The sequence below is a fragment of the Lithobates pipiens genome, unplaced genomic scaffold (genome assembly GCF_037356315.1).
Source record: "Lithobates pipiens isolate NorthernLeopardFrog02 unplaced genomic scaffold, aLitPip1_a1.2 Scaffold_13, whole genome shotgun sequence".
NCBI lineage: Eukaryota > Metazoa > Chordata > Amphibia > Anura > Ranidae > Lithobates > Lithobates pipiens.
The window spans coordinates 133,265,298-133,337,386 of NW_027507718.1; the positions used below are offsets into that span (position 1 = coordinate 133,265,298).

The 72,089-nt window shown below is 42.4% G+C and overlaps 1 protein-coding gene across 1 annotated transcript; it reads right to left on the bottom strand.

Moving 5' to 3' along the window:
- Positions 1 to 9,942: 9,942 nt before the first annotated feature.
- PLPP2 (phospholipid phosphatase 2) lies at positions 9,943 to 55,141 on the bottom strand. The gene is made up of 6 exons (XM_077475604.1): positions 54,986 to 55,141; positions 15,904 to 16,055; positions 13,643 to 13,917; positions 12,120 to 12,177; positions 11,549 to 11,725; positions 9,943 to 10,819 (listed from the first exon to the last, which is right to left on the bottom strand). Exons 1-6 carry the CDS (start codon positions 55,041 to 55,043, stop codon positions 10,688 to 10,690), a joined length of 852 nt encoding a protein of 283 aa, XP_077331730.1. The 5' UTR covers positions 55,044 to 55,141; the 3' UTR covers positions 9,943 to 10,687.
- Between the last annotated feature and the right edge of the window lie 16,948 nt (positions 55,142 to 72,089).

A 72,089-nucleotide genomic window follows, 5' to 3' on the forward strand; every position in this document is an offset into this window, starting at 1 on the left:
ACAATGAGTATCCTTGCGTCTTCAAGTCGCAGTGACTTAAAAGTAGCTCCTGCACCACTCCGGTCTGACCTTGGCATGATTTGAGGTCCACAGGCCTCAAGATTACACAGGCACTGCTTCACTCCGCTGCAAAATCGCATCAAAGGTGCAGCCAAATTGACTGTCTTTCAAGTCGCACAAGTGTGAAAGGGGAGCCCAAAACTAAGCTCCTGCAGACCCAATGCATGCTATTCTGGAGACACAACTCCTTCAAGTGCACTGATGCCCATGTTCTTCCAAACGTGCTTATGCCACATGTAGGTATGTATGTAACATCTATGCAAAACATGTGTTTAGTCAAGTATGCATTTAGGCAACAAATCTGCAAGCATTTATAATATGCTGCACCTGCCCAACTGCACTTGGTCTCATACTAGTTTAGCATATATGCATGTCATGCAGCCTTTTCCTGCTTTAGCCTAAAAGCACATTATTCGGACGTTTTGTAAGTATGCACCTGATCAACTGCACCAGGCCCCATACTATTTTTCTGCGAAATGCATCGTATTCTGCAGACCCAACACTTTGACCTACAGTTGTACAGACACTCTTACTCCCACAGAAGGCCCGGTGGCTGAAGCAGAGTTAAGCCTTGTTCACATGCTACGATTGTCGGCAGGGGATTGTCTGTTGACAGACTTTTGTCCTAAAATCTTACCGTTAGTACGCTCGTTTTGATAATTGTCCAATTTTTGGGCAACAAATGGATGGCAGGCTAGTAAATTTTCGGCGGACAACGGTTTGACATCAGATTTCCATATGGTCAGTACACAAATCCGTCACACCAAAGTCGAAAGTACAAACGCACATGCTCGGAATCAATCCTCACCAAACACAAAATTAGCAGAAGGGGTCCAAAGGGTGGCAAAAGCCGAAATTCCTCATAGTACGTTACTACGTTTGTGGCACAATTATGTACCGTTATTATGCAAGACAAGATCCTGGTACGCACCCTTTTAACAAAAACCAGACACTCAATTGGCCATCAATCGTACCGTGCGTACGAAGGCTAATTGTCTATTCAAGTTTTCTCTGCACATATGCCAATGTAACATTCTATATGAACCAGATATTTCCCTATTGCCATTACTTTTACTTTCCTGCCATGTGCTTACATTACTCAGTTGTAGAATGTAAACTTTCTCCCCTATTGCAGCTGCTTTATTATTCAGCTTCATTTCTCCTCCCATCCCTGGCTGGATTCAGATTTCCTTTCAGCTTCTTCATTCACTTCTGCTCCATATTCAGCCGTTTGACAAACTAGCACAAACTACTCCTAAACGGCTTTACATGTCATAACGTTACTTGAAAAATGATCAATCCCATTCCTACTAAATGTTTCTGCTCGCCTTTTAGTATGAAACATTCTTCTTTTTATTTTATTTTTTTCGTTTTTGTTCCCTGACTTCCCAGCAGTGCTCACTCCCTCGTCTCCCTGCTCCCCAGGCTCTTTGCCAGCAAGTGGATACTTTTAGCCTGAGTAACATCCTCTACGGCAGAGCCTTCTTCCCGTCCTGAGTATTTGAAGTGGAGGCACACAAGAGGGAAGGGAAACTCGTTCCTCTACTCTTAACACAGGATGTCAAAATGTCCCACCCGCTTGGTGAAACAATGTGCATCTTCTATGGAATTCAGATATAGGTATCTATTTATAACTTTCCTTTCAATTTTTTGCCAATCACATTAAGAGGCACATGTCCCCAAACTGTTTATAATTACCTATTCAATGCAACCAGTCTGCTTTAAACATCACTGAACATATGGAAATCAAGTTAGAATTAAAGTACATGACACTTCAAACACCAAGGAACAGATTAAAAAAGCATCTGTTTTTTCTCATTGCCAGAACACAATAAATAAGTCTACGTGCAATAGTAATTAAGCTGATTTTTTTTTATGGTAGCAATGTGTTTATTTTTAATGCTCAACAACCAGCAGAGAATTTGTATTCGTATGTGGGTTTAAAAACACAAGCTGGAAAATGACAGCTCAAAAGGGAAAGATGGTAAAATTGGGCTAACGTTCTTTGGTATAATCAGAGTAAAGAAAGTTAAATGTTAAACTTCATACAATAGTTTGGGTAAAATTAAATCAATTTGCAATACGTCTTTTAATAAAATGTAATTTACTTTGTTATATTTTACAAAAATGGGTTAAAAGAATCAGACATCTATAAAAGAATGCTTAGGCATGTAGCAATTTACTATTTACTAAAACTTAGTGGTGCTCAGGTACAGCACAGTTTAGTGTGCTCCAAATCAATGTAGCAGTTTCTCTGCCAAAGTGTTAATAAAGGATTGATATTCCACCAATAGCTACATTAAGTTTAAAAAAAATGATTCAATTTGTATCAATTTCACAAACTGTAATTTAAAGTTAACTTGCCTATGCAGAACAAACCAATGGAGTTCACGTAATGTGGAATTCTAGGAACCACCTAGAAAATGCTCACCCCCCCCCCCCCCCCCCCCCATAACACCTATTTTGACTAATCTGTGTAACAAAGAGCTGTATATTTGCCTATTTTCAGGTTGATCCAGTCCAATCATGCAATTTAGTTCTCCTGTGTCAGGAGAGGAGGGGGTGCTGGCAACAGATAGGCCATCAAAGCCCTATGGGGGAGACTTCATGCTCCCAGGCATTACTAGCCATTGTTGGAGCACCCTCTCATCTCTGCAGCTGGCACAGGGGCATTTATGTGACCGGAAGGTAAAAGCCTGAAAAAAAGGTAAAATATACAAATCTTTCTTACACAGGTTTGTTAGAATAAGTGTTATGTACATCATTTGCCTTTCTCCCATACAACATTGCTGGTGTTTACAGATTGATGCTCAGGCACCAGGGGAGGGCTTGCAGCCTTAGGCCTGGGGGGGGCGCAAGTCCAGTCAATTGGCCCACTGTAACCCCAAATCAGCTCACTATCCATGCCTACCTGGAATTACCAGGTCACCCATGGCTAGTGGCCAGCAGAACCCACAGGCCATGGTCAGCTCCGAGCAGGACCCACAGGTCCATGGGCAACTAGCAGCCTGTGGGTCCTGTTGGCCACTGGCCATATCCCAGTAGGATTCACAGGCCTTGGCTAGCAGGACCAAAAGGCCATGATAAGCTCACAACAGGAAACACAGGTCATAGCCTACAGGACCCACAGGAAATGGTCAGTTCCCAGCAGGACCCCACAGGCCATCATATACTGTACCATTCCTGAGACTTTTCTGCAGGTAATCCCTCTCTGTAGTGTGGGGATAAGGTCAACCATTGCTCAGGCAAAGATAGCAAACCGCGCCCCACCCAGGTGGAGGAGGGAATAGGGAGAATAGTGCCATAATGTTTGACATGTGCTGTGGGGTCACTGGAAGGAAAAAAAAATGCTGCTGCCTTGCTGTCAGTGACTGATTGATAACTATGTCAGTGCCATGCAGTGCACTGTGATAAAATGTAGCAAAACTATTTTATTGCAGCTTGCTGCACCACGCCTCTGGACTGAGCTGCAGTGTAAACAGGGGACATAGAGAACAGTTGTATTCTATGTGCTCTAGCAGTGACTGGTCTTTTTCCAGTGTGGAAAAACACCAGTCACCACACTAGTGGGAAAAAGCCCTAATTCGGTAGTATAAGTTAATGGAGAGTGAAGGCATGCATGTGCTAGATGCATGATTCTGACAGAACTATTGCATTAGTTAAAAGTAAGCTAGGATGGAAAGGGTGTGAGCCCAAGTGCATCTGTGGAATGCCCAGAGCCAAGACCAGAGGCTACAGTGATTTATATGAGGAGAGCAGAGGGCAGAACTATAAAACAGGAGAGAGGAAAAAATGATTGGGAAAAAGATAAGTTGATTGGTGCAAGCAGAGTCTGACTTGCCTACTGCAAGGTTGTACCAGCCGGGAGAGATGAGGCAGGAGTGAAATGAGCCCAGAACAAATGAAAGAAACTGAACAGAAACAAAGGTGATGTTTCCCGGAAGGAAATTGAGGTTATAGGAGTGAAGAGCACTTGATACATTGCAGGAAGTAGGAGAGTTAACACAAAGCAAGTGCAGCTGCCTGGAACAGAGCAGCAGGAGAATTACAGTTTGAAGTTGCTGGTTGGCTGGCTGGGTCTCCCTGTCAGGAGTTGTAGTTTCCTGCTTAGCTGCTCAGCTCCCTCCAGTCTCCACCCACTGCCACCAGGAACTTGAGCGTAGTCTGGACTACAACTCCCAGAATGCAGTGCAGCAGCAACACAGCCAATTGGCGGCCGACATCCTCCCGGCCGACATCCTCAAAAAATAAAGTCAGCAGGCAGCAGCCGGAGATATTCCCCTCGCAATGCGCAGTCAGCGGCACATGCGCACAGGGGATTCTTGGCTGAAAGTCCAGCAGACGCCAGACCCTGCCGGAAAGAGATCCCCACGCCCATGCGCAGGAGTGACGATATTGCGGCTCCGGCCACTCACAGCAGCGGAGCCGCAATACCCCAGAAGACACGCCGAGGATCAGCAAGATGTCGGGGGCTCGTTCTAAGGCAAGTATTTCATAATGAGCCAATATGCAGTGCATACTGGCTCATTATGACTTTTCCCTTGCAGGTCTAAAAACAAAAAAACATGTCAGTGGGGTTACTACCGCTTTAAGTGAAACTGCTTTAGCCTGCCTGGGTAGCACAGGTAAAAGGGACAATACCCACAGTACTTTGGGTTAAAGCTTAAATTCAGCAAACATTTAAATATGGAATTAATACACTTTTGTGTTCTGCCTGCCCTGGATTTGTAATTCTGTGCAGCCAGTTTAGGCCTTGTTGACAGCCATGTGAGTACAGCCCCGAATGCAGAGTGTGCAAATACAGTCCTTGTAAGAGTATATGCTGTAGTACACCCATGCGAACGAGGCCATAGAGTTTCCAACCCACCTCAACCCCTAATATTGAAGGAGCCCAGCCTGGTTAAGAACAGACCGCTAGCTTATAGCAGAATGAAATCAGCCCATGTCCGCTGCAGCAGAGTCTGAATGGCTCCTAGTGCTGTACCTTCTAAGGAAAACAGGAGAAATATATTAAAGGGCAACTCCACTTTCGTGGAGGGAAAAAAAAAAAAACAGCTATGTGTGTAGAGCGCATTTGGGTGGCAAAAATAAGAATGCAATCTACTCACTGGGGGAATCTAGGATGGAAAAAGGACCTGGGGGTCCTAGTAGATGAAAGGCTCAGCAATGGCATATAATGCCAAGCTGCTGCAAGCAAGACAAACAGAATATTGGCATGCATTAAAAAGGCGATGAACTGCAGGATTAAAACGATAATTCTCCCACTCTACAAGAATCTGGTCCAGCCGCACCTAGCGTATGCTGTTCAGTTCTGGGAACTAGTCCTCAGGAAGGATGTACTGGAAATGGAGCGGGTACAAAGAAGGGCAACAAAACTAATAAAGGGTCTGGAGATTAGTTATGAAAGAAAGGTTACGAGCACTGAACTTATTCTCTCTGGAGAAAAGACGCTTGAGAGGGGATATGATTTCAATGTACAAATACCGTACTGGTGACCCCACAATAGGGAAAAAACTTTTCCACGCAAGGGAATTTAATAAGACACGTGGTCAGTTACTAAAATCAGAAGAAAAGCGGATTAACCTTAAACTGTAGCGGGTTCTTTACTGTAAGAGCAGTAAGGAAGTGGAATTCCCTTCCATAGGTGGTGGTTTTAGCAGGGAGCATCAATAATTTCAAAAAATATTAGATAAGCACCTGGACTACAACATACAGGGATATACAATGTAATACTGACATAAAATCCCTCATAAGTTGGACTTGATAGACTTGTGTCTTTTTTAACCTCCGTTAATATGCAACTATATACAATTGCGACTCAAGTCATATTGTAACTGAGGTTTATTAGAAATTCCTTCAGAACAACAAAACGTAGGAATCTGCAACAAAGTATGTTAAAATCCTTCTAATGTACATAGATCACCCAGAGGGGATTTTTCTTCCCCCTTAACAAAATTGGAATTACTCTAAGTATACTAGCTGTATTTAAAAGTTTAATCCAGTTTAAGGGAGTACATTTAGGTGAATACAAAAGGGTTGATTTACTAAAACTGGAGTGCGCAAAACCTGGTGCAGCTGTGCATGGTAGCCAATCAGCTTGTTCAATTAAGCTTTGACAAGAAAACCTAAAAGCTTATTGGTTACCATGCACCAGATGTACTCTCCAGTTTAGCAAATGGACTCCAGAGTTTTTTGTTTATATATACACACACACACACCTGCCTGGAGTTGAGCTTAACCTCCTCGCGCCCGCCCTATAGCCGAATGACGGCCGTAGAGCAGGCGCCTTCGTTCGGGCGGTCGTCCCTGGACGGCCCGATGTTTACTTCCGCAATGCGCGCCCCCGCGGGCGCGCATCGCGGAAGTTCTGTGTTCGCCGTGTCCCCCGGGGACAGGCAAACACAGATCGCTGTAAACGGCCAATCACAGCGGCCGTTTACAGCGTGATCGGCGTGTCCAATGGGAGATGATCTCATATGTAAACATATGAGATCATCTCTCGGCGCCGCTCTCCCTCCTCGCACAGACAGTGCGAGAGGGGAGAGATGAACGGCTGCAGCGGCAGCCGTTCTGCCTGTGGGATAGAAAAAAAAAAAAAAGTAAAAAAAATAAATAAAGTTCCATCCTCCCCCAGCAGTGCCATCTGCCGCAATGCCATCCGCCCCAATGCCATCTGCCCCAATGCCATCTGCCCCAGTGCCATCTGCCCCAATGCCATCTGCCCCAGTGCCATCTGCCCCAATGCCATCTGCCCCAGTGCCATCCACCCCAGTGCCACCTGCCCCCAGTGCCATCCACCCCAGTGCTACCTGCCCCCAGTGCCATCCACCCCAGTGCTACCTGCCCCCAGTGCCATCCACCCCAGTGCTACCTGCCCCCAGTGCCATCCACCCCAGTGCTACCTGCCCCCAGTGCCATCCACCCCAGTGCTACCTGCCCCCAGTGCCACCTGCCCCAGTGCTACCTGCCCCCAGTGCCACCTGCCCCAGTGCCACCTGCCCCCAGTGCCACCTGCCCCCAGTGCCACATGTCGTCAGTGCCATCAGTGCCACATAGTGCCATCTGTCATCAGTGCCACGTATCAGTGCCATTTGTCATCAGTGCCACCTGTCAGTGTCACGTGCCATCTGTTGTCAGTGTCACGTGTCATCAATGCCACTTATCAGTGCCATCTGTCATCAGTGTCACACGTCATCAGTGCCATGTATTAGTGCCATCTGTCATCGGTGCCACGTTTCAGTGCCACGTGTCTTCAGTGCCATGTATTAGTGCCACATGTCATCAGTGCCACGTATAAGTGCCACGCGTCATCAGTGCCACATATTAGTGCCATCTGTCTTCAGTGCCACCTGTCATCAGTGCCACGTATAAGTGTCCTCATTGCCACGTATCAGTGCCATCTGTCATCAGTGTCACGTGTCATTGTCCTGGTGCTTCAAAAGTGTAATAAATAGTCAACAAGTTAGATGTGTAATTTATGTTCCTAGAACACATGATGGCGCTCCCTGCATGTTGGGCCTCTCTATGTGGCCAGGCTGTGAAAAAGTCCCACACATGTGGTATTGTAATACTCAGGAGGAGTAGCAGAATTTATTTTGGGGTGTCATTTGTGGTATACACATGCCACGTGAGAGAAATAACCTATTACAATGACAATTTTGTGGAGAAAAATAAAAAAAATGAAAAATCTTAATTTTGCAAAGAATTGTGGGAAAAAAATGACAACATCAAAAACCTCCCCATGCCTCTTACTAAATACCTTGGAATGTCTACTTTCCAAAAAGGGGTCATTTGGGGGGTATTTGTACTTTCCTGACTTGTTCGGGTCACAAGAAGCGAGATAGGCCACCAGTACATCAGATGTGATCAGTTTTGTGCGATTCGCACCACAGCTTGTAGACGCTCTAACTTTCACAAAGACCAAATAATATCCACTAATTTGGGTTATTTTTACCAAAGACATGTAGCAGTATAAATTGTGACCAAAATTTATGAAGAAAAATTAATAATTTGCATAATTCTGTCACAGAAACAAAGAAATATGCGTTTTTTTTCAAAATTTTCGGTCTTTTTTCATTTATAGCGCAAAAAATAAAAACCCCAGAGGTGATCAAATACCACCAAAAGAAAGCTCTATTTGTGGGAAAAAAAGGACAAAAAATTCATTTGGGTACAGTGTTGCATGACTGAGTAATTGTCATTCAAATTGTGAGAGCACCGAAAGCTGAAAATTGGTCTGGGCAGAATGGTGTTTAAGTGCCCAGTAAGCAAGTGGTTAAGGACGCCTTCACACATAATCAGGCTTTTCCACACTCAAATTCTATTCATCATCACCATTGTACATTAAAAAATTCTTTGCTATGTGCCCCATTAACACCACAATGCTGGCGTGATGTCTGGTGCAGAAAGCTGCCGTAAAATGCAGACATGTAGCATTTTACCACAGTGCACCAACAGGCACTGTGCTGCTGTGCAGAGAAATAAATGCCTGAAAGGGCACAAAGAAAAACTCACCACACACATCGTACTGCTCTATGCTGGAATTCTCACCATAAAGCTGCTCGCACCAGGCCGGCTTGTCTGAACGTAGTCTTAAGCTGGCCAAACTGAATGGTTTTTCACCATCCAGACAAGCGAGGTTGATGGATGTCATTCTGACAGCAGTGACTTCATCATTGACAGAATACACCGATCAGCGCCTCCAGGAACAAAAATGTACCAACAATCCAGTTCAAGAGGAGTCAATCATTAGATTGACTCCTGTGAAACAAGAACGGCCAAAGATGGATCGAGATTTGGCCGGTCCCTTTTGAACTAGACAAATTTTGATCCATCAATGGCCAGCATTAGAGCTAGATGGCTTAAAACCTACCTTTATACTAAACAAAAGATCACTATCCCTGCACAAGAGTAAACATTTTTGTTCACAACTAAAAAGATATATCTGTTAAACTTTCCTTTTTTTAAGGACTCCTAACTAAAGGGCTATTGGGCCTTGGTAGAAAAATTTAGCTACATGAGAAACTGACTTTGTGCTCCAAGAAGCTTGCATCAGCCAATAAAGATGACGGTGCACAAATATAACTTGCTGGTTGAACACACACACAAAAAAAAAAAAAAAAACAACACCTGTTCGGCATACATGAAAAAATTTACTTTTTACAGTATATGCTCCAGGGGTGTCGGTTACCAGGAGCATGCAACTAGTTCAGGTATTGGGCCAGGGGCACATAAAAGGTGGTCAGGAATTATATTTTTGAAGATGCATACTGCAAGGCTAAGTCAGAAATGGTAGCTCATATTTTTGCCCTGCAAGGTTTCCCGTAACTAATATTTAACTCTGAAGTGGGTTTTTATGTTCAATTGAAGTTGAATTAGTCATTTACCTCTAAAAACAATGTGTGTAGAAATACAGGTTCCTTGCAGTATAAGGGGTAAGATTTCTCATCCAATGGCATCCCAAGGGGACAATAAGATCTTTGGCCAACAAAAGCACTCACCAACACAAAACAATTCTGCTTTCTCTCCTCACTGAGCACCAAGATGACTGTACCCACGTATGTCCTTATATACTACTTAAGCAGAGTTGTAAAACAGCCAACTGTATTGCAGCACATTCGAGAACAGGTAAATGTCCCTCAGCCTATCGTCCCCATTTAAGGGGGAATGGTAAGAAAACTTGTTTTATTTTTTCACACTGCTCATGGAGTGGCATGGAGTGAGAGTCGTAGAGTTTATGAATATAGGAGTGCATGTTCGAGGTAGACATGAGGCATGTGCACAAGGTCTTCAAATGGAATAAAAAAATCATACTTAAGCAGGTTAGAGTAATAAAACACCACATTAATAGACGCAGAAACGTTAAACCCATTCACAGCCAAATGAAGATGGGGTGATTGCTTTATTTACAGCCCACAGACTTGGCGTATAGTACATACACAGTTAAACCCATTAAACTTAATATATACAAGTGTTAAGGAGGCTTTTTTCCTTTAACCTCTCCCCATAGCTCCATAGGTTCTGGTCATTCCTTTGACAGTGGAGAGGTATAAAGCAGTGGTTTCAATTCAAGTTACACGCATACTCATTCTATGCAAAAAGAAAAGGATAACTGCTCTACTGCTTGATTTCTCCTGCATACAGAAGAAAAGCAGTCAGATTGTACACATCACAAAGAGAACACAAAATGGACCCATGCACCCACGATTCCCAGCTCATACCAACCTTTGGCAGGTAGAGAGTAGGGAAACAAACACTCCGAATGCCTACCTAGCACACATACAAATTTTCATATTGCACACAGAGCTCTAATCTTGCTCATTCATTTCATAACAAATTGGAAAGATACTTACAAAACATTTAATCTTATACACAATTCAAATATAGAGATATCAATATTTCTCTCTTTATACATTTATATAAAAAGTTACTTTGGCTTTTGTGCTGAAAAAAAAGAGATGGTCACAAATTCTCGTTTAAAAAAAAAATTCAAGCGTGTCTCTTCCAGGAGAAACCCGCCTGTTCTGTCCATTAGCCTCTTGAAGCGGCCAGCTGATGTAGATATAGGCCTTCTAGCCAGGGAAAGCTCAACAGTTAAGTTGGTGCAGCTCAGAGGGGCAGAGAAAACTCATGATCCTCCCAGGTATACAAAGTGATTCTGGTCTGTTTCACACAATTGAAGACTTGGTTTAGTCTCAAGAGGGTCTTTGGTACACTGAAGAGGTGGCCTGACTTTGAAGAAATCAGACACATAACGCACCTGTGGAGAAACGTTATATAGAAACCGATAAGAAAAATGGACTTGTATAAGGGAATTATTTAAAAGAAAGACAGACTCTGAAATTTTTCTTAAAATGTGCATGTTTGAGGTAGACTTTACACTAGAAGAATGCATAATGAGGATGGAGAGAAAATAAAAGGATTTTTATAAACGTAAAAGTGATTAAAAAACAAAACAAAAAAAACGATCCTTTACAAACATGTCATACTTACCTCCACTGTGCAGCTCGTTTTGCACAGAGTGGCCCCAAACATCCTCTTCTGTGGTCTCCCGGCAGCTCCTCCCCGCATCAGATAACCCCCTAGAAGAAATCGCTCTCCTGAGGCGGTTACCTTGTGAGCACGCTCCGAAGTCCAGAATTTGCGTTCACAGACACGAATGCCAGACTCGGCCCCGGCGTCACTGGATTTGATTGACAGCAGCGGGAGCCAATGGCTATGCTGCTATCAATCTATCCAACCAAAAGCCAGGACCCCATGGAGAGGACAGCGTGTCCTGCTGAACAGATGAAGGGACTAAAATAAAATAAGTATAATGGGGGGGGGAGTGACTGCCACGTGTTTTTTCACATTAAAGCATAGGATGCATTAAGATGAAAAACACAGGGGTTTACAACTCCATAAAAATCACTGATCTGAATCATATATTTATATAAAAGAAAATCTGTATAATTCATTCAGTTTATTAGGCTAGTAATATGAGACTTACTGTGAGCGTGGCAACAAGTGCCCCTTGAAGAAGTCCCACCAGAACATCACTCCAGTGGTGTTTATAATCAGATACACGTGTATATCCAACATACAAGGCAAAGGACAAAAGGAAGAATTGTACAGTGGGCCTCAGAAGGCGAGCCCACTTTCCACACAACCGGGCCTGGATATATAACTGGGAATAAAAAGAACATTTTCATTACAAGGGCTTGATGGAAACATTTGCATTCAATTGACAATCTATAGTCTAGGAAAATAAAACATTTTCTCTGTTTAAAAAAAAAAAAAAAAAAAAAGCCCAGATGTAAAAACATGATTGGTCACATGATAATAAAATGCAGTGTACACAATACAAATTATGTACCTCCACTGTATGGCTCAGTCTACGTTAGAAAGGATTTCTGTTTTGTTACTCAAGACAATTCAAAGGTGTACATGTAGCATTTCTAAGAAGTTTCCAAAACAAGAAGTAAAATTTCCTAATAGAATAGTCACATAAAAGCAGACACTGAAGTGGAGATATATTTAATGCATCATAAGAGCACAGGTATAGCTGTAAAAATGCTTACCGAGAGGAACAACATGCAATACATTCCAAACGAAGAGTGCCCAGAATAGAAAGAAAGCCTAAAAAAAAAAAAAAAAAAAAAATGAAAAAAAATTTGAAATAGGAACACTCATGATATTAAAAACATTTTTTTTGCAAAAACAATGAATGCTGTTGATGGCTGCACTATGGAAGTGGTGCAAAATTCCAAACAGGGAAAGATTATGTGCAACTTGCTGCTGCAATCATAGGTACAGATATACTACTCCAGGTTCCAGTGATCTAGTTAGGATATCATTTGGGTACCTTACCTGTTTACTTGATAGAAGTACCCCCCCCCCCATCATCAATTGCAGCCTCATTGTGCCAAACGCAGCCACTGTGCCCCATCTAATGCAGCCCTGAGCCTCACTTACCTCACAGGCAACTCCGCTCGGGCAGTGTGTTCCACGGAGCTGCCATCACTTCCGGTTTCTCTGGAACAGGGAAACTGAAAGTAACCTCTTAACTTGAGCAAAGCTCCCAGCCGTAGTAATATTATGGGCAGAAGCTGTTCGGCGCTTGGATTGCACCGCAAAGCAGGTCAAAAGCCTGCAAATGAAGTGCCTCGTCTGCAATCTCATGACTGCATTGGCGTGGTGCTTCCCATAGTGCACTGTGTCCGATGCCCGAACACAGTGCACTTAAAGAACATTTTTTATTTTATTTATTTTTTGACGGTGGCACAGTGGTGAGCACTGTAACCTAGGAGTAAAAAGGGCCGTTGGTTCGAATCCCAACCACGACACTATCTGCCTGGAGTTTGCATGTTCTACCTGTGCCTGCGTGGGTTTCCTCGGGTACTCTGGTTTCCTCCCACAATCCAAAGACATGCAGGACGGTTAATTGGCTTCTGTCCAAAATTGGCTCTAGTATATGAGTTGGGACCTTAGATTGTGGGCTCCTTGAGGGTAGGGACCAATGTGAGTGTGCAATGTACAGGGATAGGGGTAGACACTCACTCAGGATGGACTGGTGTCTTTATTCAACCTTACTATGAACTATGACTGCTGGGGGGGGGGGGGGGGGTGTCATGCTTCCCCTATGGACGGGCCACCACTGTGCCTTGTGTTATGTTTAAGGGAGCAATCCTCACCCACATCTGCAGTGTACTTTCAGCCCCACAGTGACTGACTAATAGATAAATCAGTGCTAGTACTTAGTCTACAGGATCTCATGAAATTTACATGGCCTATTATCCACAAAGCTTTTTATTTTACTTTGACTTAACAAAAGACTTCAGCGCTGCTTCTGTAACAAGGTCTTTGGTATTGTGAATTAGGTGAATTTTGATGCCTGAAATATTGGCTTTTATTTACTCAAACAGTATTATCAAAATGAAGTGACTCACATGGCATTTACCACATGCAATAAGTGCTACCGCAAGTGCCAAGTGTCTTATAACAACAGATTTCAGCTTATGCAATAAAAATAAATAAAACAAACCAAACTTCCAATTAAAGTAACTGTTTATTTAAACAAAATGCTTTTGTTTATGCCACTCACCTTGACTCTGTTACATTGGCATGGCTGCCCCGACATTCCAATTCTGTCACATATGCAGAGCAGTTAATCATTTTCCAGTCAGGGTCACACACAGCTATAAAGTTGGGACGTGGTCGGCCTATCATGTACTTGGCTAGATCTGTAAGAGACTGACTGACGGAGGCACCAAACAGAAATGTTCCTATCACCTTGTAGAGGGCAGCCACGTAATTATTACACTCTGAGCGGGAGTACAGGCGCTTTGAAAATACCATATACATTTCTCCAGAAGTGATCTGTGGAAAAAGAACAGTGATGAAATGAAATTCTCTGTTGTGGACAGGGAAACAATTTGTACTCACTAAGGTTCCATTCACAGAAAACTCGAAAAACGCATGCCGCACTTGTGGTGCCACTAATTATTAATGGCACTCCAAACACAGGAAGCAAACAAGCTGAAAAACGGCAAAACCCTGCATGAGCTACTTTGCCAAGCATAGGGCGGCATATTCTAAATCAATGGGCTGCCTTATGCGTGTAGCGGGAAAAAAACATGTTTCAAATCGCTTGTGTGAGCATGGCAACATTTTAATGGCTTTGAAAAAAAACTTTGGAAGTCATAATGAAGTAGCTTCAATGATAAAATCTAGACAATTAAAGAAATATAGAAACATGATATATTTAAGCAAATTAAGCCGAAAAAAAGAAAAAACAGAGCCAAACAACTTCATTATATACTTTTAAGGGAAACCTGTGCTGAGAGATTAGTCTCCTACAGCCGACTTCTACTAAAAGCTCTAGTTACCTGTGCTGTCCAAATCAGGGAGGGACTGACTGACCATTTTGGCAGTCGGGCAATGCTTAAGAGAGGCTCCTGGCAGAGAGAAGATCAGGGTTCGGTGTCCAGCAGGGAATGCGGTGGCTGACTGTCAAAACTGTATTCAAAGTCAGGCAGATAACACCCCCCCCCCCGCCCCCCCAATCTTCCAGAGGAATGGAAGAGGAAGGAGGTGGAATCTGCAGCAACCTCACCCGTATCCCTTTGTCCACCCACACTGCAAACCCCGGCATACAGCCAGTGCTGCTGTGCCGGTGAAGGGGATTGTGTGGGCAGGGAATTTGAAACCTGTAGCAGAGCTAGATTGACAATCTGGATGGCAGCCTTGTGAGTGAACGGTGACGGAACTCTGTATTAGAAAAGGGGGTATTGTATTGATAGGATAACAGTGCTGGGGGATATCTAGGGTGTATGGGGGAAACAATTATGCGGGGGGGAATCTGGGGTGATTATAGTGCTAAAGGTATCAGGGGCAAAGAGGAGTGAAAGTGAGAGAATAATAAAGAGCAGAGGGAACATAGTGCAGGGGATTTCGGGTGGAAGTAATGGGTAGAGGGATCACAGTGCGAAAGAGGGGGTATCATGGGGAAAATGGGTAGCAGGGCTACAGTGAGGGGGCCAACAAGGTTGGGGATTTGGAGGAGTAGAGGGGTCACAGTGTGGGTGGTATCGGGGATGTCAGGGCAGGAGTATTGGGCTGAGAATAGATAGAGGGGGAAATCGGGGGGAGAATTCGTAGTCAGAGATGCTTCATGGCTGGTCATATGTTGCCTCCTCACATTTGCGGTGTGGCTTTGAAAAGAGAGTGGGAGTTTGATAACAATTTGGCACAGCCTTCTACACTTAAAATGGGTTGTATTAGGTGTGTGATGTGCCATATGGACAGACGTGAGGGGCTGCATAAACTTCTTTAGGTGGGTGGTGGGAACCACAGCTCAACGTCCTGATTTTACTGCCAACTGGCCACCCATGCGAATGAGTTCTAAAGCAATGGGGGAGAGTAGAGACATTGCATAAACGGGATCAGTGCATTGATTATACAATTTAACCTTGTGCGTATAGAATGCCAATTTTCTGAGTTTGGGCAGTGAAACAGGGGGCCCCATAAGTTGTCAGTTCGGATCTGATCTTAATAATCCAGTAGGTTCCTCACTTTCCAAGTCCCTGACCTGAAACATGTATGCCAGGTGTTCTGAGCCAGTGAAGGACAAAAGTACTAAAGCGAAATGATTAGCACAACAAGAAAAATAACATTTTCGAAGGGGGGTCTGCATTGGCAGCGTCTATACTTTTCTCAGTACTGGTTTTATGCAACTGTTAGGATAGAAGTGTGACTGCATAAATATAGTTTTTTTTATGCTCACGATAGTATAAATCCTTATTATAAGCAGGTTCTCTTCAAAAGGCATAAACCACTCTACATTAGGTCTCTATAAATACTTACAATTATAACTGTGCAGGAAATGGTGACTCCAGCCATTAGACCATGAGTTATGGTGTCTTCTCGGTATGGATATCTAATTGATTCATCATCACAATAGAAACCTCGTTTGTATGGCCTGTTTACCAGTGTCATAATAATGAACGGCAAGGATGCTGAGGGGAAAAAAAAATGCAACAGAAAACAGTCAGATACAGAACAGATACCTTTTCTTTTGTGAAGTGTGAGATTACAGTGATTTTAAAGTGGTTGTAAAGGCTAAGGGTTTTTTTTTTTTTTACCTTAATGCATTCCCTGCTTTAACGAAAAACAACAAAAAAAACACAAACACACCCCTTTTATTTTCGCCCCCTAAATACTTTTTATGAGCCCAATTACAATCCGGGACTCCTGAGAGCAACAGCGCTGCACTCTCCCCAGCCTCAGTGGACTCTCCATTGGCTCCCACTGCTGTCAATCAAGTTATAAGGGAGCGAGCCGCAATGTGTGTTAATAGAGGCACACAGTATGGCTCAGGATCAAGCCTGCACCACTGCCTCCATGGCAAGCGGCTTACTATGGGAGCATGTAGAAGGAAGGAGGTGCATGGAGAGGCAGATCGGGGCTGCACTATGAAAAACTATTGCACAGTAAAGTATAACATGTTTGTGATCGTAAAGGTTCCTTTTTTTTTAATCACAATGTATTCTGGTAAGCAATAAAATGGTTGTTTTTTTTTTTTTTTTGCTCAATTGTTTTCAATGACCTCTAGCTTCAGAGTGATGTCACAGTTCAGTGAAACCTGATTTATTCTCTCACTTTCTCATAATGATCTGGGACAAAAAAAAAAAGACAGGAACGGAAGGCAGTGTGCACATATTTCCTTCAGATGCTTTGTAAAGGGTGAAAGTTCAAAGAAAAGGAAAAAAACATACAAAAAGCAGAAAGAAAACTACAAATCAAGTGATGTAATTGTAAACAAATTGTTTGGTGTCTGATATGTTAATTACATGCTGAGGGTGCAGCACATGGATTACCAGGACAAGTCTAAACTTTACTTTGTCTTCTACCCGGTCTAGCAGGTTTTGACTGATAGAAAAAGCACCATGTCCCTACACAAGTTCTCTCACCAGATTTCTTTCATCTGATAGTAGTAGTTGGTACAAATACCATTAGCCCTTTAACCCTGGTTTGAAATATCTACATTACCAACTTTAGTGTCTTGTGCTAGCTTTAAAGATGCCGATACATGGGAAAACATGGGTAGCCATCTACAGCATGAAGAACATGGATATTAGGTATCCTCATTCGCATAACAAGTGGCCATCATTTAGGCATGAGTTACAAAGGTTTTTCACAATTTTGGAAGTGCATGTATGTAATTTTATGCCTGGATAACTTTAATGGTTATTACCAGACTTGTGAATCTGTAGCATATGTGGACTTGTGCTTTAATAATTTTTTTCATTAAAATAACATGTTATACTGACCTGCTGTGTGCAGTGGTTTTCCACAGAGTGGGCTGGATCCTCCTGATCTCGGGGGGGGGGGGGTTGGTGTCCCACGCCTGTCCTCTTGGCTCTTACCTCCTGTTGGGTGCCCCCCCCCCCCACAAGCAGCTTACTATGGGGGCACCTGAGCCACTGCGCTGTGTGTCCATTCAGACATGGTGCAGCGATTCGGCCCACCCCCTCCATCTCCTGATTGGCTCACTGGCTGTGATTGACGGCAGTGGGAGCTAATGGCCAATAAGGGGTGCGAGTCCCCAGAGAGGCAAGGCTCTTTTGGACATCACTGGATCAAAGTGAGCTCAGGTAAGTAATAGCGGGATCTGGGGGGGCTGCTGCATACAGGTTTTTTTACTTTCATGCATGGAATGCATGAAGGTAAAAAACCTTATGCCTCTACAACCACTTTAAGTGGTACAGGTATTCATTGAAAGTAACTGGAAAACAGTAGTGTGACACATGTTTAAGTTCAACAAATATTTGAAAAAAATCTGCATTACCCAAAAAATAAAGCCCAACACTGACTAATATATTTTTTAAGGTGTAAAGGTTTCTGTGAAGAACACCACATGTGTTATAAAATGTTATAAATCAGGTACGGTAAAATTTGAATTCTCCAAAATGTAACATTTTCTGACTACAATTAGGGTTTTTGCTCTTTCCTGAAAATGTGAAAAGACTACCTTTGTTTTTGTCATTCAAGGCAGCATATCTGTTTTAATGAATTCCCAATCCTATTAGAATGGCATAAGACAATTTGATCAAAAGAACGGCAACCTACTGAACCAAAGTAATCTGGTTGGACATTTACGATTAAGCTGTCTGTACACAGAAGTAGCGCTGTTTCAGAACAGTTTGTTCATGATGCCCAGAAAGAGCAATGTGCCAAGAACGGACAAGCCACAGAAAATGTCCAGTCAGCAGCATTTGGCATTCTGGCTTTATCCCATTCACAGTCAAATAAAAAAAATAAAAAAAGTTCGGATGCCTAGGGAATACAGCTAACAGAGGTTCCCCTGTCATGCACATGAGTTTAAATCAGAACTTATAAAAGGAAAAAAAAAAGTTATTTTAAGATTTAGCCTACAATGTATATAGAAATGTTAAAGCTAAACTCCAAGCACAAACATTTAAAAAAAAAAGTTTTAAAAAATTACCATGGGGTAGGTGGGTTTGGCTGCAAATCCTCAGTGCTAATCCATACATAGGTCAGAAAGTACAGCTTTTGCCACGGCCCTGACATTTATCTGGCCATTTTCTCCCTTGTACAAAATACAAGGTGTTCTAGGAATGGGCAAGGGGAGAGGAGGGGCAGATAAAGGACAGGTTTGCCAAGCCACAGGTTTCATACCCAGAGCACCAGAGTTACAGATATAGCTGAACTTTGACATACCGTATAAATATGTATGAATTAGCCAGGCCAGCAGTGTAAACTAAAATCAGGCTCTACTGCACTGTAGAGGGCTGTCACAGCTTGAAATGTTTTTCAGGCACTGCAAGACCTCTTTCACACTGGGACCGCTCTGTGCTAGTGGTAAAGCATCGCTAGTTTTGGTGGTGCTTTGCAGTAGTTTTAATGGCCCTTTTAACCCCCACTAGCGTCAAAAGAAAGTGTTAAAAGCACTTGAAAAACGTTGCTGCTGAAGCGCTTTGGCAGCGCTGCCCATTAATTTCAATGGGCGGGGGGTGCATACACCGCTCCTCCACTGCCCCAAAGACGCTGCTTGCGGTACTTCTTCTAATGTCCTGCAAGCACACCGCCCTTAAGCTTTCACATTGGAGTGGCATGAGAGGCATTTTTCAGACACTTTTCAGGCGCTATTTCTAATGCTAAAACGTCTGAATAATGCCCCCAGTGTGAAAGGGACCTAAAGCTTGCTTACAGGAGGAAAAAGCAAACAGAGTGTCGCTAATCACTATGGGAATGCCATTTCATTAACCAGTCTGGTAAACATAGGTTTTATAAAATGAAGCTAAATGTTTCCTATAGAAAATACATGACAGTGAGGAATACCTTGATTACTTTTGCACTTCAAACAAACTTCAAATGTTGACTGTAGGATGTCTACTTTCTATTGTCAACATTCCTATAGTAATGGTATCTGATGGATTCATATCAGGGCACATAAAAACCTATACCAGATCATTTGTCATAAAACTAAGGTTAAAGTAGAACTGCTACTTTTTTTTAATTTTGGGTAGAGTAAAGGAGGGTTTTAACCCATCAGACTTTTTTTTGCCATTTGTGTCCCATTGGGGAGATTTCCCATCACTTCTCCCATTGCCATACAGGAAGTGAGAGGCATCCCAGAAAAACTAAGGGAATCCCTTTGGGGCTCCCCAGGTCATCAGAACTAGTGCCCCCAGTGAAAGATTTCCTTTCGTATTGTCCTGGGGACAGGCAAAAAAAAAAAAAAAAATCTGTGATTTTCTTTTACTTTCAATAAAGGATAACAGTTAAAATGGGGAGGTGAATCTCCCAAATGGGGCACAGACAGCATTAAAAAACAATGGCACAAGTTCAGGCCCAGCTCTCCAGCCCTACCTATGCCAAGAGTGAGAAGTGCCCAGCACACAGCTAATGAGTGCCAAGGACGGCCTGAGTGTGCTGAGAAGAGGCACTTCCAGACAGTGAATGGGCTGACAATAGTCGAGCCCTGATATACACTATCCTATACCCACAGTAATTCCAGAGGAAGACAAAAAGGGTTTAATTTACTCCAGTGGAGGGAAAAATGCTTTCCGGGTCCCGCAGAAGGCAGACATTCCCTCAATCAAACCCCCTGGCGTTGTTAACTGTAAAGATTAGTATCCAGTTATATTTTGTGCATATAGCCATGCACTCAGTTTTTTTAATCTAATGAGCTGACCAGAACTAGGGCCTTTTACATTGGTAAGCAGTAGATCTCCACTACGATTTGCTAGTATTGTGGATGACTCTGGTACCCTGAACTATAAATCGAGTACCGCTTCCAAAGGTACCCTCATGGACAGACGGGACGTCATTCAAGAACCCAATCAAGCACAGTATTGTCATGGTTTAATACATAGTGTAAGCCAGCACAAACTAGGGGGGCCTGGGAGGTGGTCATTAAGATAGAACCCAAGTCAGATAATTAGACCCTTCTAGATCACTTCAGTCTGGCCCCTTTTGCAGGTACAGCTAAATGAAAGATTAACATTTTTTAACTACTTACTGTCCTTCCACAGTAGTTTTACTGGGGGCAGGCAGCACAGGCAAGGTGGACAATGTACCTGTACGTTGCTGACTTGCTACCACGTGCCTCCTGCTGACCCATGCAGTGATTGGACACAGCAAGAATTTGGCAGATAATTTCAGCCAAAGATTTGGGCTGAAATTAGCCGATTGCCGTTGTCCAATCAGAGTTCTGTTTTACAAAAAAAAACAAAAAAAAAAACACAACACACAGGACTCTTGCTACCGGGAACAGCGATCTGGTTGTTTATTCTTCCTGCAGAGCAGGGGGGAAAAAACAGCTAAATCAAAAAGTAGAAGCAGCACTTAACATATTGCTAGGCACACACAGCGCCTTGCTTGCTTCTAGATGTTAACCCCTTCCTAGCCAGTGTCAGTAGTGTGTCAGTGTACAGTATTGTCACTGTATTAGGGTCACTAGCAATGTAAGTGCCCCAGTGACCCTCACAGATATAGTGTTTGTTAGCTAGAGGTCGACCGATATATCGGCCGATATTTGCCGTTTTTTAAATAATCGGCATTGGCCGATTGTGCTGATAAAAAGCCGATTTATAACTACAGGGACTTTGAAATGACTTCTATAAGAAGTCAGTGTAAGGTGCCTGAGTCATCATAGCAACACTTTCCTCCTCTCTGGGCAGACTGCCAAGAAAAGAACTAAATGATACAATGTTTACACTTGAATGAATGAAGTCATCTCAGTGTGTAGAAGTTCTCAGTTTAACCATTTAAAGACAATCTTTTCTGACACTTGTTGCTTACAAGTAAAAATCCTGTATTTTCTGCCAGAAAATCACTTAGACCCCCCAAAAATTATATATATTTTTTTAGCAGAGATCCTAGGGAATAAAATAGCGGTTGTTGCAACATTTTATGTCACACGGCATTTGCACAGAGGTCTTTCAAATGCATTTTTTTGGGGAAAAAAATACACTATTTAAAAATAAAATAAAAACAGTAAAGTTAGCCCATTTTTTTTTTTTTCGTCCAAAAGTTTTGACTACCTGTTTTTATTTAATACATAGGTTTTTTTTTTTTTTTTTTTTTTATCTAAATCATACATACAAGTAAACTGATTGGAGGTTTGTTTTGTTTAATAAATGTTTAAATGTAAGAAATTTTCTGTATCACTTATGAAGGCTGCTTTCACACTGGAGCGGGCAGGCGTTGATGGTAAAACGCTGCAAGTTTTAGCGGCTCTTTACCATCATTTTAGCGGTGCTATTTGGCTGCTAGTGGGGCACATATAACCCAGCTAGCGGCCAAGGAAGAGGTTAAATGCGCCCATGAAGCACTGCTGCCAAATCGCATTGCATGCGCTTCAGCAGTGGTGCCCATTCATATCAATGGGCAGGAGTGGTGGAGCAGCGGTATACACCACTCCAAACGTGCTGCTTGCAGGACTTTTTTTTAAGATCCTGCCATCGCATCGCCTCAGTGTGAAGGCACTCGGTCTTTCACACAGACTGCAGGGGAGCCATTTTGCAGGCACTTTACAGGCGCTATTTTTAGCCCAAAAGCGCCTGAAAAATGCCCCAATGGGAAAGGTGTGTTAGATCAAGGGGGATTAAAAAAAAAAAATAAAAAAATAAAAAAGGAAAAAAATAAATAAATAAAATAAAATCGGCCTAACATATCGGCCCAAAAAAATCGGCATCATATATCGGCTATCGGCCGCCATGATTTCTAAATATCGGCATCGGCCAGAGAAAAACCCATATCGGTCGACCTCTATTGTTAGCGCCAGATTTCCCGCCACCCTATCACAGTCCCACTATACGTCTCTGATCACCATCATTACAGTATAATGTCTATAGCTCAAAATTTCCATTATATATTATATATATTACACACATAGGTTTAGACACAATTTTCACACAAACCAATATACACTTTTTTATACCAAAGACTTGTGGCAGAATACATTTTAATTGGCTATGTCTTAAAACAGAAAGTAGAAAATACTGCTTTTGTTTTATATATAATTTTCATTCTTTTTTTCATTTATATAATTTAAAAAAAAAACAGTGGTGATCAAATACCACCAAAAGAAAATTCTATTTGTGTGAAAAGAAATTATATAAAATGTAATTTACTTACAGTTTTGCACAACTGTGCAATTGGCAGTTAAATTAGCACAGTGCTGAATACCAAAAAAAATAAAAAATGCCCTGGTTGTGAAGGGGGTACAACCTTCCAGAGGTCAAGTGGTTAAAATGATTGTAAAGGTTCCATTCATTTTTTTTTTTAAATTTAAACAAACATGTTATACTTGCCTGCCCTGCATAATGTCTTTTTGCACAGAGCAGACCCAACCCTCGTGCAGGCTTGCTGCCTATTGATACAGACAATGTGGCTAAGCCCCGCCCCCACTCCCTTGTTAAAGTATTTGATTGATGGGAGGGGGAGCCAATGGCTCCCGCTGCTATCAATCTGCCCAGTGAGGGACAGAGGCAGGAGAGTCGCTGCTCTTGTGCACATCACTGGATCAAGATCGGCCACAAGTATAAGGGGGGCTGGGAGGTTTCTTCTGCAATAGGTTTTTATTACCTTATTACAAGGTAAAAACAATCAAGGTTTGCAACTACTTTAAAATCCAGTAATGCATGGTCATTTCCTACTCTGCATGTGCTCAGTTGCTTTGTATTTTTGGCACTGTGCCTAAAAATCAGAGCCATAAGAGGCCAATCAGCTGACAGTTTTAATATTTACTGTTACTGAAGAGAGAAGAAAGAGTCAGGAACACCGCAGACTGTGCTGAGAGAGCACAGACTATAGAGGGAGAAGAGACAAGCAAGAGAGGTGACAGAACAAACTGCCAGTGAGACACAAATGAGTTAAACTTACAAGGATAGTGTCTTATCTTGCTCTCCTTCCTCCCTCATCAGATCTGTGAACTTCAGCACCATAAAGCCTGTATGAGCAATGTTAGTACAGTGATATCCCACCCCTCTGCCAGAACACTGGGTCAGACCTCACAGCCATTGGCTGGGGGTTCTGATCGGATGTCAAACAGCTGCTGTTTTCCCAACATTCCCATTGGACAGAAGCCAGACAGGCTGCTGTACCCGCAGGCCGAATGCATTCTCTGCATTAACCACTTGAGGACCGCCGTATTGCCATTGTACGTCAGCACAATGGCACAGGCAGGCAGAATCACGTACATCTACGTGATTGCCTTCCAGCGGGTGGGGGGTCCCATCGGACCCCCTCCCGCTGGTTACGGCGGTCCGATTCGGTCCAGGAGCGCTCCGTGATGAGGGGATGGCCGTTCGTTTTCGGCCACCCCCTCTGGATCGCTCCTGGCCAATGAGAAGCTTCCTCCCCTGTGTATTGTTTACACAGGAAGGAGGAAGTGATGTCATTCTCCTCGGGGCGGTCTTTTTGACCGGACTACGAGGAGAAGAGTAAAAGTAAGTCTGCACGAACACTACACTGACATGTAAGTACACACAGGCACACAAACCCCCCCCGATCCCCCCCCTGCCCCCCCTCCCCCCCCAGTCACAGTGTCACTGATTGCATTGATCATTTCTTTACTGATCAATGCATTCAGTGTCAGTTGTGACAGTAAAAACTGTCAGGACAGTTAGTGTTAGGTCCAGGGTAGCCCCCTATCACCCCCCAATAAAGATTTAACCCCCTGATTGCCCCTAGAGTTAACCCTTTCACCCCCTTTTGCCAGTGTCACTAAGCGATCATTTTTCTGATCGCTGCATGTGTCGCTAGGTAGCTAGTTATTTTTTTAGGTTCACCGCCAGGTTTTTATATCGCTAGGTACCCCGATATACTACCCAATAATGTTTTTAACCCCCTGATTGCCGCTAGTTAACCCTTTCACCCCCTTTTGCCAGTGTCACTAAGCGATCGTTTTTCTGATCGCTGCATTAGTGTCGCTACAGTCGCTAGGTAGCTAGTTATTTTTTTAGGTTCACCGCCAGGTTTTTATAGCGCTAGGTACCCCGATATACTACCCAATAATGTTTTTAACCCCCTGATTGCCGCTAGTTAACCCTTTCACCCCCTTTTGCCAGTGTCACTAAGCGATCATTTTTCTGATCGCTGCATGTGTCGCTAGGTAGCTAGTTATTTTTTTAGGTTCACCGCCAGGTTTTTATATCGCTAGGTACCCCGATATACTACCCAATAATGTTTTTAACCCCCTGATTGCCGCTAGTTAACCCTTTCACCCCCTTTTGCCAGTGTCACTAAGCGATCGTTTTTCTGATCGCTGCATTAGTGTCGCTACAGTCGCTAGGTAGCTAGTTATTTTTTTAGGTTCACCGCCAGGTTTTTATAGCGCTAGGTACCCCGATATACTACCCAATAATGGTTTTAACCCCCTGATTTCCGCTAGTTAACCCTTTCACCCCCTTTTGCCAGTGTCACTAAGCGATAATTTTTCTGAACGCTGCATCAGTGTCGCTAGTGTCGCTAGGTAGCTAGTTAACTAGGCTCCCAAAAAGTCCCCCACATGTGGTATCCCCGTACTCGGGAGAAGCAGCAGAATTTATTTTGGGGTGTAATTTGACTTCTGCCCATAGCATGTGTGAGCAATATATCATTTAGTGACAACTTTGTGCAAAAAAAAAAAGTTTGTAATATTCCCGCAACTTTTGGCAAAATATAAAATATTCCATGGACTCAACATGCCTCTCAGTAAATAGCTTGGGGTGTCTACTTTCCAAAATGGGGTCATTTGGGGGGGTTTTGTGCTATTTTGGCATTTTATGGCCTTCGAAACTGTGATAGGTAGTGAGGAGTTAAATCAAAAATTTGCACCCTTAGAAATCCTGAAGGTGGTGATTGGTTTTCGGGGTGCCGTGCGCGACTAGACTCCCAAAAAGTCCCACACATGTGGTATCCCCGTACTCGGGAGAAGCAGCAGAATGTATTTTGGGGTGTCATTTCACATATAACCATGGCATGTGTGAGCAATATATCATTTAGTGACAACTTTTTGTAAAAAAATTTTTTTTTTTTTTTTTTTTTTTGTCATTATTCAATCCCTTAGGACAAAAAAAATAAATATTCAATGGGCTCAACATACCCATCAGCAATTTCCTTGGGGTGTCTACTTTCCAAAATGGGGTCATTTGGGGGGGATTTGTACTGCCCTGCCATTTTAGCACCTCAAGAAATGAGATCGGCAGTCATAAATTAAAAGCTGTGTAAATTCCAGAAAATGTACTCTAGTTTGTAGACGCTATAACTTTTGCGCAAACCAAAAAATATACGCTTATTGACATTTTTTTTACTAAAGACATGTGGCTGAATAAATTTTGCCCTCAATGTATGACTAAAATTTAGTTTATTCGATTTTTCTTATAACAAAAAGAAGAAAATATCTTTTTTTTTCAAAATTTTCGCTCTTTTTCCATTTATATCGCAAAAAAAAAAAAAAAAAAAAAAAAAATCGCAGAGGCAATCAAATACCATCAAAAGAAAGCTCTATTTGTGGGAAGAAAAGGACGCAAATTTCGTTTGGGTGCAATATTGCATGACCGCGCAATTACCAGTTAAAGCAGCGCAGTGCGAAATTGCAAAAAGACCTCTGGTCCTTAAGGTGTTTATTGGTCCGGAGCTGAAGTGGTTAAAGTATTAAAACACCCCACCATTTCCTCTCCAACTTCTCTAAATACTTACCACTTCCTCTAGCGATCCAGTGCTATACCCAGATGCGGGTCTTCTCTCCCTTCTTCCTGCGTTTACAGGTTTCAGTGAGGGCTGTGGGAGCAAAGGCTTGTGCTGCTGTCAGTCAGATCCTGTGAGGGGGGGGTGAAGGGGCATGAACAAGCAGCACTGTGTGTGTCTATGAACACACACAGCCTGGCTCAGGAGCAAACTCTGGGGGCCTTTCATACACAGAGCTGGTTTACATTCTTAAAGAGTCACACATTTTTAAAATGCATGACAGTAATTCTGAGGTCATGCGCACAAACACACACACACAGTTATAGCGCTCCATGTGTGGTTCGCTTGAGCTGCTAAAATTAGTTTTTAAAAACAATGCAATAGAACGGTCCAGGGTAAAACGTTTACAGATGTACAGCAAAATCGTACTCCCAACATACTTTTAAGAAAGTAATTCTTACTATTATATATTTGTTATTTTACCATCATCTTTTTTTAAATTATTTTTCTATAGAGGGAGGCCCCTTCAGACCAGGGGCCCAGGGCAGTTGCCCTTTTTTATTCCCCCACAGAAGCTTGCTTATAGGAGCACTCACACTCAAAGAGGTAAGGGACAGCTCTGTGCAATATCATTGTACAAAGTATTCTGCCAGCATAAGCAACCCCTACATTACATTTTTGCCATCAGAAGCAGGTTGGCCTGTTGTATGTTTTTTCACATGGTGTTGTTGTATGGACAGTATCACAGAGTGACTGACATTTGCTATGCGCTGAACATTTCTAACTCACAAGACTAAAAGGCATACTCCAAATCCATATCTGATCAGAAAGCTGTTCACACTTTGCTCTCAAAATGCATTCCAAAATGAGCAGTCATGAGCAAACTACACTAAACATGATACAAACAAATACTTGACTACATGCCTCCAGCTACAAACAATGGGAAAGTGTGGGTCAAAAAAAGAAAAGCAAAATAATGCACATTTCTGTCCAACCCACAGTTTCCATGAAAAACTGGGCCTGACAATGCCAACATCTGCACGTTTTACTCCACAGCTTTTTGCATCTGAAACTATTCTAAACACAGGAAGAAAAAATAAAAGTGTTTAACAGTGCAAGCGTTAAGATAATTCAATTGTTACAGGAAACTGTTAAAGTTATCCAAAGTGTGTTTATATATCTAGAGTTTGACTTTTATGAATAACTTTTCATGTATCTCAGTCAGTCTGTGGATTGCATTTTATGTTAAGCAGAATTCTAGTAAAGCAGCTAAACATACAACTGAAATGCCCAAAACAGGAGCGGCGTTTCTTTACCTGCTGAAGGATTTGTAATTATGGTGATTGAAAAGCTAGGAAGGAAACCACATGATATATTCTTTTCAACTTACAATTTGAGGTTATAGTGCACATCTTCAGATTTATCCTAGTGTGTCACAACTTTGTCTATTTCGTTATTTCCGGTAGGTGCTGTAATTACTCTTGCTATATTTTTAGCTACTATAAAAGCCCAACTTCAAGAATAGTCAAAATCTTCCCTTGCAGTGGGGCTGCGCCCATACCACGTAATCCTAAATTTAGGTCTAGCGACCCCCCCCCCCCCGTCGCCGGATCCACCAATCGTAGAAGCCATACTACAGCCTCTATGAATGACACGGGATCTGTGAATGGAGGCGGCACAGCTATCAGCCCACCCTCCATTCACAGATCCTAGACATTGTAGGGACATGCCCTTATGTTCCTTGTGCTAATTTGTAGGTTTTTGATGTAAGCTAAACCTACATTTTTATGCTTACAAGTATATAAACATTCAGGTCATGTTTTCTGAAAATTAAACGTTATACTAGTAATGAAACACTTAGGGGTCGATTGATTTACTAAAACTTGAGTGCATAATCTGGTGCACAGAGACCAATCAGTCTCCAGGTTTTTCGTCAAAAGAGGGGCTCTAAAGAGGGGCTCTTTATTGCAGAAAAGACGAGCAATGTCTTTTCTGCAATAAAATAAGCCTACCTGCCAGCTCACAACTTTTCACATATGTGCAGCTCAGTTAACATTCTGTGTCCTGCACATGTGTGGGAGTGACATGACCCAGCAATGATATGTCTAAAGACTGGCACCTGGAAGAAGCCAGGAAGAAGTTGTTGACGCCAGCAAGGAACCTTGTGGATGTTGGACCAGAGGGAAGTTTAGTTCATTACATTGTTCCCAGAAAAAGTTGCTCAAATCTAGGGCTAAAACATATATCGCATCCTCACTGCCTTTCAAGTGCCATCTGAAAAGAGATTCACTGCAAATAACTTTTCGGACGGACTCCTATGCAGGTTAGAACAGAAGATTCCATGCAGAACAGTGTGAAATGAAGACGAGGGGGTTTGTCCCTTTGTGATTCCTTCGGCTGTGTGTTATGTATAGGGCCAAACTGTTCTGACAAAAAACGAACACGTTAATTATTATTCTATAGCCCTGACCACGAGTAAATGCATGATGTACGGTATCAAACCCAAAATGTAATATATTTCAGCTTGCCAAACCTTAAACGTCATGGCTAACACACCTTCTGTATTAGAGCGCTCCCACTCTGCATAAATGAGCCCAGGTTGCAACTTCGGACAGCAGCATTGCCAGTCTGGGGGGTGGGGAGTGTAAAGCCTCATACACACGATAGGACTTTGTACAAACTTTCCCTTGGATTTTTGTACAAAGGGCGTCGGCCCTGAACTTGTAGTGCATACACACAGCAGGACTTTTTCAGCCAACTTTCACCAAATCACGTGGTTTTTCTGCTCTTTACCGCCACCTTTGGTCAACTTCTGTATTGTTGTCTGATCTTTTGCATTGGTTCTGAGCATGCCCGTTTGTACTTTGTACAAAAGTCCTATGGTTTTCTGTACACACGATCAGACTTTGCTCCATAGGACTTTTGTTGCCAGAAAGTTTGTCCGTTCGCACAGCCAACAAAAGTCAGATGAAAACCAAAAAAGTTTGTCCGATGGAGCGTACACACGGTCGGATGTTGCTCCAAAACAGCTAATTTGCATGTTTGTTGTCAAAAAGTCTGATTGTGTGTATGGGCCTTTAGACATACTAGAAGATTTAACCACTTGCCACCCTATAGGCAATTGACGGTGGCAAAGTGGTTGCATAATCCTGATCGGACATCATATGACGTGATCAGGATTTTGAGCCGCTGCGCACCCAGGGGGCGCGCATCGCGGCGATCGTTGTTGCGGGTGTCAGTCTGACACCCTGCAAGTACGATCTCGGTAAAGAGTCTCCGATGGAGACTCTTTATCATGCAATCAGCCGTGTCCAATCACGGCTGATCACAGTGTAAATAGAAAGAGCCGGTGATCGGCTTTTCCTCACTCGCGTCAGACGTGAGTAGAGGAGAGCAGATCAGCTGCTCCTCTGACGGGGGGGTCTGTGCTGATCGATTATCAGCACAGCACCCCCGAGGATGCCCACACTGGACCACCAGGGACGCCACCAGACCACCAGGGATGCCCAGCAAAAGGTAATCCTCCCTAGATCACCAGGGATGCCAGTCAGTGCCACAATGGATGCCAATCAGTGCCCATAATGGATGCCAATCAGTGCCCACAATGGGCATCACTGATTGGCATGCATTATTGTTTGGCACTGATTGGCATCCATTAGTACAGTATAACATAATACAATGCCGCCTATCCGTGCCCACCCGTGCCGCCCCACCCGTGATGCCCCATCAGTGAAGGAGAAAACTTACTTATTTACAAACTTTTGAAACGGAAACAAAAAAAACATTTTTTTTCAAAATGTTCAGTATTTTTTCGATTTGTAGCGCAAAAAAAAAAAAAAAAAAACGTAGAGGTGGTCAAATACCACCAAAAGAAAGCTCTATTTGTGGGAAAAAAATGATAAAAAATGTCATTTGGGTACAGTGTAGCATGACCGCGCAATTGTCATTCGAAGTGCGACAGCGCTGAAAGCTCAAACTTGGTCTGGGCAGGAAGGTGTTTAAGTGCCCTGTATTGAAGTGGTTAAATACACAAGTTGAAGCCAAACTTGATCTAACACTTTATAATTAGTTACTGCAACCAATTTTTTTCCTTTCCTTTTACCATAAATAAAACTTATTGTAAGCATCCTTGTCAGTTAAAGGTTTTGTCTCATTCCTGGTGATCGTGTTTTTTTTTTTTGTTTGAAAAACAGATTTTGTGTGTTTGGGTGTATCTTTAATTTCTTACAATGCATTGTTTTTTTTTTTTTTTTTTTTACACACATAGGTAACAGATTGTTTTTAACGCAACATCCAGGCTCTAAAAGACGCTGCATGCATGCCTCTCCTGTGAATCACTGAATGTAATGCACATCGCCTTGCATTACCATTCTCTCTCGGACTTGATGGGCGGGGGAACTGCCAACAGGGACCTGGAAGTGATGTCACACATCACTTCCAGGTTGAAAACTAGAAGGGGAGGAGAGTGGACTGGAGCATTCGAGCGGCAGAATAGGCACCAGGGCGACCTGGGGTTTATCGAGCCCTGGGCTAACATTGGGGCCACTATCGCCAATGCTAGGGGTTATTATAGTGGTCACTGGCACCAATGTGGGGGGGGGGGGGGGTTGCTATCATTTACATTAATGCAGGGAATTATTGCATCCACTGCCACCAGTGCTGGGGATTATTCTTGCTGCCACTTATACTGCTGGGAACTACTATTTCTGTCCCTGACACTAATGATGGGGCATATATTACTTCCACTTCTTTTCCAGTATATGTAAAAACAAATACAGCAGGACCGAAAATCTTCAAAAGGGTACATTGCAGCCCCTTCCTTTTGTATAGGCTGCCTAGCATTCCTCAGATATCATAGGTGTGGTAATACATTGATTTAAACAAAGTAGTGGTATAGAATTGTTAAATAAATTGCCCTTTCGGTCAACTCATCTTTACAACAGCTATGAGGTAAAACAAATACATTAAATATTTTATGTGAAGTACACTTGACCCACCCAGCAGCAGGCCTGCTCATGAGAAGCAGGGCATTCCAACTATTTCACAAGGCAAAAAAGCTACTACTGTAACCTTTTCCTGAGGGCTATTAAATCATTCTAAGGGAAATGATCATAAAAACAATAGTTATCTGGTGTTATGCCAACTATGTAAACAATTTTAATGATATCAATGTGGAAAAATAGAATTGTATCTGTTTAAACAATTACATTGAAACATATTGTAACATTAACTAGATAAGGGTCACAACAGGCACCCGCTCTCTGTAGTAAGTGGTGTGTAGTAGTGGGAAAATGAAAGATAGTTGGACCTGGGCTACATGTATATTCTGCGGATTACCTTTGCTGAAAAACTAACTTCCAGGGAAAGATCGCCGCTATCTTGTGCGGTGATCTAAGTAACGTCCTCCTCCCCCGCTGCCTTCTGGGGGAGGCACAGGTCTCAGAAGACAGCACGGACCATTCAGAAAGTGCTGTGCGACTCACGCATGCGCAGTAGGAAACAGGCTCTGAAGCCGCAAGGCTTTACTTAGTATCCTTTAGTAAGGATGTCGGCGCCTACACACGGAGCCGATGGACGGGTCAGCTTCGGGTACTGACATCGCAGGCTCCTAGGACAGGTAAGTGTCCTTATATTAAAAGTCAGCAGCTGCAGTATCTGTAGCTGCTGACTTCCTTTTTTTCACCCAGGCAGAACTCTAAGGTGAGAAACCGAAATTTCGAAAGGTAAAAAAGGAAGCTCTGAGCCTCAATGCCATCTTTTAGAATTGTGTTCATTCTCAAGGCACACCAGTAGCTGCGTATTTTTGATTAATTGGCTGCTTTATACATGTGAAACATGCAAGATAGGTGTTGGCATCAAGTATGGCTTCCATGTGTAGCTACAGATTTTGCAGGAAGCAGATTTCCTCGCTTTTAGAAGTGAGTAGCATTCCTTTAACATCCAAGTCCCACAAGGCCAAGGATATTGTGCTGTAGGGGTCTTGCGAGAAACTGGGCAAATGGGACTGTCGTATAGGAGGCTACCATCAGCTCCAGGACTCTGTTGCAAAAGGGAAGAGTTGGGCAGCTCTATGGCAAAAGAGTATATCTGGAAGCAGAATATCTAAAGTTTCTCCTGGGGGAAGAAAAACTCTAGCTTGAACTGTGTCCAGTAATAGATACATATTTCATTGGATGAGGCAGTTCCAGAACCAACTTCTAAAGGTTCAGGACCTATCAAAACCTCTGCAAGATGTGGACTACATTATCCACCAGAACTTATGCAGACTGTTCCCTTAGCAAATGACAGTCTAGTTATGTCACATAAGAGATGCCCTGGGAGCATAGTTAGGATAACACAAGGGCCAGCACCTTGGGAAACACCTGAGGTGCAGAAGATAGGTTGACAACGTGGAAGTACAGTGGGCCCCCCGGCACCGCAAAATAATCTGTAATGTGCTGGAAAAATGGGGACATGCACGTAGCATACAATAAATCCCTTTAATGGAAGCCAGAAAGTTTCCTTGGTGTAGGGAACCTTTGGCAAAACTTGTATAGGTTATATGGAATTTCTTGGCCCAAATGAAGACATGTAGGGCTTTGAGAACCAAGATGGGACAGATCATTTTGGTTTGGAAACGGAACAGGTTGAAATAGAAACCCTGGAACTGTTCTGCCACAGAAGACATGCTAGAGCTATATGGAGATGCTAATTTGTGTGGCGACAGGGGCTAACAGAGGTCCCCACACCTGGAATATAGCCGACCACAAAACCTACCTGCTGAGGACAATTTTTTTTTATGAGGATTTCATGGACTTGGATTTGAACTTGCAGGCTGAGGCCTTGGAGTAGCAAAAAGGCCTTTTTCTTGGCCCCGTCTTTCTGGTAAACCTTTCAAGACTAAACCCTGAGCTTCTTTTGCATGGGAAGATGGGTACTCCTGCCACCAGTAGCCTCCTTAACAAGGGCATCTAGGAGGTGCCCTGAAGAGGCATTGTTTCTTAAAAGGCATGAAGAGTATCTGCTTTTGCATGCAGCAGCCCAGCATTCTAGCCAGAGAGGCATGAGTTTCAAATGCTCTATGACCAAATATTTAATTGCCATAGTGATCAGATTACTTACACTTCCATTCCTTAGCTAAAGTCTGGCAGACTAAGATAACAGCCAAAACAGGCTGCTAAGCAGGGCCTGTCAAGGGAGAGCACCACATTGGAATAGAGAATCCAGTTGCTATTCAGTAATGTTCATAAAAGGTGTATATACCACTGGTAGAGAAGCAGTTTTGTTAAAATTGGATACTGAGACCCCCACAAAGGGGGCAGTATATTTTTTACCAAAATCTTCAAGGTTGATGGACCCTTGGAGGGTACAAAGTTTGTCAGGATTTTTTCAGTCATCATAAAGGGCAATTTTAAATAGCAGGTGCACCAGAAAAGTCAAAGGCCCCTTTCACACGGACGATCCATTCAGGTCCGCCTGTCAGTTTTTCAAGCGGACCTGAATGGATGCTCCATAGAGGTCGATGGAGCGTCAGATGTCAGCGGTGACAAGTCTGCTGACATCCGAGCCGCTCCGATCCGAAAAAGTGTGACGGAGGAAAAAAGCTATTTTTCCATCCATCATCGGTCCGTCGTCACCCGATCTTCCATAGGGGAGAGCGGCGCTGTGACAGGTCTGTCCCTGTGCAGTGTGCAGAGACGGACCTGTCCTCTGCCTGCTCAGCGGAGATCACTCTGGCGATCCCCGCTGAGCAAGCGGATATCCACGGGGCGGATCAGCACTGATCTGCCCTGTGAGAAAGGGGCCTAAAACTTTCAATTTAGGATTACTGGCAGAAGACTGCAATCTTGTTAGTCAGGGACATCAGACAGGGTCTCAGTGGCTGAGGTCTCTGTGGTCACTAATATCAGAGGGCAGATCAGAAAGGTTCTGTAGGGGAAGGTGCAAGAGCATGCTGATGGCATTTGCAGTCAGAGTCTGCAATCATCAGTGCCATTTTGACTTATAACATCCTGTGCAGAAGTTATTGTCCTGCTCAACTTTGTATCATCCGCAAATACTGAGGTTAAGCTGGTTATCCCCATCCTCTATATGGTATAGATCCTTGGGGACCCCCACTTACCACACTGGACCAAACCATGCCAAGTACCATTTATTACCATCCTTTGGACCCACCCTGTAGCCTGTTTTCAATCTAGGTACTCAACCTATGGTTCATGCTGATCGACTTTAATTTGTAAGTAAACATTTGTGGGGAACTGTATTGCATGCCTTTGCAAAATCCAGATACACCACATTCAAAGGCCTTCCCCTTTAATTAGATGGCAGATCACTTCTTCATAGAACGTTAATAGATTGGTCTGGCAGGAACAATTCTGCATGAATCCATGCTGATTATCATTAACGATACCGTTTTCTTTACTAAAATCATGGGTAAAGTCCCTTATCAACCACTTCAATAGCTTGCAGACTACTGACGTTAGGCTAACTGGCATCTAGTTCAAAGGGATATATCTGGGCCCTTTTTAAACATTGGTACTACGTTGGCTTTTCTCCAATCAGCTGGTACCATCCCAGTCAGTAAACTGTCCATAAAAATTAGGAACAATGGTCTAGTTCAGAGTTTCTCAACCTTTTTTTAGTCGAGGTACCCTTTAAAATTATAGACAATCTCAAGGCACTGCTTAAAATTATGTACAGTCTTGAAACACCCCATTCTAAAATGAAAAAAAATAAAAAAGAGGAAACTATTCCAATATCTTTACAGAACGCAGCTACATCCACATGTAGGACATGAAAGACATTCTTTCAACGTAAATACACTTTTGCACACTGGTACCAACTACTATTTCAAGGTTTCTCTCTCAATTTCTCTCCATTGGCCAGCTAACGTCACTACAGTGCTGACGGAGAGGGGCACAGGAGGGTCAAACAAGGATGCTATGGTGGCAGACATCCTCCTTATTAACTGATGTCATTGGTTGTTAGAATGCCAGTGTCTAGAAAGGCTTTGTGGAACCAAAAGGCAAGCTTGATCCACCTGGCTTGTATTCAATTTGATACATTTTTTGCCAAGGTATCCTTGAAAAAACCATCAAGGCACCATGGTTGAAAAAAGGCTGGTGGTTGAAAAACCCGGTGACTTATTTATGTTATGTTTTTCAAGTTGATTTCGGATACGGTCTTCTGTTAGGCATGAGGGTACATTCTGTGACATGTTATTAACATTACAATCTTGGGTACTATATCCCCCATCCCCGACTTTTCTTTTGTAAACACTGAGAAGAATGCATTTAATAAGTTTGCCTTCACTTTGTCTTTCGTAACCAATTTCCTTTTCATCATCCTTTATAGTGCTAATATGCTCTGGACTCACTTTCTTACCGTTTATATATTTTTTTTTTTTAAACTCTCCTCCACTATGTGCCTTTTGTAATCTATTTTAGCTACCCCTCTTGCCCTAAAGCTTCCTATTGCATTTGTTGTATTGTTGGAATGCTGACAACCTCAGTCTTGTAGTTTTAAAGGCCTTTTCTTTTGCAAGCATTTTTTACATTAGAGTTTAGCCACCCAGAATTTATTTTAGCTCTTTTAAACTTATTTCCCATTGGAATGCACTGGCCCAGCAAGGAGCGCAATTTAGAGAAGTTGGCCCTTTTGAAGTTTAGTGTCCCTGCATTACCCTTGTGCTTCTTATTTCTGTCATTTATACGGAATCAAATTGACCTGTGGTCGCTGTTTCCCAAGTTGCTCATATTTCCATATCCCTGATCAGATCTGTATGGTTAATAAATCAGCAAGTCTAGTAATGGGTTCTCTTGGTGCATTCACAAACTGACCCATAAAATTATCCTGTAAGACATTTAGAAAATGGCGAGCATTAGACAAATTAGCAGTTCCCTTCTGCCCAGTCTTTATCTGGGTAATTCAAATGGTTGCCAGCCAATCCAAGTTTCTGAAACTCACAAAACTGAAATAATCCTCGTACATTAGCAACTCCAGTTCTCCCATCTTATTAGCTAGAGTCCTAGCATTGATTTACAGGCCTTGCAGTTTTGTCATGTTGCATACTATTTTCTTGTTAGTTGTTATGAGGCTACAATTTGGACTTGCCAGCTTGCTTACTTTGGATTTTGGGATTCTAGTCACCCTACCACTAATGTCCCCAATATCAGCTGAACCTTGCTCAATGCTGGCTAGCTCTACATCTGAGAACAGTACAGTAGGGGAGATTTCTCTACCAATGATGGATAGCTAGTACAGCGGCTCCTCGTGAGCGGTCAGTTTTTTTTTTTGTCCAGCCCTACTGTGTTCACGATAGCCTTGGCTGTATGGATGCATAGAGCAGTGGCATGGGATTGAGCATACAGTGGTGCCCCAGGGCATGCGACTTTCCCTGGGGGCACTGCTCGAGGGGGAGGGGCCAGAAGCACAGATGGGGACCTGAAAAGAAGAAGATTGGGGCTGCCCTGGGCAAAACCATTGCACAGAGCAGGTAAGTATAAAAAAAAATGTCATTATTATTATTTAAAAAAAAAGTTTTAGTATCACTTCAAGAATAACTTAAAAAGAGTTGAAAAGGCCAAACAGCTAGAGAAGGAAAAAACAAAATGGCAGCCTTCATGCTTCTCTTATGACAGGTTTATTTTAAAGGAAACCTGTACCAACAACAACCTGGAAGAGGTCTTTCTGACCTTGCTGTGGAAATTCTAGTTGCCTGGCAAAAACCGGCTTGAATGCTTTCTGAACTTCTGACCAGTAAACTAACCATGGAACAAGTCCTGTGGAAAACTCCTTACCTACATGCTTGCTGCAGGTCAATGACAATGCATAGACACCAATGTATTAATATGAAAGCCTGTCAGACAGTATTGGCAGGTGGTGGGAAATGGCAACCAATATATAGTTTCCCTTTTAACAAGAAAAACTAGGGATGGACAACACCTATGCTCTGTGGAATAAAAGTGCACAGTAGTAGTATTTTTTTACTCTTCTATGTAGTCCATAGGAAGAAAAAAAAAAAAAAAAAAAAAAGTGCCAAGATGTGTTCAAAAACAATTTAAATATATATTTCACAAACCTAGGCAATCAAGCTAAGCATATGATGAGGAAATCTATAAGCAGGTCCTACTTTAGTGAGAACCAAGATATATAAGTAGCTTAAAAGCGGAGTTCCACCCATTTAAAAAAGTCAGCAGCTACAAAAAGTGTATATACATACATACTTACATACATACACAAACACGCAAGAGGTAGAGGCAAAATCACTCACGTGTCAATTTTTCTGACTATAGAATAGGGTAGACGTTTCAAAATACAATTACCAATGTTATGGACACCAAAACACAGACGTTGTGAATACATAAAATCGCCCTCTAAAAAGGACAGATGCAGCATCACTACCCATGTATCCAAATGTATTATGAACTCACAGGTGATGTGAGTACATACATCGCCCTCTAAAGGACAAATGCAGTATCGCAATCCATGTATTCAAAATTCTGTAAGGGGAAAATACCTATACCCAGCCTCATGAATGGTATACTGCATATGATAGACAACTGCATAACTCACTAAGGCCCCCAACGCAGGGCATAACCGGACAAATCCTTTAGGTTATTAAAAAAAACTAACAGTCAAATAAAATAAAAAAATTCTGATAAAATTGCATGTTCAGAAATATTAAACAGTATGAAACAGCTAAGATCCATTTCTATATTCAACCCAGCTGGCATAAGGCAGCCAAGTTCAAAAATCCACCCGGTTTCAGCCTGTGAAACCTGGGTCCTCATATCACCCCCCTCTCCAGTGGGCCAGAACCGTATCAATCCCATAAAACGTTAACGAGGTGGGGTCCTGATGGTTTTGTAACCTATAATGGATTGGAAACATTTTTCCTAAAGCCATTTTTTCATGTTATTGACATGCTCGTTTATCCTCTTATAAAGACACCTAGTGGTTCTACCCACATGAATCAAGCCACATGGGTATGAGAAGATAAATTCATATCTTGTAATACAAGATATGTTGTTTAGCTATCTGATATTCTTTCCCATTACTTCCTTTAAACACTTTTGTTTTTCTTTTTTTTTATCGGCTGTGGTTTTACAAGATATACACCTTCCACAAAACAATAGTATCTAGAAATGTTTTCTTTATGATCTTAGGGGGATCTACTACATTCTTGGCAATCATGTTTCTAAGCCCCGGGGCACTCCTATAAGCAAAGGATGGCTTCCGGGTTAGAATTTTATTCATAGTGGCATCTTTCAAAGGGATAGGCCAAAATTTTATAAGTGACTTTTCAACCTTTTTATAGTCTAAATTGAAACCAGTAATGAAAGCTGCCTTGTATTTATTCTCTTTGTTGAGCTTTCTTTCTAATGGATCGTCTCAGTTTATGTTTGATACCTCCATCCTTACCTTCTGGAGAGCAGAAGGTTTGTATCCCTTTTCAAGGAACCTCTTCAAAAACACCTCAGCTTGGACCCAGTAGTGTTCATCAAGATCACAATTTCTTCTGACCCTGATGAATTGCCCTTTCAGCAAGCCAAGAGTGCTGGCGGGGGTCCCAGGAAGAGGTATGGGGGCACTGTTGCAATACCGATGCTTAAAGCGGGTAAGTAAACAATGTATTTTAGGGGGGGGGGGAATAACTACTTTAACCACTTGCAGACCGAACCATTTTGCTGGTCAAAGACCAGACCACTTTTTGCAATTCGGCACTGTGTGGCTTTAACTGACAATTGCGCGGTTGTGCGACGTGGCTCCCAAACAAAATTGACATCCTTTTTTTCCCACAAATAGAGCTTTCTTTTGGTGGTATTTGTTTCAAATCTTCTTTTTATTATTAATTTTTAGAAAAAATAAATAAAATAATCAACCATAATACATTCTAGTACATTTACAACATTATACATAAACCCCATTCAATATATACCACCTTTATTATCATCAGCATACCCCCATACACACAAAAAAAAATAAAAATAAAAAAAATAAAAAAAAAATCCACCTTACCCTTCTCTCTCCTCTTACCTCTCCCTCCCTTTTTACATTATAAATATTCCCTCAGTCCATTTGAGAGCCTGAACTCTTCCCACTGCTTCCACACCATTGGTAACTGATTATTTATATATCCTTCTTCTCTTATTTGTTTTTCCATGTAACATATTTCGTTCAATTCACATACCCATTCCCACACTGTTGGACTCACTGTTTCTTTCCATTTACGTGCTATTATTGTTCTAGCTGCTGTTGTCATATGTTGTATTATCCCATTTTTCATACTATCCACGGTATCTGATGTAAGAGAGAATAATGCTACCTTCACATCTGGAGCCAATTTTTTTCCAGTCACTTTTTGATATATCTCAAAAACATTTAACCAAAAGTTTTTTAGTTTTTTACAGCTGAACCAAATATGTTCCATTGTCCCTTTTTCTATCCCACACCTCCAACAGTTCTCTGTATTTCCTTTGTTAATTTTTTTTAATGCCACTGGACTCCAATACCATCTCATTGTCACTTTATAATTTCGTTCTTGATATTTTACCGCCGTTGAGGTTTTATGTATTATTCCTAAGATTTTTTTCCATTCCTCTTCTGTAATTATTTCTCCTAGTTCTTCTTCCCATTTTCTTATTCCTATTAAATCTCTAATATCTCCTGTAGGTAACAGCGATACATATACTTTAGATAGTTTATTCTTATGATTCTGCTCTTTTAATATTATCTGCTCAAATTTAGTTAGTGGTCTATTTATTAGGTTTTTATTTGTTTCAACAAATGTTTCTAATTGATGATATTGTAGCCAGTGTTTTTTTACTTCTAATCCAAAATCAGTTAGGTTAGGCATATTTCCATCCACCAGTATCTGGACCAGTCTTATATTCTCCATCTTATTCCATTTCAAATATCTGACGCTTTCCAATGCTGGCTTAAATTCTGGGTTGGACATCAATGGAGACAAGGGTCCAGTCCTGGAGGATAGCTTGCCTTTTTTTAACACAGCATCCCATATTTTTAAAGTAGCTCTTACAAAAATTGGCAGATCCCTATTTTTTTCCCTTAATTCAGGTTTTATCCACGGCAAAAATTTCAGCTGTGTCCCCGCAATATCTTCTTCCAAAACAACCCATTGTTTATTTTTACCATCGTGTTGCCAGTTTATTATTCTAACCAATGAGGCCGCCTGCATATATTTTACAAAATCAGGTAGTGCTAAACCTCCATTTTCTTTTGTTCTAGTTAACGTTTCCCTTTTTATTCGGGAGTTTTTTTTTGCCCATATAAAACTATTTATGGCCTTCTTTAAATCTATCATTATCCTCTTAAGTGGAACAATGGGTAGTGTTTGGAAGATATATAAAATTTTTGGTAATAGCTCCATTTTTATTATATTTATTCTCCCTAGCCATGAGTATGTTATTTTTTCATATTTTTGCAGTTGTTTTATTGCTTTACGTATAACCACATTATGATTTAATTCCTGTAACCGTTTCAGATCCCTCGGGATCATAGTACCCAGGTATTTGATCGCCTCTTTCTGCCATTTGAAAGGGAAATCTTTTTGTAAAAGTGATTGCATTTCTTCTTTTAGAGTAATATTCATCATTTCTGATTTATCGTAATTTACCCTAAAATTGCTCAGTTCCCCAAATCTATCCAGTTCTTTTATTATATTAGGGATTGTTATAATAGGGTTTGTTATATATAGCAATAGATCGTCTGCATATACTGCCAACTTATATTCTTTATCCTTAATTTTAATCCCTTGTATATCTTTATTATTCCTTATTGCATTAATTAAATGTTCCATTACTATTATGTATAATAACGGGGATAGAGGGCATCCTTGACGGGTCCCGTTTGACACTTTTATATACTCTGAAAACATCCCGTTTATTCTAACTTTGGCCCTTGAATTGGCATATAATGCCATAATCCTGCCTAACATTCTAGGGCCTAGTCCTATCTGTAATAGTGCCTCCTCTAAGAACTGCCATCCCACCCTATCGAAAGCTTTCTCAGCATCTATAGTTAGTAAACAGGCTGGGATGGCGGCCCTCTGAGCATGCTCCATCAGTGTGCATGTCTTTATTATGTTGTCCCTGGTTTCTCGCCCCTTTATAAACCCTGTTTGATCTAGGTTTATATATTCTGGCATTCTTAAAGTTAATCTATTAGAGATAATTTTTGAGTATAATCTAATGTCAATGTTTGTTAATGAGATAGGACGAAAGTTTTTACTTAAAGTATGATCTTTTTCTGGTTTTGGGATAAGTATAATATGTGCTTCCGTACTTTGTGGTACAAAGGTTTGTGTTTTAGTTATAGAATTATATGTTTTTTTGAGTAAGGGTATAATTAAATCTTGAAATTCTTTATAAAATCTTGCTGTATAGCCGTCTGGTCCTGGGCTCTTTCCCAGGGCCATTTCAGCTATTGCCCGCTGTATCTCCTCCCCTGAAATTTCTTCTTCCATTTCCTCAATTACTTCTCTAGGGAATCTAGGCAAAGCTGTTTCGTTAACGTATTTTCCAATCTTTTCCGCCCTTTCCTCTTTTTTATTTTCTTGTTGAATTTCTATATTATATAATTTATCATAATAGTTTTGGAATGTTTTTATAATTTCAGTTGGGTCGTATGTTATTTCCCCGTTTGTTTTTAAAATCTTTACTATAGATGTTGTGGGCTGTTGTTCCCTCAGTGTTTTTGCTAATAATTTCCCCGTTTTATTTCCTTGTTGGTACCATTGTGTTCTATTCCTGTCCCTTATACGCAGAGACTCCTCATCAAGCACGGTTTGCAGCTCAATTCTTTTATCTTTTAAGAGTATATTATCCTCTGCCTTCAAATTCTGTTTGTGTTTGCTTTCCAATCTCCCGATTTCCAGCAACAATTGAGTTTTCCTTTGTTCTTTTTCCCTTTTTAACCTACAACCGTGCTTGATGAACAGTCCCCTTAACACACATTTTAAAGTTTCCCACTGCATGGGGAGTGAGGTATCATCTTTATCATGGATTAGCTGAAATTCCTTTATCGCTTGTTGAATATCCTCCACACATTTTTTTTCTTTAAGCAGATTATCATTCAAACTCCATCTTCCTCTTGTTTTTTTATATTCTGTTATTTCTAATTCTAGATATATCGGTGCATGATCAGACCATAAAAATCCTCCTATGTTTGTTGTTGGATTCATCAATAGCCCAGTTTGATTCAAAAAGAGATAGTCTATCCTATGATAAGAGTCGTGAATATTTGAGTAGTATGTGTAGTTCTTATCCTTTTGATGTTGTACCCTCCATATATCAATCAGTTGGTGTTTATCTAATAGTTCTTTAAATTCTTTTAGTTGTTTATTTTTTCTTTGGGAATTAGTATTAGTGGTGTCCCTTTTCATATCCATTATAAAATTCAGGTCTCCCCCAATTATTATTGTTCCTCGGCTGTAATTACCAAAATCACGCGAGATGTTGGCTGTAGCACCCGAAATCTCGCGAGATGTCGGCTGTAGCACCCGAAATCTCGCGAGATGTCGGGTGCATTAGCCGCACTGTCTCCTGTGATCTCCAACAGGAAATTACGCTGATCCCCGCAAGAGACCGCCCATCGCCGCAGGGGTTTGAAATAAAGTACTGAAGATTACAAAAGGTAGGTGAATCAAAAAAAAAAAACAGGTGGCATTATGAGATATATTAACTATAGGCAACAGAATGGGCAAATGTTGTATTTTGAGTGCAGAACCACTTTAAGGCAGCGCTCATAGGAAAACATTTTTTTTTTTTTTACAAGTCATGCAACGTGCTCTCAAAGTCAAAGCGCATGTCGCACCAGTGTGAACCGGGCCTTAACCCCTCTAGCCCCTAAATATTTGGCTGCTGAATGACCAGGCCATTTTTTGCGATTCAGCACTGCGTCGCTTTAAATTACAATTGCGCAGTCATGCAGCTTTTTGGTGGTAATTGATCTCTGCATTTTTTTATTTTTTGCGCAATGAACAAAGAAAGTATATATATATATATATATATATATATATATATATATATATATATATATATATATATATATATATATATATATATATATATATATATATATATATATATATATATATATATATATTCCCCCGCTAGCAGCCGAAAAAGGGTTAAAACCGCCCGCAAAGCGCCGCAGCAGCCCCATTGATTTCAATGGGTATGAGCGGTTTAGGAGCGTTGTATACACCGCTCCAAAGATGCTGTTAGCAGGACTTTTTTCACCGTACTGCCAGCGCACCGCTCCAATGTGAAAGGGGCCTAAGGAACAGGATCTGTGTTTTTTTTTCTTTCAAGGTAACATTGTTCCAATCCAGACCAATGTAACTAAAAACATCCATACTTGGATACAAGTTATTATTTTAACACCATTAATAAATTAGAAAAACATATGCACGTGTGTTAGCTTAATAATCTTTTCTTTTCCGTGAAATATATCAGAAAGAATACACTTAAAAACAAAACATATAACTCCATAGCGTAAACAATTAACTATTACATGATGTTACCTATAAAAAGGTAAACGTGTTTTGCAATAAATATACATGTATATCTTTAGCAAAAGGCACACCTGTCCGTACACAGCGACCTCCCTGTACACAGGAGAAGGCTGACACACCTGGGTGAGTTCTGTAAGACCTTGCAGATCAGGTTTCTCTACATGATTTCCTCAGTGGTTTGAAAGCTCTCTATAGCACCTTCAGGAACAAGGGAGGGAGGGAGGCAATGGAAATGAAATGCACATTAGGCCTCTGTCTGGTTTGCAGTGCCTGTAACTGAGTGGAAAGCTTATTGAACAACAAGCTCAGTCACGTGTCAGTCAGATAGAATAAAATAGTAACTATTAATGAGTTAAATTGCAACAGCATTTATCTATGGAGGATAGCCTCAGTGAGAGGTTTGTTAAGATAGCTATGCATACCATCAGACTATACAATCTATGTACAAACATCTTCAGGTTTACCAAAACTATGCAATATAAGGTCAGATGCAAACAATATATTGTATCTGTATCCCAGACAGGTCCTTGCACTACATAGTTGATGGTAGCAATGTAGGAGATTGTACAATTAGACTGTATAGCGTATGACCATTTTTTAGAGCAACAAAAGGTCTGAAATGGAAATTAAAGCTGACCACGTTATAATCCAATTGTATAAATTCCTTTATATTTGTTGATAACTGTGCAGTGTGAGGTGCATTCCTCATCTAAAATAACACTTTGGCAGGCCCTCATACAATTACATTTTTTGGCTATGGTCCCTGCATCGGTCTCGATGATGTCAGGTGTATGCGACTACCAGACTGCAGGGGAGAAGAAGCTGCCAGAACCAGCACAGAGGAGCCTGTAGGAGTATATGATCAGGTAAGTAAAACTACCTTACCCAGACTCCTAGAACAGGGGTCTCATACTGGCAGCCTTCCAGCTGCTGCAAAACTACAAGCCCCATGAGGCATTGCAAGGCTGCCAGTTACAAGCCTGACTCCCACAGGCAGAGGCATGATGGGACTTGTAGTTTTGCAATAGCTGGAGGGCCACCAGTTTGAGACAGTTAACGCTTGAAGTGTGGGAGCAGCCCCACTTCTAGGGAGGACATTCCCAGGGCTTCAGCTTAAAAGTTTCCACCTCGGACAAGCTACAGCACTAGCACAAACAAATAGTTTACTGTTTCTTCCTTGCATAAAAGACAAAACATTCAACTCTCCCACGGACGTCATGTTTGCATGAAAAGGCGTACATTAACATACTTTAAACAAGAAAAAAAACAAATCAAAAAAAGGACATTGACAAAGCAGGCTGCTTCCTGAACATTTCCATAAATTAACATTTAGAAGGTCTTTGGGCTGTGTTTAATTACACTGGACAGCCAGCAGTGGTGTACAGTATGCCAGTCAAGAAAAGCTGCCTGTAATTTTGGACCAACTGAACAGGCACCTGACTGATACTGGCCAACTGACTGCCCTGAATTGCCCTGTGACAAAAAATACATTGCATAAGCTTCTACACCACAGTCCTGTTGTCTGATCAAAAAACAGAAATTACATTGTCAGAAGCACTTTCCCAAACAGGTATGACAGCCATAGAAGCTTTCCTAAATTCTTCAGTTTATTTTACAATCTCAAGAGCTGCAAAGTTACAAGAGACCAGCTGAAAATGCAGGAATGATTACACACATACACAAGAATGTATCAGCAGAATGGGAAAGCAGACAACCCATTATAGCTGGATTTCACCAAACAACATCCTCTAATTGAGTAACTGTGAATTTAATTAGACCCCTGGGGATGAAGAGGAAAGGAGGTTACAATAAATATTGGAGGCGATGTCAAGTATAACATGCTAATAATGTCAGACAAGGCAAAGCCTTTCCAAGTACACCAACACAAATATCATGGTCATATTCATGAATGTTGACAACACATCCGCATTGACCGTCTTTGCTTATTTGCCATCTTATCTGCTCTTGTGCCTGTTAATGCTTAATCGCTTGCATAACAGAAAGGGTGTGCACAAACTGATTGAATTTAAAGGCAGCTTATTTAGCTTATTTAAAGGCAGCAAAGGAACAAATGGTCAGCTGTGCACATGTTAGCATTTAACAATGAAAGTTTTGCATTAGCTGAACCAACCCCACAAAAGTACAAAAAAGTTTTCACCTAGCTAAAATACCATCCCCCAATGCAATCATGATTGGAAAAAAATAATTCTATAAAACTAAAGTAACTTTTTTACCATAAAAAATGTTTCCTTTTGAAAAATTCTGACAAAACGCATATCCTAGATTCTCACATACCTGAATGCTACAAAGCACTGTTTAAAAAAAAAAAAAAAAAAAAAAGGATGCACAAATGAGCCTAATAAACTATTAGGTTAAGATCACACTGACGTTAAAAGCAGGTGTTTGAGGGGAGTTAAAAAAACACCCCTCAAACAATGATAGATACAATGATACAATGGACAGCACATAGCTGTTCACATGACAAAAAACTGAAGCTTTATCGTTGCTTCAAAATTGAAGCCTTGTGTTGAGTCAGGAGGCGTTTGAATCCCTTCAAAACCTCCCAGTCTACGGTAACTTTTAGCATAGTAAATGAGCAGAAGCTTTGCTGACTTCATCATCTATTCATTTGCAAGCAAAAATGCATTTTTTTCCCCCCTTTCCTGTGATTGCCTATTCTTTGCAAAGTTGAGATTTGCCTCATTTACCAAGTTCTGGAGCAACTGCACTTTACAAAGTGCACAATATATTTGTTATTAGTAAATCAACCCCATTGGTCAGGCTGGTTCCATGTATTAGTGCATTGCTGGGTCTTTCACTTTGAAAAAAAAAAAAATGAATAAAGCAACACACCTACATTACAGCATGCCACAACGCTCCCAAAAGACAGTCAAGTGCGCTGGGGAAATGAATGGGCTGCCTCAACACAACCACATGTGCACATGGACAGGAAAGTTATCGTACGTCTGTGCCACTGGTCTTTGCAAATACAAAAGGGAAACCATGTTTGTGCAGATGTACGGAGAAACAAACATGCACAGATTTCACATGCAGAATCCTGGGTTCTATCCAATTTAAAGAGGGTAGGGTCAGGGTATATGAGGTATGGGGCAAAGGATTGCTATAACCAGCTATTTACAGTGACCTAAAACAACGAATTGTGAATCTTTATATGCAGCAAGCTCCTAACCACACATTACATTCAATCTTGTACGTTTAAAAAGTGTACAATAATAAAGTATCACTTTATTATCAGTTATTTAGGCAAACCTTTTTTTTAGATTTGTATAGAGAGATTTAAAAAAAAAAAAACGGTCAGGTTTTTTTTTATTGCCGTCTGTGCCCTCTTTGGAATTTTAGCCTATTTGTTCTTTGTATCATTATTCACCAAGAGAGAAAGAAAAAAAAAAATACATTTTGGGTTGTCACCAAAACAGGAAGAGAAAATGTTTCGGATAACAGTCAAGGATTTCCTCACTTCCTATTTTAGCTATGGGACAAGGAAGGGAAGGGAAATTTCCACAATGGGACACAGAAATAAAATATGACTAGCCAAAATCAAAAAGTTGTGATAAATTCTACTTTAAGGGCCAGTTCACACCAGATGCAGTTCCGTGTGCTTTTTTTCTGCACTAAAAATGCATGCACAGTGTTTTCAATGTATTCCAATGGCTCTAGTTCACAATGCAGAAACTGACTGCATGGTGTGAACTAGAAGCCATTAGAATACATGGAAAACACTGTGCATGCATTTCATAAAAAAAAATAAAAAAAAAAAAGTGCACAGAACTTAATCTGGTGTGAACTTGCCCCAAGACCATTTTTATTTATTTATTTTAGATAGAGAAGGATTAGCACTAAGTCTGCATTTACATCTGAGCGGAGTATTCCTGGTGCTTCTGAAGCTTTTTTTCCGGTGTTTTACATGCACTTTTGCATGTATATCAAGCTAGGGAGTTTATTTCCGGGGTTGGGCAAGAAATCGGAATTCCATACTGCAGCCACGAGCCTAGGATTTTGGCTGCTGTTGAGGCACAACTGCCATACACTTGAATAGGTGGCATGAGGCACGGTTCACACTGCCACGACTCAAAGTCACATGACAGGTCACACTCCATTAACTGCAATGGAACCTTCATCACAGCGACTTAGAGAAAGGGTTTTGCACTACTTTGGGGTGACTTGATCATGACTTGCATTGACTTCTGTTAATGAAGTCACAAGTAAGCCTTAATAAAGCAATGGAAGTCACCTGGAAAAGTCGCACGCCTTTCTGGTTGTGGCAGTATAAACAGAGCCTTAGATTGCAATACTGCTCACTGATGCAGTAACAAGACTGCAACAAGGCAGAATTTTTGCCACAGCTGCAAAGCATTGTAACAACATCTTCCAGCTGCCATTGCAATTTAAGAGGGGTGGTAAGACTGTGACCCAACTGCTTGTGTGAGAGTGCCTTACTCAGAATTAATATTTTTTTTTTTTTACGTTTCCCTGCTGTGCAAGATTATATTTTGCCAGGACGCTATGGATATTCAAAAAGTTGATTAAATATTATTCCAGTGATCACATCACAGCAGTAAAGAGCAATGTTTTGGAGCCACATGGGAACCCTTTTGTTAGGCATGGGATATTACAGAGGTCCTACATGGCTCTGAAATGCTGCACTTTACTGCTATGAGGTGACCCCTTGTGTGCTGGTGATATATACTCATGATGTTACAAATCTCAGGCTCAGTTCAAACCATCACGAACTGGAATGCGGGGGTTCCTCGCATCCAATTCACAATAGCAGGAGATTTTGACCGGCTTTCTATAGAGCTGGTTCACACATCTCCACAGCGGGTCCGGTGCGTTTTGCACAAAAATGCTGTGTGTCTTTTGGTCCGTTTCAGATCCGAATTTAGCCCAAAATTCAGGCTAAAATCAGACCTGGAACAGTGAACGGGGGGGGGGGGGGGGCGCACCTGATCCTGCCGTGAGACGAATGCAGCAATAGTGTGAACCCAGCCTTAAGCCGATTGATGCTACAGCACTTGCTTGAACTAAACACTAAACTTTAGAATTTGTTTTGCATAGAGTGGAGAGGGATTAGAACAGTTGTCAGTTTTGTATTGCCATGTCTCTGTTGGACCTCATGCACACTGGACATATTGCCATCTCTCCTGGTAGATAAAATTTAACAGAAAAATGTCTTGACGTTTGTAAACGCATATAGAGAGGAAATAAAACACACAAATATAAGGCAATGAAGTCAACATAATGCTTTCATTGCATTTTTGATGGGTTTCTGGATGCATTTCAAATGCTTTTTTTTTGGCTTAGTTTTCCCCCCATTTCGTTTTTTTAACTGTACTGGGGTCTGCTGTGTTTTTGATGCATTTTTTATGCTTTTTACCGCATCTCAGTAGAGTTCTGTGCAGGTAAAAAAGTAGCATGTTGTACTATTTTTTCTAGAACTGAAAAGCACTGGTATGAACAATTCCACTGGAACCCCATAACCTAATTGCAATGCATTTTTAATGCAGAAAAAGGAAAAAAAAACAAAAACAAAAAAAAGCACAGGCCAGTTCACACCACATGCAGTCCAATGCATTTTTTTTAACATCAAAAACGCATGGATAGCAGGTTATATGGTTTCCAATGGCAAGGAAAAAAAAAATTATAATAAAGTAAAAACATGCTGTATTTTTCTGAACTGTACTGGAATGTTGAAAAATGCATAAAAACACACTGGAATGCACAAAAAAAAAAAAGCACTGGAACACACGTCTTTACTTAAGGTGAATAAAAGAGGGGGGGGAGGAAAAAAAAAAAAAAAAAGACTGGAATGCATAAAAAAACCTGCATGCAAAACGGCATCTGGATTGCATTTCGATGGTGTGAACTGGCCCTTAGTCAGGTATACCATTATCACTGGCTGGTTCACAACACAAAAACGCACACCAGACCCATTCCAGATGTGTTTATGACACATTCCAATACGGTTTTGATGCATTTCCATATGTATTCCAGATGCTTGGGGCACCACTACCCCATAAGGTGATGGGACTTTCCCGAATATGTCATTGTCTCTGAGGTAAGCACAAACACAATGGATTGTAATAAAATTCATATTTTAAATCGATGGTGGCATTAGGCCATATACAAAGTTGACTAAAAATGACACTCAATCCATAAAAGCTTGAGAGATGCTTGTATGTACAGCAAGCCAACTGGCCCATTAAATCCATCTTTTACGCCCTCCCGAAGATCCACAAAAATCTTAACCCCCCGAACGCTGATAGTTTTGTGAATTGGACGCCATACGGAAACAGCAAGTAAATATGTAGACAGCCAACTATGACCCCACGTCATGGAATTACCATCTTATATGAAAGACACTCTGAAGTTGTTAAAAGTAATTGAAGGCCTTACTGTTCCAGCTGGAGCAATTTTAGTGGCTATTGACATCGAGGCCCTATACTCCAGCATCCCCCATAATAAGGGGGGATTGAGGTAGTTTCAGGCTGAGGAAACAGGATAGAAATAATTGGCAATTATGTAACTTTGTTAGAACATATTTTGACATCCAACATCTTCCCGTTTAAGGAGTCCACTTACCTCCAGGTGCAGGGGGATGTGATGGGGACTTTGTGTACCCATCATATGCCAACCTGTACCTGGGGCAGGGGAGATTCTTGTTTTCGGATGACGGTGCCTCAATCTACCTCTGCCACATCGACACAGAGGACCACACAGTTTCTCTTTGTCTTTCTTCCTATGTCACTTACTACCTATTGTGGATATAGTCAATTTTAATGTCATTAATATGGATGATGAGAGGGATCCTGCATCTGAAAATATCTATATATCTATATACTATCCTGCCTTGGATACGATACCCACCAGACCGTTGCGGTGACTCTGACATCACTGTTTAACCCCTTCCCAAACAGCCACTGCACATAAATGGCCGTGTGGGCCCGCTCTCCTGAGTGGATGTTCAGGAACATCGCTCAGGAGGCGGCTGATAGCGCGGCGCAATCCCGGTGCGCTTGTGTCACCCGGACATGGCGCATCTCTGATCGGCAGGAGGGCTCTGCGATTGGTCCTCCTGATCACATGATGGCCATGTGCAATCATGGCCGTCATGTGATGTAACTAAAGAGCTGGTTGCTAGGCAATCGGCACTCCTCACACAGAAGTTGCAGGAGAGGAGAGCGGATCGCTGCAGCCAGCCGGCAGTGAGTATGAGCTGTTAAAACACAAATGTAAAACACATGACCCCACACATGTTGCCACTTAGTAAAAACACCTGTCCCCCACATATGTAACAGTAAAATAATGTGTCCCAGTGATTATCTGCACACATATGTCTGTGATCACCTGCACACATCTGTACATGATCTCACAAACCAATTATACATTTAACTGGATTTTTTTTACTAAAGACATGTAGCAGAATACATGTTGGCTTAAACTTATGACAAAATTTGATTTTATTGGATTTCTTTTAAAAAAGAAAGAAGAAAATATTTTTTTCAAATTTCCGCTCTTTTTTCGCTTATATCGCAAAAATTTAAAAATGGAGTCGTGAATAAATACCACCAAAAGAAAGCTCTATTTGTGAGAACAAAATGATAAAATGTAATTTGGGTACAGCATAGCATGACAGTGCAATTGTCACTGAAATTGCGAGAGCGCTGAAAGGCGAAAATTGGTCTGGGAAGGAAGGGGCAAAAGTGCCCTGTATTGTAGTGGCTAATTACTGGATGAGGGTCTGTTCACTCTAATGACGAAGTCGGTGCAGAGTTAATGTCAAAGAATTTAGTGAGCACTGATATTGTTAAACAAATTACATGTATATATGTAAATTCATTGTAATTGATATTAATGTTATCTTTTTGTAACTTAAATATTGATATAGATGTATGTTGAGCTGCCCAAAAGAAGCAAACAACAAGCATCTCTCAAGCTTTTATGGTTGGAGTATCATTTTTGGTCAACTTTGTATATGGCCTAATGCCACCATCGATTACATGTGTATATTATGTATACTTTGTAATAAATTCATATATTATCATCCATTGTGTATATGCTTACCTCAGAGACAGCGACATATACAGGAAAGCCCCATCACCTCACGGGGGAGTAGTGCTCTCTCTAATTTTGTTTTAACTAAATTTTCTGGAATATGGATAGGACAATCTGTCCCTAGAATTGATCCAAATACACACGGGACTGCATGTGGTGTGAACTGGCCCTGAAAGTAACAAAAATAAATAAAAAATCCCACATTTTGTGGAGGCCCCAGAGCCATAGTAGAGGAGTAGAGCTAATTTTTCACCATCTCCTGGAATATTTGTGACGGAAGATAGAGGAAAAAAAAAAAAAAAAAGTGTGTATAATATATATATATATATATATATATATATATATACACACACACACACATATACACACACACACACACACACACACATAAGCTTTTTTTTGTGCTTTTAGTAGCTCTGCACTACAGTCCATTTAACATGGACACATTCTGCAGTGCAAATCCAAATCTGCAAAATGCACTAAAAATGCATAGGTGTGAATCAGGCCTAAAGTTACGATATGAAAATTGGAAGCAAAATTTTGTCCGATCTGCCGATTTTCTGATCATTAGTACGGTGCTTCCGACAGCCGATTGCATTTATTCATCTGACAAAAGCTGGATGTGCAAGACTATTACATTTTTGTCAGATGTGAAACTCAACGTCTGATTTTTGTTTCATTAGTATGGTTTTTGTACAAAAAAAACGTAAGAGCAAGAAATGAAAAGAATACATACAAAACTATTCACATTACATCACTTCTGAAGTTAAATTCTGTCTTACGAGAATTTTCATATAAGGAGCACTTTCGAAATTAGACTAGCATGTAACAAAAAACAGACAAACAGTTGTCTGAAAATCTGATCGCGTGTATGCGGCTATACTGGGGTAGCACTACGAATTTTCCCCAGTACGGAAAGCAAGAGAAATGTCAACATTTTGAAAACACTCTAGCAGTACACACCAAACTGAGCATGTGCAGAGTGCCCCCAAGGCCCTGTACTATCAGAAGATGGATTGGGGACAGTGGAAGGGGAAGCTCAGAGAAGACAAACCTTGGGTTTTACAAGAAAGAAACAGTCTCTTCAATGGGTGAATACCACATGCAAAGGGAAGCACAGCCTGGGAGAAAAGCTGGTAAAGGCTCATTCTATGTGAAAGATTTGCCCATGTAAGACCACTTTTCCAAAATGTTTATTCAAAAAATTTTTAAACAAGTACAACGTCGACATCTTAGTATGAAGTAATAGTACAGGTAACAAATGAGTTATGAGTCGGTTACATCACAAATGTCCTTGTATTTATGTGAGGTTTTATGTATCCTTTTCCTTATTTTAGGTTTATATAATAAAGGTCAGACCTAAACCGAAAAAAAAATTAACAGAGAAACAAACAGGAGAAACCTCCCCTAGGTGGTGCACAGGAGTTCTCCAACAAGTAGCATGGGGAACCGTGGGGGGAAACCCCAAATCCCTCTGTCACCTCCACTAGGTGTAACCAACTAGTTTAACCTCTTATGCTGCGTACACACGATCGTAATTCGGCTCAAGCTGTCTTGCCTACACACGGTCACATCAAATTCCAAACGTTTATAATGTGGCGACATACAACACATACGACGGGATTAGAAAAAGGAAGTTCAATAGCCAGTAGCCAATAGCTTCTGTCTCATAGTTGAATCTGAGCATGCATGATTTTTGGCATGTCGGAATTGCATACACACGATCGGAATTACCAATAGCATGTTCTCAATTTTCCCAACGGAATAACTTTCTATCAATTTTTGGCTGGTGGAAATTCGGACAGCTAAATTCAGATGGAGCATATACACGGACGCATTTTCCGATGAAAAGCTCTCATCTGTCTTTTTCTGGCCAGAATTCCGATCGTGTGTACGCGGCATAAGTGGACCCAGGGCCCTCTATTGGTCCATGGTTCCTCAGAGGCGAATTCTGGTGAAAAGAAAAGAGAGAGGAAAGGAAGGATAGTCTAATACCCCTTTCACCCTGGGGCGCTTTGTAGGCGCTACAGCCCTAAAAAAAAAAGTACCCTGTAACAGCTTCTGCTGTGTCTTTGGAGCGGTGCGCTTGCAGGACATTAAAAATAAATAAAAAATCCTGCAAGCAGCATCTTTGGAGCGGTGAAGGAGTGGTGTATACACCGCTCCTGCCCATTGAGATCAATGGAGCAGCGTGGCTATACTGACAGCAAAGCACCACTTTGCGGTCGGTTTTAACCTTTTTTCTTCTGCTAGCGGGGTGGTTTTAACCTAGCAGCCAAAAAGTGTTAAAACCGACCGCAAAGCGTCGCTGCAGTGGGGCTTTGCCGGTGGTATAGCTGTGCTGCCCCATTGACTAGCGCTGTTTTACGGCCCCAGTGTGAAATGGGCCTAACTGGACAGAGATGTGGGAAAAAAGCTGGGAGGACCTTCCTGTAACAGATTAATAATTGGCTGCGAAACTGGAAAAAAAAAACACACACACACACAACAATTTGAGAATAGGAATAAAAGGGGAGAATCTTCTAATGGGGGGCACTTGTTGCTGTGACAACTAGGATAGGATTTTCCTCATTCTGCAGAGATTTCCTCTTGCTTCCTGCAATGTTTACAGATCAGGAAGGAAGTGGAAATCTCTCTCCAAGGGGACACTTACTGTACAGAAACCTGGCAGGGGGTTTTAACGTTCCACTCTGCCTAAAACTAAAGAAAAAAAAAGGGATTTGCCTTAAGAATTTAGTTGAACATGAGAAATGTGTGCAGGTAAGAAGGGGGCGGCATGTCCCAGCAGCACACAGGTAAACAGTGCAGCCGCCTGGGGCAGGGAGGAGGAGGAGGAGGAGGAGGAGGGGTGCTGCTGAACCTGGTGGGGGGTGATGTTTGTTATGGAGAGACTCGCTCCATAGATACGGCGAAGAGGCACAACAAAGACGAAGCAGCACCGGGGGGGAAAGGCTCTGGGAGAAGCAGGCAGGGAGGGGCGACACACACGGGACACCGAGTGACAATGGGAAGAGCCTGTGACTGGAGCACGGCACAAAGGCATGAGGAGAGCGCACACTAATCCCCAGGTGGGGGAGAGAAGTTACATACGTGGACGGAGCACAGAGCCAGCAACTTCTTCACATTCCCCAGTCCCGGGACACCACAACTACTTACCGACACACACGCACAGCACGTCCAGCAGCACGTAAACGTTCCTCCGGCCGGGCAACATCCTCCCTCCTCCGCCCGCTCCGGTCCGTGCTCTGGGACCAGACTGACTGAAGCGGCCCCGCCCACCGCCGATCCAGGGAGCCTACCCTTCGGGTGACGTCACGCCGGACTCACCCGCTTCCCTCAATTAACCCCCCGCCCCCTTCTCCCACTGATAACCAGTCATTTAGAACTTGTCACATGGACGGCACTGGGCGCTCCACACAGGGATGTCGCTGACCTGGATGACCCTCTTCCTAAAAATAATAGACCGGTGGACATACATGACTGCTTAGTTATACAGTTCCACATAGGAAAAAGGAAGTTGTCAAAGGAAATCTTCTTAAAGTGGTTGTATAGTTACATTTTTAACTTTGACCTACAGGTAAGCCTATAATTTGGCTTACCTGTAAGCAGTGGCATCGCTAGGGGGTGGATTTTGGGGCTAGGGCCCAGAGTCTCTGCAGGGGTCAACAAGGGCGGGGGTGGCTCTATGGGGACCCTGGAGGCTCTCTGGGGACCATGATTTAAGGGGGGGTGGTGGCTCTCTTTGTACCCTAATTTAAGGGGGGCTCTCTGGGGACCTTGATTTAAGGGGGGCTCTCTGGGGACCCTGATTTAAGGGGGTGGCTCTCTTGGTACCCTAATTTAAGGGGGGCTCTCTGGGGACCCTGATTTAAGAGGGAGGCTCTCTGGGGACCCTGATTTAAGGGGGAGGCTCTCTGGGGACCCTGATGTAAGTGGGGGGGCTCTCTGGGGACCCTGATTTAAGGGGGCTCTCTGGGGACCCTGATTTAAGGGGGGTGGCTCTCTTGGTACCCTAATTTAAGGGAGAGGCACTCTGGGGACCCTGATTTAAGGGAGAGGTTTTCTGGGGACCCTGATTTAGAGGGAGGCTCTCTGGGGACCCTGATTTAAGGGGGAGGATCTCTGGGGACCCTGATTTAAGGGGGTGGCTCTCTTGGTACCCTAATTTAAGGGGCTCTCTGGGGACCCTGATTTAAGGGGGGGCTCTCTGGGGACCCTGATTTAAGGGGGGCTCTCTGGGGACCCTGATTTAAGGGGGAGGATCTCTGGGGACCCTGATTTAAGGGGGAGGATCTCTGGAGACGCTGATTTAAGGGGGAGGATCTCTGGGGACCCTAATGTAAGGGGGGCTCTCTGGGGATATACACACATACGCATATATTATATACATGTGTATGCCTGCCCAAGCATATGATTTTCTTTACTACGCTGCTATGGGCTCTAGCCCCAGATCTTTTGTAGGCTTAGAAACACCCCTGCCTGTAGGTAAAAAGAATATCTACTAAACCTGTACAGTTTAGGAGATATTCCCCTTGCAACGAGCCGCTGACTTCAGCATCGCATGCGCATCGGGGATTCTCAGCTGAAAGACCCTGACGGGAAGAAAACTCCCGCGCGCATGAGCGGGAGTGACGACATCGTGGCTCCGGACACTCAGTGCCATGTCAGCTCCCTCTGCGTGGGTGAAGTGAGATGCCGGCGCCTCGTTCTAAGGTAAGTATTTCATAATGAGCTAGTACGCAGTGCATACTAGCTCATTATGCCTTTTCCCTTACAGGTGTAAAAAAAAGAAGTCAGCGGGTTTACTCCCGCTTTAAAGCTTGTACACACGATCTGAATATCGTACAACCTTTTTCTCTTAATAGTCACAAGTAGAAATTGAATAGGTAAAAAAAAAGGGCACAAAAATTCTCGTACAACAGAAAAAATAATCGGAAGTGATGTTATGTGTTGTAATGTATTTGTATTGTATTTTCGGATGACAAATGTACTGACTAAACAACAGTTGTATGAAAAAAATGTTTGTGCTTGTTCGATCTAATAATTACATAGTGAGGTTGAAAAAAGACCATCTAGTTCAACCATAAAAAAATAAAAAATATCATACAACTCCATATACCCAATCCTATACCCACAGTTGATCCAGAGGAAGGTGAACACCCCCCCCACATAACACTATAATCACCTGCACCTTTTGTGAAGATAAATATTCACTGTGAACTTGTATGGCACTTGCACTTTATTCAGTTTAGACCTATATTGTCTTTGGATACCGTACCATATTGGAATATTTTTACTTATTGCACATGTAATATCCATCACTTATTAATTATTCATCACTGTAGATTTGTTGTGTATTGTTTTCAGTGTATGAATTTAATTAGTATTTCTGAATTACTTTTAGTGTATATAATCTTGCACACGTAGCACTGTATATGAACTAGTATAGCACTTTCATTTTTTTCTTTTTGGAACGCAGCACTATATATATTGATTTTTTTATTATACTTTTTGTTGGGTGGTGTTTGACCCAGACGGTGTTTGCTGCAACCAAGCACTATATATATTTTTTCAGCTCCGGCAGCGTGGGAATATCGATTGTATCTATTGCAACGTAAGGCCACTTTTTCACTGAAGTGGGTTCGTTAGCGGTAAAGCTTCACTAGTTTTACCAAAGCTTTACCACTGTTATAGTGGTGCTTTGAACCCCCCAGAAGGTGTTAAAAAGGGGTTAAAAGCGCCTGCTTAGTGCTGCTTTCAAAGCACTTTTGAAAGTGATTCCCATTCATTTCAATGGGCAAGGGCGGTGGAGGAGTGGTGTATACCCGGATCCTGCACCGCCCCAAAGATGCTGCTTGCAGGACTTTTTTTTTCTGGTCCTGCAAGCACACTGCCCCAGTGTAAAAGCACTTGGGCTTTTTACACTGGGGCTGCAGAAGAGGCAGTTTACAGGCTCTATTTTTAGCTCCAAAACACTTGTAAAGCACCTCAGTGTGAAAGTGGCCTAAGTGAAATTTATGATTTTTGTTGTTTGGTCTGCCCTTTTCACACCCATTCGACTTGTCCTGCGACTATGGACTGCAAAGTCGCAGGACAATTTGTACCCCATGATTTCCAATGAGTACCGTTCTCTTCTGTGCGACCTCAAAAATAGTCCCAGCATTCAATTGTTATAACTTTGATGTGACTTGAGGTCCATAGACCTCAAGATAACACAGGCATTGCTTCATGTAGGATATTCTCTGAAAAATTATGTGACTATTGTGTCGCACAAGTGTGAAAAGGGCCTAAAAATATTAGCATACTCCTTGCATATGAGTAGCATAGTTATTATAGGGTTAGGGTTAGCATAAGGGGGCACTCTTTACGTCTAGAGGAAAAGAGATTTCATCTCCAAATATGGAAAGGTTTCTTCACAGTAAGCTGTGAAAATGTGGAATAGACTCCCTGCAGAGGTGGTTCTGGCCAGCTCAGTGGATTGCTTTAAGAAGGGCCTGGATTATTTCCTAAGTGTACATAATATAACTGGGTACTAACATTTATAGGTAAAGTTGATCCGGGGAAAATCCGATTGCCTCTCGGGGGATCAGGAAGGAATTTTTTCCCCTGCTTTAGCAAATTGGATCATGCTCTGCTGGGGTTTTTTGCCTTCCTCCGGATCAACTGTGGGTATAGAATTGGGTATATGGGATTGTATGATATTATTATTATTATTATTAACTTTTTTTTTTTGTGGTTGAACTTGATGGACATGTGTCTTTTTTAAACCTGACTAACTATGTAACTATAAGGGTTAGTATAGGACTGTGGTTAGCATAGGACTAAGGTTAGGGTTAGCATAGGGCTAGGGTTAGGTTAGGGCTAGCATAGGGTTAGCATATGACTAGTGTTAGCATAGGACTAGGGATAGGTTAGGGTTGGCATATGACTAGGGTTAGGTTAGGATTAGCATAGGACTAGGGTTAGGGTTAACATAGGACTAGGGTTAGGTTAGGGTTAGCATAGGACTAGTGTTAGGTTAGGGTTAGCATAGGATTAGGGTTAGCATAGGGTTAAGGTTATGGCAAAGGACTAGGGTTAGGTTAGGGTTAGCATAGGACTAGGGTTAGAATAGGATTAGCATAGGACTAGGGTTAGGTTAGGATTAGTTTAGGGTTAGCAGAGGACTGGGGTTAGGTTAGGGTTGGCATAGGACTAGGGTTAGCATAGGACAAGGCTTAGGGTTAGCATAGGACTAGGGTTAAATTAGGGTTAGCATTGTAAAGGAAATTTGTAAGTTCTGTATATAATTGTATTCTATTTTGTATGTATTGCACACTGCCCTCATTGGGCACACGGCACTAATAATGTTTTCATTACATGTTTGCATTCTTTCGAGTCCTGATTAGAGTTAGTCTGCCTATGTTACTCCCCTTAATCAAACTGTATTGATTGGTGGTTATATGTTATGTTGTCGCTGTCTACTGTCCATAGGAGTGTTATAGATAAGAAACAGAAGAATAATGCTCTTCACAGGTGTATGTAATACATCTGCTAGATAAAGTAATTTAGAGGCAAGAGGGTATAGGCACACGTAGAGAAGAAAGAAGACTGACCAGCCATTATGGGCATTAAATTAAGTAAGGGAGTGAAGGGTAAGAGACCCTCAAAAATGCCCAGCACAAGAGGAGCGCTATAAAATATATGAAGAATGTGCGGTTCCGCCTATACTGAGCCCCTAAATTAATGGTTAGAGTGGACAGAGTTCCACAATGGGTAAATGGGTTACCAAAGTCCACAGGGACTAATAATCATGCAGAGTAAACAGCTAGAGAAACAGCTATCTATGTGAGCAGAATGGATCAAGGGTGACAATTAACACGAGACAGAGACATTTTGATGTTAAGTTGTGGGATGAATTTGGGGTCAGGCACTACAACTAGTAAAGTCAAAACAGAGAAATGAAAGTTAAAACAGAATAATTTATATGTTGTCAAAGAGGGAAGATGGGATGGCTGCCCATCTGATCATAGAATCATAGAAGCTAGAGTATGTGAAGTATGGGATTACAATACATGGGATGCAAAGAATATCAGAACAAAATAAGGAAAGTAGAATTTAAGCAGGGAATTATTAAAGAGAGAGAAACTGAGAGAATGATATGCATGTGTTGTGTACAAATGGGAAAAATGTAAGTGATTTTAGGGAGGTATTCCTGTATGTGTGTGAATGCTGGAATCTTTAGGCCTCATGTACATTGTTGCTGGTAAACGTATGTTCAAAAGCAGTTGGATGCTTTTTTTCAGCTGCCCCTGAACTCATCCAATGTTATCTTATGTGTACATGTACACAGGTTCGTTTTAATGTAGTTTTTAGGCAGTTGAGTTTAGAGACCTTTTTTGGAAAGCAAAAAAATGAGTTCAGACACGGAGTTTAAAGGCATTTCAAGTGCCAAACGCTTCTAAACAGGGTAAATCGCATTTAGCTACGTTTTGTTTAAAGGCATTTTTCATTTTTGGCCATTTAGAAAAAAAATGTTTTCAAACGCTTCTAAACGCAAACGTGGCATGTAAATGCAGCAAAACGGACGTTTTAAATGTGGGTTACGATCTGTCAAGTTAAATCGTTCAGGAGAGGTAAAAACGTCCCATGTACATTAAGCCTAAGTTCTACATCTTGTGAGTGATGTTAGCTCTCTGCAGACCCCCTCCCTTTTCTCTGTCTCGTAAAAGAATTTGCTGGGATGAGACATTAGTGACAAGGACACCAATGATATGACTACACGTATATCATAACAAAATGTGCAAGGTTAATTTATCTAATGATAAACAATATGATCACAATGATCTTGAATCTGTTTTCCAAACATGGTAAAATAAAGGTTACATTTAACCGTGTATTACACAAATTGAGTATCCTTTGATAGTGGAAATTGTGCATTTAAAAAAGGTAAAAGTAAAATGTCCTCCTTTAAGGAAATATATCTGTGGATATATATGTGGATATATATTATAATTAGGGTGTGATTTTGAGATTATCACTTGAGTATTATCCATTTCATGCTGGGACTGGGAGGGCCTCCAGGGGTGTCCTTGACTTTGCAGGGCTATATCTGAATGATGCCTGCAGCTACAGACATCATTTAGATACCCTTTTTTTCCCCCACACCATAAGAATGATAATAGTGGTTGTTCCACCACTTGATCGTTCTTACGGGCCCTCTAGAGTCTCTATGATAGTTTGGAGGCTGGGCGCGATGTTATGACGTCACGCCCAGCCTCTGCATTCAAAAAAATGGCACTGCCTTGACTGGGAGGCTGTGATTTCTTTTCTTTTTTTTCTTTTTTTTTTTTTTAGGCATTCCAGCCTAGAGGTGAGATATGGGGTCTTACTGACCCCATATCTCACTGTAAAAAGGACTGATCGTGCCATATTCCTATTACAAGGGGTGTTTATAGAAATAAAAGTGATACATTTTTTTTTAAAACTGTCAAACTAAAATAATAAAAGTCAAATTAGCAATAAAAAAAAAGTAAAAAAAAAAATTTAAGCGCCCCTGTCCCATGAGCTCGCACGCAGAATCGAATGCATACCTACGTCCCGCCCACATATCAAAACAGTGTTCAAACCACACATATGAGGTATCGCCGCAAACATTAGTGAGATAGCCCCTAGACCTCCTCTGTAATTCAAAGCATGTAACCAGTAAAAATTTTTAAAGCGTCGCCTAGGGGGATTTTTAAGTACCAAAGTTTGGCGCCATTCCGCGAGCGTGTGCAATTTTGAAGCGTGACATGTTAGGTATATATTTACTCGGCGTAACTTCATATTTCACATTATGAAAAAAAATTGGGCTAACTTTAATGTTTTTATTTTTTTTTAAAAGTGTTCGAAAAATTGCTGTGCAAATACTGTGCGAGATAAAAAGTTTCAATTACTGCCATTGTATTCTCTACGGTCTTTGCTAAAAAAACATATATAATGTTTGGGGGTTCTATGTAATTTTCCAGCAAAAAAAATATGAAATTTACTTGTAGGAGAGAAATGTCAGAATTGGCCTGGGTGCAAAGTGGTTAATTTCTGATATGAGTTTAACAATTTTATTAATAATATAGATATATTGTAACTGGTTTGGACAACCTTTGGTTGGAAATTAAATCCAGGTTATTATTTTGAAATCCAGACCCATCACATCAAGTCCACACACCCTGTTAGGATAGATGCCACCTGCAGCCAGTTGTTTTATAGTTTTTGATCTGGCTGAAAGCTTTCTGTTCTGTCATATACAGATTGTTGGTCCTTTTGTTTTTATTTTTGAAGTCCAAAGCAGAATGTGTGGATTGTGAATTGATGTGCCCCTTTTCCTTGTAAGTGCAGTGGTAAAAGCAGAAGAATACTTTGTATTTATGGACATCTCTGCAGGGTATTGTTATCATATATTATGTTATGACATCAGGAAAATAATGTTAGATGGAAACTAAGGGCCGGTTCACACTGCAGGCGCGGCGAGGCGTCTCCGACTTGCCTCGTCGCGACCTGCGGCGAGCTCAGCGGCGACTTGCAGAGGACTTCTGTATAGAAGTCAATGCAAGTCGCCCCCGAAGTCGCCCAGAAGTAGTACAGGAACCTTTTTTCTGAGTCGGAGCGACTCGAGTCGCTCCTCTCAGAACGGTTCCATTGTACAGAACAGGGGCGACTTGCGGGAGCGAGGCGAGGCGAGTCGTGTCGCCTCGCATCGCCCGCTGTGTGAACCGGCCCTAAGGACTTGTGTTATCTTGCTAAAACTAACAACAGATCAAACAATGAGAAATTATAATACTGCCAGGAAAAAAATTGTCTTTTTTGAAACGTGAACCTGGAGTTCTTACATAAACAGCATGATAGAAAACAAGCCATTGTAATATATTTATGCAAGCTGGACCCAGTAATGAAGGCTTCACACCGACATATCAGAGCTGAAGCTTTATGCAAAGGTGCTACACGTTTCCCCGAAAATGAAACCTAGCATGAGATTCAGTGATGGCTGCACTATAAGCCCTACCCCCCAAATAAGCCCTAGTTAAATTCCTCGTAGGTATTATTTTCAGGGTAGGGCTTTTTTTTGGGTAAACAGGGTAGGGCTTATTTGGGGAGTAGGGCTTATATTGCAGCAATCACAGACAATCACTCTAGGTCTTATTTTCAGGGAAACAGGGTATTACACAAAGTTACAGACATTATTTTGGTAAAATATTTAACTTTTAATGGTCCCACATTCTGCGTAACAAATATACAGCTAAACAAATGTTTGAAAAGGTTCAAAATATGAATTTGTTTTGTTTGTTTATGTACAAATCTTACAATGAAAAATGTGTACATTTAAATCCAGCCAGGTTATTGCCTCGAATGGAGGAGGCTGGAGACAAAGGTAAAACCACATGTGGTAAATTGATGACGTAGGAATCAGCTGCTGTGAGCCCAGTGCAGGACACGCTCCCTGAAGACCCAGATAATAAATTTTTGTGTAGATTTGATCCTGGTTTTATACTGAGGATGGCAATACCCTTCCTGAGTATGCAGTTTATGACCCAGGATACTCTGTAATCAGAGTCATTTGGATCATTTTTCCCCAGCTCACAAAGTAGAGCTCCATGTTTTAGCAAAGCCTGCGAGCTATAAAAAGAGTATATATTTATATAGATAGTTGAGATATAGAGAGCTTTTGGCCTCATTTGAAGGACCAGAAGTTTGTTTTTACTTCAATAGGTAAACCAATCAAGCATGCCAAGTTAATCTGATTGGCTGTTTTCTGCTTTCCAGCTTCTTGCCGAGATAGCCATATAACATTAAAAGTCACACATGGAAGCAGACCAGGTGACTAACGATGCTGCATTACAGCCCTGGACACTTGCTGGGTCTGTGCAACTTACAGATTCCACCCTAGTTCTGGCGCAGTATAGCTGGGATTAATAATTCAACTTTAGGGGACCCCAGAATGGGAAGAACAAGTGGTCCACAGGGGGCAACTTCTTCTGAAACAGGACTTTGGAAAAATATGATCTTTTAGTTCTGCCAGCAACTCTTTTCCCTCCAGCTTGACACATGGACCGTGTCATCAGTCACAAGAATTTATGGCTGCCTTAGTAAAGGAGCGTGCGATAGAGCCAGGGTTCTCCACAGTTGTTTTTATAATATACCACTTCTTGTTTTACCTGTTACTAAAGGTGTTACCAAAAGCTGAACATTTCTCCCAGAGATTACAAAGAGATATCCAAATACCCAAGTCAGGATCTTACGAGTATGCATTTTGTCTGTATGGACATGTTTTCTGGATGTCCAGTGGCAAATACTTATCAGAAGTAGTTTGTATGTACAGAGTGCAGAATCTACAGAGAAATTAATTTTTATAAGATAGTCCTTACTAGAAGATTTGAGGTTTTATTTTTACAATGTAGCGGAAAAAAGTAGAGTAAGAAACTTTTTCCTGAATGTTTTCTTATATTTATCATGCCCCTAAGGAGATGTTGGACTCTCTCCCTATGAGATTTTGTTTGGGAGGGTGTTTCTCACTTGCTTATATTTTGTCTCAGCAGCTGAAGTCCTCCATTTGGATCTCACAGAGAATGTTGCTGATCTTTTAAGGTTTTTGACAAACTCATTTATGTGTTTTCACCCCAATTCCAGATCCTAAAAGTTTGTAAGGATCTAAAACTAATGCCAGATGACTTGTGGATTGTTAAGAGACATATATAGATATATAAGGAAATGTTGGAAGGAAAAACAGCATCTATTTCATGTACAGTTTTGCAAAACTTGAAGGAAAAGTCACCTGGATCCACACCAAACACTGCAAAAATGACTAAATTAAAGAAATCTCTGTGTTTGATTTGTCTCCCTCTTGGAATCACAGTCTAGGGTACTATTTATTCAAATACTTTAAAATACTTACATTTTTAATTGTAAGGTGTGTGTGTGTGTGTATGTGTGTGTGTATGTGTATATATATATATATATATATATATATATATATATATATATATATACAGTGCCTTGCGAAAGTATTCGGCCCCCTTGAACTTTTCAACCTTTTGCCACATTTCAGGCTTCAAACATAAAGATATAAAATTTTAATTTTTTGTGAAGAATCACCAACAAGTGAGACACAATTGTGAAGTGGAACGAAATCTATTGGATTTTTGAAACTTTTTTAACTAATAAAAAAATGAAAAGTGGGGCGTGCAAAATTATTCGGCCCCCTTGCGTTAATACTTTGTAGGGCCACCTTTTGCTGCGATTACAGCTGCAAGTTGCTTGGGGTATGTCTCTATCAGTTTTGCACATCGAGAGACTGAAATTCTTGCCCATTCTTCCTTGCAAAACAGCTCGAGCTCAGTGAGGTTGGATGGAGAGCGTTTGTGAACAGCAGTTTTCAGCTCTTTCCACAGATTCTCGATTGGATTCAGGTATGGACTTTGACTTGGCCATTCTAACACCTGGATATGTTTATTTGTGAACCATTCCTTTGTAGATTTTACTGTATGTTTTGGGATCATTGTCTTGTTGGAAGATAAATCTCCATCCCAGTTTCAGGTCTTTTGCAGACTCCAACAGGTTTTCATCCAGAATGGTCCTGTATTTGGCTGCATCCATCTTCCCCTCAATTTTAACCATCTTCCCTGTCCCTGCTGAAGAAAAACAGGCCCAAACCATGATGCTGCCACCACCATGTTGGACAGTGGGGATGGTGTGTTGAGGGTGATGAGCTGTGTTGCTTTTACGCCAAACATATCATTTTGCATTGTGGGCAAAAAGTTTGATTTTGGTTTCATCTGACCAGAGCACCTTCTTCCACATGTTTGGTGCGTCTCCCAGGTGGCTTGTGGCAAACTTTAGACAAGACTTTTTATGGATATCTTTGAGAAATGGCTTTCTTCTTGCCACTCTTCCATAAAGGCCAGATTTGTGCAGTGTACGACTGATTGTTGTCCTATGGACAGACTCTCCCACCTCTGCTGTAGTTCTCTGCAGTTCATCCAGAGTGATCATGGGCCTCTTGGCTGCATTTCTGATCAGTCTTCTCCTTGTCTGAGCTGAAAGTTTAGAGGGACGGCCAGGTCTTGGTAGATTTGCAGTGGTCTGATACTCCTTCCATTTCAAAATGATCGCTTGCACAGTGCTCTTTGGGATGTTTAAAGCTTGGGAAATCTTTTTGTATCCAAATCCGGCTTTAAACTTCTCCACAACAGTATTACGGACCTGCCTGGTGTGTTCCTTGGTCTTCATGATGCTCTCTGCGCTTTCAACAGAACCCTGAGACTATCACAGAGCAGGTACATTTATACAGAGACTTGATTACACACAGGTGGATTCTATTTATCACCATCAGTCATTTAGGACAACATTGGATCATTCAGAGATCCTCGCTGAACTTCTGTAGTGAGTTTGCTACACTCAAAGTAAAGGGGCCGAATAATTTTGCACGCACCACTTTTACGTTTTTTATTTTCTAAAAAAGTTTAAATTATCCAATAGATTTCATTCCACTTCACAATTATGTCCCACTTGTTGGTGATTCTTCACAAAAAATTTAAATTTTATATCTTTATGTTTGAAGCCTGAAATGTGGCAAAAGGTTAAAAAGTTCAAGGGGGCCGAATACTTTTGCAAGGCACTGTGTATGTATGTATGTATGTATGTGTGTATGTATGTATGTATGTATGTATGTATGTATGTATGTATATATGTATATATATATATATATATATATATATATATATATATATATATATATATATATATATATATATATATATACTATAGTTTTGCCATGTGGAAGTCATATTTGTCTTTTGTATGTTTTCCATTTTAGAATTGTCTGTGTTTTACATATGCTGATAAGTCAGCATACCAACAATTAAGCTAGAAGGCCATTCTGGCCACAGGAGTGTACAACCAGTACTCTTGAAATATGTCTTATCAATCATTTGTTTTTCACAATGAAAATTCATTTTGTATTGAAAAAGCTGCTCAGCTATTATATTCTCCACAATGTTTTGCCTCCTTGGCCAGGACTACCTCCACCAAAGCGTGTGAAGGTTCCAGGTAAAAGGTGATGGCAGGTATGGTTAGTGATCAAAATATTGATCAAAATAGAGGAGATTGTGTAAGTTCTGTATATAATTGTATTCTATTTTTTATGTATTGCACAATGCCCTCAATGTGCACACGGCACTAATTATGTTTGCATTCTTTCGAGTCCTGATTAGAATTAGTTTGCCTATGTTACGCCCCTTTTTACCATAAACGTACAATTCTAATATTAATGTGATACCTACATAATCATGTGTATAAAAACTATTAATTGCATCATAATAAAGCAGAACAGTTATTTGGAAAGATGCAGAGTGTATCTTTTGTGTCTGTTCCCTACTGCAGTAGTTATTAATAATTTACTACCACTAATCAATATGAGGATAGGAGTTGTCTATCTATAAAATTAAATGTCAGCATAGAACTAGGGTTTCATGGTTCTAGGGTCATGGTTATTTAGTGTTAACAACTGACCTATTTTCTTCTCCAGAATTTTGACACCTGCCTTATGGAAACAGGATACAAATTGCAGGGATGCAATACCTCCATGTGAACGGATATTGATAACACTCCAGTAAGTTGACAATTGATGATGAATAGATCCGTCCCATTTAACCCAGTATCCACAATAAAAAACAACATACTTCAAATTGCACATTTTTTTTATTGCATAACATGCAAAGTGCAACTAAAAAAACAAGTGCACTTAAAAAAATGTTCGGGGGGGCGTGTCCGGCAGCCGACCTGGAAGGACGCACGTTGTGAGTGCTCTCCTTCAGCCCGCCGCTACAAGGCACTAATTCGGGGACTTACCTGCGCCTTATGGGGAGATCGCGGGCCACTCGTTCCTCCTCACTCCGGGGAACGCCTCAGCCTCCGCCGGGACCCGCCGCGGCCTTTAAAAACTACTTCCAGCCGCCCGAGGCCTTGCCGGGCGGCGGAAGCAAGATGGCGCCGGACGGCGCGGAGCCACTCGGACGGACTCCTCCGGCCCCCTCTGACCTCCGGACGGATGCCGCACATCAGCCCCCGCTCCCCCCGGAGCCCGCGGGGGAGCGGGAAGCCTTCTGTCACCCCTCGGACCCTGCTCTGGACTGCCGGGAGGCCCCGGATGGGCCGGCCAGGGATCCACTCCTGCTAGGCCGCAGCGACAAGATGGCGCGGATCGGGCGCCCGACGTCCTCCCAGGTATGCCAGCCTTCTCCCCTGCCTGCAACCGCACAGCCCCTGTCCCGGCCTGCCTCCTCCCGGGACGCTTTGCAGGGTAGGCAATGTACAGGAGAGGCCACCCAGGGTTCCCCATCTTCCGCCCCCCCCTCTGTGCTCTGGGGGGAGCAGGCCGCAGATCCACCACCCTCCCTGCTGTATACCCAGTGCTCAGAGGCCTTCCCCCGCCTTCTCCGCTCAGCTCCTCTCCCGAGCACGGCCCTCAGCTCGTCCCTGTCCCCCACATCCCCGGGCATCTTGGAGGACTCTCGGGAGTGCTTGGACTGTCCCCCTAGTGGGGATGCTGGAACGCCCCTGGCGGCTGTGGGGGGGGCCCCAGTGACATGGCCGCGGCCTGCCTCTCCTAAGGCGCAGAGGCCCCCCCGTTCTCGGGACTCTAGCGAAGTCAGGGTCCGTCCAGATGTCACCCCCTCCTATGCCCAGGTGGCCCGGGCCCCTGGCCGCCTCCGAGGAACTGCCCAACTGGACCCCTCACCCTGCCCCCCCCATGCTACCTCCTGGGCTGACCCCAGGGGACCTCTGCCATCGTGGCCCCCCTCTCCCACCCGGGAACTGCAGCGGGGTGAGCCGCCTCTCCACTCTCCGCCCTCCTTGTCTTCATCTCAATGCCGTGAGGCCGTCCGTCCTGACTGGCAGATATACCTGCAATCTATGCCGACGAAAGAGGACTTTAAACAGCTTATTACGGAGGTACAGGCCACTTGCCGCGCTGAGATCCAGTCCCTGCACACTGGCCTCAAACATCTATCTGACCGTGTGGAGATGGTGGAAGAGGAGGTCCAGGAGACCAAGCTGGCGGTCCACCGTGTTCAGGTGGAGACCTCGGACCACCGCCTCCTGCTTCGGGATATGCAACGCCAAGTGGAAGACCTCGACAATAGAGGCCGCAGAAACAACATTCGCATTCGCGGCCTGCCTGAGTCGGAGGGCGCCGAGGACCTTCAGTCTTCACTGCAAATGCTATTCAACGAGATGTTGGGGGAAGACCCGGACAAGCACATTGAAATGGATAGAGCCCATCGGGCCCTGCGACCCAAAGGCCCAGCCTCCAAACCCAGGGACGTTATCTGCAGAATTCACTCCTTCCCGCTCAAGGAAGACATTATGCGCAAGTCCCGCACCATCCGAAATCTGGCCTTCGATAACTCACCGATTCAGCTTTATCCGGACCTCTCCTGGATCACGCTCCAAAAACGGAGGCTGTTGCAGCCTCTTCTCAGAGCCCTGCAAGATAAGAAAGTTCTATACAGATGGGGCTTCCCCTTCAGCCTGACCGCGAGACACCAAGGAAAATCGGCAACTCTCCGCTACCCGGAAGATCTTGTCCCCTTTTGTGACACTCTTGACATCCCTGTCCCTCATCTGCCTGATTGGGATCTGGTCGCCTCTCCCCCTCCGATGCCGGTGATCTGGCAGAAAGTCCCTTCAGCCAAACGGCGCAAAGGCCCGGATCCCCACCGCGGGTCACCCAAGCGCGACTGAAGTACTGGCCCTGTCCAACGGACGTCTCCCCTCTACGGTTTTTCTTTTTCCCCTATTTTTTGGGGTTTTGCTACTTTTTTTCCCCCCCGATTGCCGGAGCTACATGTTTTTCCAGTTTTTTTTCCTCGGGCTGGCCTAGGTTGAGTCTCGGACCGGATCGACTCCCGGGTTACTGCCCCCCCCAGTGGTTTTCCACTTGTTGGTTCCTTTGGTGGAGTGGACTGTTGGTGCCTCCCTAACCCGACTTTTATTTTATTTTTGGGTTGGGGAGCCGATAAGGAACCGTGCGGATCCGGTGTCCCTATAGGACCTCCGGACCCGTTACTTGACAATGTTTTCTTTTATTTTGTACTGTGTTTCTGTCTCTTTTTTTTCCTCTCTCTCTAGGCTCTTTCCTCTTCTTGTTTCCTCAGAAGTGCCATGCCAGTGGTCCTCTCGGTTGCCGTCTCTCCTCCGGTGGTCGCCGCTCCTCCCGAGGCACCTGGGCCTCCAACAGACCGAGCTAAGTATGCCCTATGCTCTACCCCTACTTGACCATGGCTAAGATCCTGTCCCTTAACGTTCATGGCCTCAACTCCAACAAAAAGCGGCACCTGGCACTCAGGGAGTTCCGACAGGCGGGAGCGGATATAGTAATGGTCCAGGAGACGCATTTCAACCGGGGAGACTCCTTTGCGTTTGCCTCCAGGCATTTCCCTCAGGTTTACCAGGCCTTCAACCCGCGGAAGAGAGCGGGAGTAGCCATTCTTTTCCGGCAGGGAGTCCCCTTTACCTGTACCTCTGTGCACCTAGATCCACGGGGCCACTACATTATACTCCGTGGTCTGTGGCGCACGCAGGCACTGACCCTATGCGTCCTCTACGCCCCCAATGTCCATCAACATAAATTCTTATCTAAGGTGTTTTCCCGTTTGTTTAAGACGCCCCCCGGGCTCCTGGTGATAGGGGGGGACTTCAACCTTACTCAGTCCGCACTCCATGATCGCCTGGTGGTGGGCCTTCGGACGCCTCAGGCTAGGACCTTGAGAGACTCCAGGCTCTTCCGCCAAATTACCAGACGGCGGGGTCTTTTTGACGCCTGGCGAGCTTTGCACCCGCAAGACCGCCAGTACACCTTCTTCTCCGCTCCCCACGGCACGCACTCGCGCATTGATAACTTTTTTGTTAATAACACGACACTGCTGGCAGTCCAATCTGCAAATATACTCCCCATCTCCTGGTCAGATCACGCCCCCATAACTCTGACTCTAGCGCTAGACTCCCCCCTTTATAAGCCCTGCACCTGGAGGCTGAATAATTATCTCCTACAGCATGCTCCGGCAAAGGCAGAGCTGGAGTCTTCGCTCCGGCACTACTTTGTTGAGAACGACACCCCAGACATTTCACTTACTACCCTTTGGGCCGCCCATAAGGCTGTCATCCGGGGGCGCTGTATAGCTCTGTCTTCAGCCTTGAAGCGGGACGCACAGACCGCCAGGTTGCTGGCGGAAAAACGACTTAAGACCCTTGAGGCCCGTCTCTTGGTCTCCCCCTCCGTCCCCACCCTTAAGCAAATCGTCCAGACTAGGCAGACACTTCGGGACCTGGCGTTGGGATCGGTTGAGAAAGCTCTGGTCCGCTTACGACAACTGTACTATGACAAGGGGAACAAGGCACAGTCGCTACTGGCCCGGAAACTGGCGGACCCTACGGCGACCTCTGCCCCAGCCCAAATTAAAAATAAGGGGGGGGACCTTTTGACTCACCCCCAGGCGATAGTAGATGCGTTCGCGGACTATTATACTGACTTGTACAACAGACCGGACATCCCCCACAATCCCCCGACCTCGGACCAGTCCGCCCGCATCACCCAGTACTTGGACAACATAGTCCTACCCCGTCTACAAGCCGCGGACCTCCGAGAACTGAATGCCTCTGTTACCGAAGAGGAGCTCTTGGAGACTGTGAAGACCCTCCCCGCCCACAAGTCCTCGGGACCGGACGGGCTCCCCTATGAATATTACAAGGCGTATATACCCCTCTTAAGCCCGTACATGACCAAGCTTTTTAACTCCTTTCTCCAGCAGACCCCGGTCCCGACCGACATGCTAGGCTCGTTTATCTCCCTTATTCCCAAGCCAGACAAAGACCCGACTGTTTGCGCTAGTTACCGACCTATAGCCCTGCTGAACGCTGATTTGAAAATTTTTACGAAGCTCCTAGCGAATCGCCTTAACACAATCCTCCCTTCCCTAATACACAAAGACCAAGTGGGATTTGTCCCCTTGAGACAGGCAGGGGACAATACTAGAAAGATCATTGACCTTATTGACGTGGCGAATAGGGATAACCTAGGATCTCTGGTTCTCAGTTTGGACGCCGAGAAGGCGTTTGACCGCCTCAGCTGGCCTTTTATGGAGGCCACGCTACACCGCATGGGCTTTCGGGGCCCGTATCTGCGAGCGGTGCGGCACCTCTACACCACCCCCTCCTCGCGGGTTAAAACCCCCTTCGCCACGTCCTC

What these genes read in the sequence shown, in the direction of transcription:
- PLPP2 (XM_077475604.1), bottom strand. Translation starts at nt 55,043, where the DNA reads ATGTTGCCCGGCCGGAGGAACGTTTACGTGCTGCTGGACGTGCTGTGC. An exon ending in CGTGCTGTGCGTGTGTGTCG is followed by an intron (nt 16,056 to 54,985) that starts GTAAGTAGTTGT and finishes TTTTCCCCTCAG; the next exon opens with CATCCTTGCCGTTCATTATT. An exon ending in CACTTGTTGCCACGCTCACA is followed by an intron (nt 10,820 to 11,548) that starts GTAAGTCTCATA and finishes GTTTCTCCACAG; the next exon opens with GTGCGTTATGTGTCTGATTT.